A 60,948-nucleotide genomic window follows, 5' to 3' on the forward strand; every position below is an offset into this window, starting at 1 on the left:
GCTTGCTCAGAAGAGTTGCCCAGTTTAAGGTGAAGCACTACGAAGTAATGCAAAATCATGTGTTTTGGTTTGAAATTTGGTCGCTTATTTTTTTTCTTGCATAAATCAAAACGGGCAGCTGGTGTTATTGTTAGTGGCCCAATTCCGAATGTTACACAACACAGTGTATCGCCTTAATGAATCTAGTTATTATTACCTCTTCTGTAAGGAATCCCCCTGTCTGTGTACCAAGTGGTATTGCTGATGAACTCCTTACAGTCAGCCACTATCCTCTCGGCGACCCCGTCGTCCAGCACCACGCTGTTGATGGGACGGCGTTTGCGGGGGTGGCCCAGCGGTCTCCACTCGCTGCCCATGGCCGTGTACATGATGGTCATGCCCTCATGCTGCTTCAGGGCTAGCTGCCTGGCTGGAAGAAATAGGACATAAGTTACAATGTCAAGAGTGTAAGCTATATCACTTGATGCAAATGAAAAAAAAAGTTAAAATTTTGTTTTCTGTTTGGACGGATTTAACTCCATTTGGATTGTATTTTGTATGTGAATGTATTGGTAAAAAACATTCCCTCGGTAATAATCCTGTTCTAAAATAATGGCATATTTCAAAACATGAATTTAACATTTTGCAGAAAGAGTCCACCAGGTAGTTGGACTTGATTCCATTTAAAAAAAATTGTATACAAGATCCAATCGTATTTGGATCCTTTTTGGAAACTTGTATATAAGTTCCAATTGTATTTGGATCCCTGTTGGAAACTTGAATATAAGATTCAATCGTATTTGGATCCTTCTTGGAAACAAATCATTGCTATGACCATGTTTTTCTATAGAATTCATGAACCTAAAAACCTTGACAGAGCATTAGTGCGATTTTGTGTGAATGACGTTGAAGCCAAGCTAGGGCGAGGGGAAATTGTCTGGCAGCCATCTAGTATGACAAACTTTTGAAATAATTTTGTAAGTGGTATGAAATTAGCTGTTTTTTTTTTTAATATTGTTAATGCAATAATTGTAACGGCTTTTGAATTTTTTTTGGACCTTTGATGAGAGAGGGAATGGAACATTGTTATTAAAAAATGTACATGGGTTTTGGCATTTTTCATACAACTTCGGCCTTAATGCCCCGCAGTAAGCGTTCCAAGATGGTTTGAAAGGGAGCTATGAAAATACGAATGTTAGAGGGAGCGCGCTAATATAAAAAATTATATATAATTATAAAAAATATAATTAGGCAAAAATGGTGAAAATATTTAATAAAACACGACTCGTTTGAAATAGAGCAAAAACCTCTCTACAAATGCTTTAGTTGCATTTAAAGAAATACTGTGTATTTTTTCATGCCTATAACTTATTAAATAACAAACAAAACGTTAGAAGTTAGAAACGTTAGAATTGGATGACCTCGAGCTCCAACTAACTATGGATGTTTTTTAATTTTAGTTTGACTTTTACCCGCAATTACTTTGTCAGATTGTCCCACAAATGGATGATCCAATAATCCACCACCGGATTATCTGATTGTTGTCTTGTTCTTCTTAAAGAATAAAAATTCTTCCTTTTTTTCACAGTCAATCCTCTCCATCCAATGTCAATCCACAGTCAGCAGCCACGGAAACGAATAGCTCCGAGGATTCTCCTTAATCCTGAGTGTTTAAATTTGCCAAAACTGCAAGTTACTCCAGGGACTTTCGATTTCCGTGTCCAGCACAAATTATTGCAGACACACGTAAACTTTCCTTTCACACGAATTCAAGTAAAAAGAAGGCTGCGCCAATTGTTATATCTCTGCCTTTACTTGCAGATTTAGTGTGTTGGGAACTCTTGATTAAGTAAAAGGTTCTTTACTATAATTGCGTGTATTTACGTTACAATAAATATAAGTCTGGATTTAGCTACACTGTTCATTACCCGAGGGTTGGTAATTCTCTGTTTCTAGAAGCTTGAAGTCTGACAAGGATACCCCACAGGCAATTGCTACACTCTAGAGACATCTGACGGACACTGGAGTAAGCTTTCTGACTAGTGCCATCTTTCGCTTGAATACCCAACTAATTACCATACATCACACTAACATTAATAGAGATGACGGGTCCAAGCTTACTATGTAGTCGAAAACCATATTTATTTTGACTAATTATACTGAAATACCTCTCCCAAGGTTGGAGTGCGCAACAAGGTTCACCCCAATCTGCACACCTTCTACACTATAATGCTGTCCAAAACGATGGCTAAAAAAGCAGGAAGCGCAACATGGCATGATACCCCAAAAATAATGGATAATACTTTTGGCCGTGAAAATCTGGAATCATATAATGTATTTTGATACTTTGCCGTATTGCTCCCCTGGACTAGGAGATCCTCTCTGGTGTGACTTCTTGTAATATATTTATGATCAATTTTTTCCATATATTCTAGGTTTTTGCGTATGTGAATAATAAAAATGTGTTCCAACAATAAGGAAGTTGAGTGAAAAATATTTTGACTTATAAAAAATATGTTCATGTAGATAAAAAAATATCGATTCTAAAAATATAAATATATTTCTATATTATTATTCTTAGAATTAGTTAAACGTTCTTGAAAAAGCATTCAATAGCAATAGACTGTATACGCTCCACGATTGGTCGAAAGAATTCTGACGTCACATGTGTCGTGACTTGTACGTTCAACGGATCACCTATGGTGCATCTCTTTCTATTACATGAGAGATGGTCGGTTTAGATGAGAGAGGTGTATAGGCCAAAGGTTTATTTGGGTTTGTCAAATATATGTACGTATTTGTTGTTATTATTATATGAAATGGATTTCTAAAGATACATATTCGTATAGTGCTTTATAATAATATGTTGTTTATTGCATAACTTAGAAGTTTTTATTATTATACATGTCACATAGCATGTGATACAATTCAGGCCGCCGGCCGCCCAGAAAGGTCTCACAGTGAACTGGGCTGTAAACCGTTATTTTACTTTTGGTCTTTACTTTTCTGCGCGGTGGTCCTGAATTAGCGCGTGGAACGTCAACAAGTAGCGACGGCAATACCGTACAAGTACCGTACCGGGCGGGAAAAGCAAATATTCTAACTTAAAATATTAATTTAACTATGAAATCTTAATCAATTTTCATTTTTTTTTAATAACATCAATTCTAATAGACGGTTAACATTGGTAAAAAAATTACTGGAATTCCTTGTTGAAGAATTAAAATTTTTTCCATACAAAATGCTTGAGCGTCGTGGTTTTCACAGTTCTAATGACGTCACACCACACCCCGCCTCTTACCGCTCGGATTCCGCTCGTTTTGGCGGGCTTAATAAAATTTAAACTTTGAGAATTAATTTAATTATGAAAACAAACTTTAAAAAAAAAAAAAATACCAGTATTTAAGTTTGAATGCGAACATTGATAAAAAAAAAAAAAAAAAATGGACTCAACTTCCTTATTGGAGACAGACAAATAATTATATTGGACCGGTGTGGATTTGTGTACAAAAACAACCAAGTAAAGTTTGTTGAAGTGATAATTTACAAATATGGTGGTGGAAGCTAGTAAACATTTGTGAACCCACCTTCCTCCAGAATGTTGAAGTAGACTCTCTTATCTCTTCCGAAAGCAGTCATGGTGACTGACTCCCATGGTATACCCATGTGCAGATCTAGTGTGTGCTGCTCCCTGGTGCGTTCCATTTTGATCCATGTACTTCGATACCTTTAAAATAGTTTAAAAAATATACATTTAACGTCTTGCTCGCCAGCATATCCTTAGCCAGTGGACTACCGATGGGTCTCCAGAGAACATGCAAGAATTCTAATATTATCCTTGCTATAATATTTGCGATGCGATTTTGACCTTAATTCTTTGAAAAATGTATGAAAAAATTGGCACAGATTATGGAAATTACACTTCATTTCAACATAATTACCACAAAAAACAACGATTTACGTCAGGATAGATGGTAAAGATGCATTATAATTCTATTTTTGATAAACTTGTTGAATTCCGCTGCACGCTTAATACGCAAAAAATATATAAATAGCAGTTGGTTTCAACTTAATTACTACAAGAAATAACTATTTACGTGGTGGGAGATGGTAAAAGATGCATTAAAGTCCCACTTTTCTCAATCAAAGTTATGTTTTCAGGTTAGGAAATATGTAAGAATTATTAAAATAACCCAAACTACACCCTGAAAACCTATTAAGTGCGACTTAAATAGTTGTCTCTTGTCTTAGATGGAGAAGTTAAAATCAAGTGTTGTTTTCTCAAAGAACCTTTGCATGCAGCGGAATTCGACAAGTTTACAACATTTTTATTCAAAGTTAAAAATTTACCTTATAAAACGATCGCATTGCTGCTGTTTTGGACCCTTTTTTGTATAGAGTGACACTTGCGAAGGTTCCGTTTCAATCTAAATACGCGAAAATGACTTAATTCACACAAACTATACCTAATAACTTATTTTGGGTATATGAATTGTTGCATCTTGTAGTAATTGTTGAAGCAAAGTGTAATTTCCATAATCTATGCCTAAAAGTGCGGCGGTTAGGGAAATAACTACAAAAAATAGTAAATAGTGAACTTGCACAGGTGTTAATATATTTACCTGAAGTAATGCGTACCAATGCTTGGAATGAATTCATATTTTGTGCTAACATGTCCAGTCGGCTTCAAGGTAAACGAAGTTTCAACGCTTAGATGCTGCGTGGATTTAGCTCCCTTGACCGTCATCCAATGTAACAGCCATTGATAGGATTTATCCCTACAAGGAACTTCTAATGTTATCATTAGTTTTCTTCGCATGACTACCAGCGCACCTTGAAGGCCCGTTCTCATAATCGCGGCACTCGCTCCGAGCGCAAATAAACCTGAACCGGCGCCGAAATACGGGTTGTCACCCAGCATAGTCATATATTCACTGATCCCCATGGTTATTTAGTTACTTTACACCACTTTTAAGTAACGATTTTTATGTTTTTGTTCGCTATTACATCACTGTCAGTCACTATTTCAAATGAAAACATTATTTGAGGTTAGCTCGTTAGCTGTCAGATTTAGAGATGGTCGATATTCCTGACCCGGTTACTTGGAACCGGCTCCTTTGCTGTCACTCGAGCCGTCGATATTATTTCTCCGAGGAACCGGTTATCAAAGAAAGACTGTGTAATTTTTTTGCAATGCAAATTATTTTTGTTTAAGAGATTGCAATGATGTTAAATATTGGTTTCCATTACAATTTCGCCATGAATATTAGCCGGTATCGCGAGATCAGAATGATGGATAATATATTTAAAACAAGATTTTTGTTATAGGCATAAGAAGCTTAAATTTTTTATGAAGCTTACAAGGAAGGAACAAGGAAGTAGTCAGAATAAACTAGAAATATGTTTAAACAAGCTGACGTGTATCCGGCCTTGCATGGGATTATAAACAGGACCGTCTTAAGGCCCCGTAGTAAGCGTTCAAAGATGATTTGAAGGAGAAATATGTTAATACAAATGTAGAGAGTGTGCTAATATTAAGCAAATATGGCAAAAATATCTCGACAAATGCTTTATTTGCTTTTAAAGATACACTGTTATTTTTTCATGTCTATAACAAATTATTATTATGAGCATTTGAAAGTTTAAAATAATAGAAAAAAAATCTAAGTACCGCTATCGTCAATTTGAGTTTTTTTGCTTTTGAATTTGGAGATATCATATAAAAATTAAATGTATATATTTTTTAAATTTGTGGATTTCCAAGAAAGATATAAAAAAAATCCAATACTGCACAGAAGTCCCAATTCCTCAATAACCTCGGAGCCCGTGGAACTATAGCATCCCAAACGGGAGTAAAAGACGAGATCGAAGGGAATGGAAAATTAGTTTTAACTCTCACGAAGAGGAGGAAAAGCGCAGCAGACGAAATTATTCCTCAATGAGTATAATTTTGGCATCTAGCCGGGCCCCCGACGTTGGGGTCCTGTGGAAAATTTCCTATGTCCTAAATGTGTACCATTTTCACAGCATCCTCAAAGATGATATGTTATGCCAAAGAACTTATTTCGTATCGGGCCTCTTGTGCTGTGTTCCTGGCCGTTCCCCACCCCAAGGGTTGTGGCCTAAGACCGGGGACTCCCGCGGAAGTCAAGGCTCACCAAGACGAAGATTTACTTGTCATATCTATTATAAAAAATAACAGATTTGTAGATTTGGCGCCAGTTATAAACGTATTATTTTCCTTTAATTTTTTTTGTTCAAACTATTCTGCCCCACCCAGCCCCCCTGCTAACGCCCATTACTATGGGTATAAGTCAATGACGTTCTAATATATACAGGGTGTATCGGCACGTACCCGACAAACTTTAACCAGCTATTCCTCAGCACATTTGGAGTAAAAAATGTTATGGGCGCTTTGCTGTCCGGTAACATTTTTGTTCCATTAAAAACAAAAAATAAATAAAAAATCCACACTCCGTCACTGTCATTTGAATTGTTTCTCGTGTTCAACAGCTGTTATTAGCAAGTGTGTCAATAAGTGTCCCCGCTCTTTCGTACACACTAAATAATAATAGTTAAAAATGAGACGAATGGTGCCGTGCCATTTCGTTGTGATTGTAAAAGCGCGCCAACGTAGGTACGTACGTACATTATTCAACGAAACTCGAACAAAATATTGCCAGACGGGTTTTCAAACTTTGACAAAGGATAAAACATTGGTGACATGTGGTGAAAATATGAATAGTAAATTTTTTATTAAAAAAAATGTTACCGGACAGCAACGTGCCCATAACATTTTTTACTCCAAATGTGCTAAGGAATAGCTGGTTAAAGTTTGTCGGGTACGTGCCGATACACCCTGTATAGACGTGTTGTAGAACTCTCGAAGTGGCAAGCAAAAGAAACGCTAATTGTCGTGCTTTTGATTTCGTGGTTTTATTACTAAACTAGCTGATGTGTACTCGGCGTTGCTCAGAGCCGTTTATTATTAGCCGTTTTTCGCGAATTTTCGACGTGTTTTGTTTTTTTTTACGATGTGTTTTAGTGGCACTCGGTAATTAAAAATATTTTTTTAATATTTTTATTAATTCATTATTAATTTATTTCACGTAACTTTTTAAATTCTATTTCTTCAATTGAAGATTCAAAATTGTGATCTATTATTGATAATTCAACGAATTTGCAACCATTTGGCCGTTTTGTTTGTTTTTTCGACATTTAAGGTTATTTGATGTTTTTCACATGTTTTGACGTAATTTGGCCGTGTTTTTGAAAACTCCCAAATAACGTAAAAAGAACTGAAAAAACGTTAAATAACGTCAAAAATAAAACAGTGTTTAACAACGTGGGGAATATCGCTCATCAGTGGTCTATTTAAGTTGCTTTCGGGGTGATCAAGAGTTAAATGCTTTGGGGGAGATTTGATGTGATTTTGGGAGATAGGCATAGGTGGGTACGTTGTGAAACTTGCGTTTACTTTATTCCAAACACTGTAGATAATTAGGAACGTTTTGATGCAATTTAAAGATTTCCGTTTAATTGAAATTCGTAAGTTTTCTTGCCAAATTTTATGGCCCCGTAGTAAGCGTTCAAAGAAGGTTTGAAAGGGAGATATGTAAATATGAATGTTAGAGGGAGCGCGCTAGTATTAAAAAACGATAATAACTAAGAGAAAATGGTGAAAATATTAAAAAAAAACACGACTCATAGATAGAGAAAAATCTCTCGACAAATAATTTAGTTACATTTAAAGATACACTGTTAATTTTTCATGCCTATAACATATTAAATAACATTACATAACGTGTTTTTAATAATTTTCGGAGTTTAGGAGGGAATTTCATATAATTAACGTTTATTTAATTAACGGTATAACAAATGTACAAATACTATCTCAAAAAAAAACATATATTTTTTTGGAACTTAAAAAATTAAAAAGTTAACGAGAAACTTGTTATAAATCGGCAGAAAATAGTTATGCGGGGGCATGACTTTCCGATTAACAAGAATGAGCAGCATTTATTGATTTGCCCTTGGGCCTAGTTCAAATTTCGCCTGTACTCGCTATGATTGATATTTAGAATTCTGTTTTACAGGGGTACCCACGCTATGAAATATTATTAATATGTTGTAGGTACAATTTGGGGGCGGGAATGGGAATCGCCTCCCTGGGAACCATTTATTGGAATACCAACAACACTTCAGCTATAGGTCACTCCAAGTGGTTCGCTACGTTTGGTGACTTGGCAGGGGTTCACGGTTTCATGAGGTGAGGAGGATAGATTATAAAATGGATAAATTGAATTGCAAATCCCATTCATGCAGCTGGGAATTTTCAAAAAATATTTCTCACATTGTTATTATGTTAATTTGAATGCAGTATGTAATGTAATTATTTCTAATCTTGTTATTATGTTAATTTGAATGCAGTATGTAATGTAATTATTTCTAATCTTGTTATTATGTTAATTTGAATGCAGTATGTAATGTAATTATTTCTCATCTTGTAATTATGTTAATTTGAATGCAGTATGTAATGTAATTATTTATCATCTTGTTATTATGTTGGTTTGAATGCAGTATGTAATGTAATTATTTCTCATCTTGTTATTATGTTAATTTGAATGCAGTATGTAATGTAATTATTTCTCATCTTGTTATTATGTTAGTTTGAATGCAGTATGTAATGTAATTATTTCTCATCTTGTAATTATGTTAACTTGAATGCAGTATGTAATGTAATTATTTCTCATCTTGTTATTATGTTAGTTTGAATGCAGTATGTAATGTAATTATTTCTCATCTTGTAATTATGTTAATTTGAATGCAGTATGTAATGTAATTATTTCTCATCTTGTTATTATGTTTGTTTGAATGCAGTATGTAACGTAATTATTTCTCATCTTGTAATTATGTTAACTTGAATGCAGTATGTAATGTAATTATTTCTCATCTTGTTATTATGTTAGTTTGAATGTAACGTAATTGATATGAATGTGGTTTGTAACGTAGTTAATTTGAATGCAGTATGTAATGTAATTAATTCATACTTGTTTTATATGAAAGTCCGACGGGCGTATCAAGTCCTCAATCGTCTGGACCCAGTAATACTATGGCATCTCCGATTTGGGTATGTTGTGAGCAGAGATGTGCAAAATGGGTACCCAAAACCATTTGAAATGCAAAATGGAAATGGGTCAAAACTTTTCCATTTGAAAATGCAAAATGCAAAATACCTATTTTCAAAATGCATTGAAAATGCAAAATGGTTTCTCAGGTCAAACAATTAAAATAATTATAGAATTTTTAAACAATTTTGTCATTTAATAATGGACATCAATGTAGAACAAACATATTACATGATGGTAAATCCAAAAACACCACGACAGATTATGAAACCACAAAAAATTTGCGCGGGACTAATGTTGCCAACGTAAAAACATAGAAACTGCTATCTAACATTTAATATTACAGCGTCATGGACCCATGTTCAGTACTTGAATCAGTATTTTTTGTAATAGTATCACTCAATTGCCAGGGCTCCTACCAGGGAGCAACTTGACAAATGGAAATTATCTCTCATAGCGAGGTTGAGGACCGACTGATATTTGGGGCTTATGAATATAAGATGAGTGGAGATAGTAGGAAGAATGTTGCAAAAAAGCATTTAAAATGGAAAATGCATTGAGAAAAGCATTTAAAATGCAAAATGCAAAATGGTTTTTAGAAAAGCATTTAAAATGCAAAATGGAAAATACCCATTTTGCATTTTGCAATTCCATTTGAAATGGATTTATTTGAAATAAAACACATCTCTGGTTGTGAGGGTAAGGAGATGGGGAAGAGAAAGGTTGGGGAGTACCTAATTATTCAGATCTGGCCACCAAACACGGCTAAATCCATTTCAAGCAACGTTTCAATTCTGAATCGTAGTCTTACACCATGGGCAATATTGAGAGTATATTCCACTCTGGAACGTGCCACAAGTATACTATACATTATTTTAAATGAATAAATTGTGAAATAACACAAATTAGTTAAATACAAATTGAATTTGAACTGACGACCTTCGGATTGCTAGTCGAGAGCCTTACCCCTTACCACGGAGGCCTTCAAAGCCGTATACCTATATCGTAATATTATGAACTAATTTTGTAAATTTTAATGTCCTAAAACGGGAATTTTCTAATTGCACAGCCAAAGTTTACATTGCGCCAAGGAAGGAATCGAACCCGCACGATCCCGACTAATAAGCAAACATATACCTAGACCACTGCACCACGAAGTTACAGAGATCGTCAATTATTTTGACTTCCCACAAACGTCAATATATTTTTTTAAATCACTAAATCGGGAATTAAACATAAAGATTCTCACGAGATAACAAAGCCATACTATACGATACGTACCATTTACAGTATTTGTACTCTTATGGACATTTGATTGATGTGACTAGGAGTGGATAGGAGTGGTACCTACCAGTCCTGGGAATCCCGCATACGAAGCTTATTCCAGGGCTCACTCCCTAAATAATAACGAAGCTGTGCAGTTTCTAGTCTACTAGGGACGCCAGGATATTATATCGTTATATTTTGGGGAGAACTATGCGGGCTTCGAACTTACCATCAGATTTGTAATAATTTTAATATATTTTTTTACTAATATAAGTTCACTTTCCCAAACTGATCTTAAAATCATTATTTTTTATCGATTTGCGGATATGTGTGGATATGTTTGTGGATATTTACGAATATTTATGGATATTCATGAATATTTATGGATATTCATGAATATTTATGGATATTCATGAATATTTTTGATTCGTTTATAAATGGATAAAATAAAATAATTTCCCTCAGGGCCTATGTAATCTTTTGGGATGCTGTGTGGAGTATCTCTAGTAGATCTCTTTTAAGACCCCGCATATCCAATTTCTTCCGATTTATAACAAGTTTCTCATTAACTCTTTTTTTTTTATTAAAGTTTTTAATTTCCAAAAATATTTCCGAAAATTTCCGAAACGTTAAGTAAGTATATGAAATTTCCTCGATAGAAAAAAACCGCAAAGCACCCTCCGAAAATTATTAAAAACACGTTTTGTTTTTCTTTATGTTATTGAAATGAAAAAAATTCACAGTGTATCTTTAAATGCAACTAAATTATTTTTCGATAGATTTTTGTTCTATTTCAAACGAGTCCTATTTAATTAAATTTATTCACCATTTTCACTTAATTATTATCGTTTTTTAATATTAGCGCGCTCCCTCTAACATTCGTATTTACATATCTCTCTTTCGAACTATCTATAAATGCTTACTACGGGAAGGAGAGGGTGTTCTGGAAACGTAAAAGGTATCAGGGTTGGGTAAGAATCTAGGGATGTGTCCAAGAGTGACAGACATATGCATATATCTATCCCAAGGGTGGAAAGACCAGTTGGAGAGGTCAAAGGGTCTCCCTAAACAAGCCTCTCCCGATCTGGCACGCCACGCAGCTGGTGGGTAGGCGCATCCTGAACCCGGGGCGGCGGTACCCAAACCCGCCTACCAAATTGAAGACTGATTTCAGGATATATCTGGAGATTTTATGGATATTTCTGGATATTTATTGTAGATATTTCGGGATATTCCTGGATATGTATGTACAGGGTTTTCCAATAAGAGGTGTTATTTTGATATTCAATCGTAAAAGATCAATGGTTTCGTTGCTTGTGTGGCACGTAGCGCCGTCTTGTTGAAAGTAAACGTTGTCCAGATCAATACCATCCAATTCCGTCCATAAAAAATCATTAATCATCTCTCGATAGCGCAATCCATTCACCGTAACTGTTGCTCCAGTCATTTTCGAAAAAGTATGGTCCAATGACTCAGCTGGACCATAAACCGCACCAAAGAGTCACAAGTTGAGGATAGAGAGGCTTTTCAACAGTAACTCTTGGGTTTTCCGAGCCCCAGATGCGACAATTTTGCTTGTTGACGAAGCCACCGAGGTGGAAATGGGTCTCATCACTCAAGATGATTTGCATTTGATTCACTCAAGTGAATTTTAATAATTTCAATGCGTTGTTGAAGCATGTATCGTTACATTTTTATTAACGGTGTAGTTTCTACTTGTCAAATGTCAAAAAATGACAGCTTCAAAAGTAACATCTACCGAAATAGCGGGCTATTCAAAATAACACCTCTTATTGGGAAAAACTGTATTATGTGGATGTTTATGTAGATTATTGATATTTATGGATACCGTAGTGCCAAATAAGATTTTGATAACGAAGACAGTGCTTATGTAGGTAGGTATATCGGTATGGCAGCGAATGTCGATGCGAGCTAACTCACACAGAAGCATTGCTTGCATACAGCATGTTTTAAACTTTGACTTATTCGACTAATTTCGACTTCAGAAAAAAAATTCAAGAGAAAATAAAAAAAATCCATTTTGTTATGAAAAGAGCAGACTAAAACTTTTCCAGGTAGGTACCTATGTAAAAAAATTTCGTATAGGTAAATAAAAATTTGATCAAGGTTCTACACAGGTTCGAATCAAGTATCTGTTTTACACTTGCTGTCCATTTTTCGTCAAAAACAATAAAATGCTTTTTCAAAAATGCACAATATGATTGAACATATTTTTCGGGTCAGCTCTAATAACTATTGTGCGACCTGTAATAAGTTTACGGAAATTTTAAATTTGGAACGAAGGGTTTCTGAAAAATAGTGTGCACTAGATATATCTACCTACGTAGGAAAGTTCCAATAAGTACTTTGGCAAAAAAAATAATACTTATGAGGAAACATAATATTTGATCGAGGCAGTCTAAACAGAAGAGTTTTACGAGCAAGACATAAAATAAATATATTGTTCGCAGTGGCGGCTTTTATGATTACTGGTGTCAGAGATCGCGATGTGGGCTGTCGGAAGCTGGGACACTGCGCCGATTTCAAATTAAAACCCTGAAGAAAAATTAGGTATTTTAAATGAGTTATTTAAAATAAATATTAATCCGAAAGTTCCTGTAAGAACTAGCACTGACGAAATCTTCACCAATCTTAACATCATGTCAATTAAACAACTATATTCTAAAACTATACTCATTTACATTCATAAGTACAAAACCCAAGAAATAACAACAAACACGTACAATAGAAACACTAGATCTCATGGTCTAAAACTTACCCAACAAATAACTACTAATACAACTTTTGGGCAAAAAAGCTTCTTATATCATAGTATTAAACTCTACAATAAAATACCACTCTCACTCAAAAACCTCAACATTATAACATTTAAATCTCAAATAAAAAGCTGGATACTTAATATAGGGAGATCTGAAATAGAAAATATACTGATATCAAAGACAGACTAAAACCAAATCTACTAAACTGAACTATACAAAAAACACTATCTTACTTATTTTAAAATTATTTAAAAAAAAAAATTATACTACATGATATATGTTTATAATTAATTTCATATGTTACTTTGTTGTAATATTAATTTCTTATAATTAAATTATAATATGTAAATGACATCCTCAGCACGGGAGATCAAAGTGAGGATATCATTATGTCTATATGTTACTAAGAAAAGAAGACAATAAATCATTATTATTATTTTATTTTTTTATGGTGCAAAATATTGACTCTGAATACTCTGAAATTTTAAATTGTTGTTTAGGATAGTGCCACCTAGCTCTCAAGTGCATAATAATAATTAAACTATTATACAAGCGATTTTTAATGTGAAATTTACAGGTAGGCAGACCGTGGGTTGGATTTTTTTTTAATTATTGAAGACAATATTAAACCGAAAATTTGATACAGAAAAATTATAAAAAGATAACGTAATTTTTTCTGTTTTTTTCTAAATAAAATTTTCGTTAAAGAATCGCCAATATTGTCTTCAATAATCAAATATTACAATTTTAAGTTTCATTCACAGTTATTAATTTTTTGATTTTTAATTGATCCTTTAATTTTAGTAATTTGTTGCACTAACGCACGTTTGTATCGACACAAGGAAAGAGTTCAAAAAAATTTCCTTCCAAAGAGTTCAACCAAGTAGATAAGTATAGAATTTATTTGTACAATTCTCTTGACTACCGTACTAGGCTCATACTCGTATCATGGTAGTCGTATATTGGTTATTGGTTTTTTAAAACATGTGACGAAATATTATGTGAAGTGTAATTTTTGTAATTTGTATCTTAAATACTATACGAAATAGAGTGGAATAAACTAAAATAAAATGAAAAATACCTACTTATTATGTATACACGTGTATTATCATCTTATTACACTGAGTAAAATGAGTGTTTAATATTGAAACAGTTTTGGATAATACCTACCATTTTTGCCATCATATACTATCATACCTACTATCCATTTCCTTCCTTAAAAACAACCTTACCGACATTGGAAAGAAGATGATTTGTTGCATTGTAAATTTTCGCAAGTACAACATTCGAATTCGTGTCGTGTAGCAAGCATGTGTAATCGTCGTGTTCTCGTGAATTGGAGTCGTATATTCACATGCTTTGTGCTCTGTTTGCAAATATCAAAATCATATCAAATATTATCTCGTTTTGGAGGAAATTTCACCCTGTGAACAGTGCAAGTTCGTCGAGAGCCCTACTGCTGGGATTCATGGGAATTCAAGGTAGGCTGTTTCCATCATTCCACATTTCCCGTGATTTTCAAACCCAATTGAATGTGCTTTATACTTTCGTTTCCTTGTTGATTTAATTTACAGTCCATTTCCGTGTAATAGAACACGGTACAATGAGTATTGCTGATTTATTAAAATCCTGTTAAAAAGGGATATCATTCCGTTTCGAAATAATTAAAAATATATCGGAATACGTGTTCATGCACATGCGTTGGTCCTGATAGTACACCGTGGCGAAATGCAAAAATATAAGAATTTTTATGACCACGTGTTTTGACATCGTGGCACATTCGTGACTGATATTTTATTAGGAAACGTGTCCATTCATTCGTTAAAGGCCCGCAGTCCCGTTTTTAACCGGAAAACGAATAATTTAAAGAGATTTTTAATAAATTATTAATATTTAATATCAGTAAGTTTTCTCCGTGTACCATATTTGTAATTTTTATGGGCAATAATAATATCAATAACCATAACCATAAGCAGTAAGTGGTTGTTTAAAGACCCGGGAAAACAATCTATTCTTGTCGAACAATATGGTCTTATTATTTGCATATATTTGCGTAAAATCAATTATGGTGGGACTTTCGCTTTAAAAGTCACTGTTGGGTGCAGTAAATTAAAATATTATTTTTACACATCTCCACATCGGCGCAGCGTTCTTTCAATTGATCCATTTAACTCCAATTGCCGACCAGCACTATTTTCCTGGAGGGGTTCTGTCGTCAATTGGCTTCAATTGGTCATAATATCCATACACAGGACTACAGGACCTAATGACGCATTCCTCAGCTGTACCGTTATACCTACACTATACAGTATGTTCTATTATACACAAATTGTAAACAAGTGCCCTTGGGACAACAAGGTACTATCTAACATTTTAGCCAAAATTGATTTTTTGAATCAAGTTTCTTAATTTTTTATTCTCTTTTAACCCTGTAATGTTAGGAGTATAACGCCAATTGCCCGCCGTAATAGCTCACACTATTTTCTTAATAACTTACTTAATTGTTATCAGATATATATTATGTATCCGTTAAACTTTACAAAAAAATCCAGAATTAAATTATTGAGATTAAAAATATGATTAATTTTAAAAAGATATGGAGAAAGTAGGTCCACCTCAAAAAATGAAAAAAATTAAAGTTATATTACGTTTTCCATATATTGTTATTTTCTATATAAATATGTTTCTAAAATTATTAGCATACACAACAATGTGAGCTAACTTAAGATTAATAAATAAAATATCAATTCTATATTGTTTCTCCAGGATAATTACGTATATTCATAGAAATACTTTTTTTCACTCTAATGTTATAAAAAACATAGTAAATGATGAAGATATACGAAAATATTCCTGAGTTTTATTATATTTTCCAGCTAAGTAAGCGTTCTTCACAATAAAAACAAGTTATACGAAGATTTTATTTATTTTACGCCTATTAAGGCTTTTACATACATATATAACCATATTTAAGAAATTATACTCGTAAATAGTGCAGGAAATGACTGTTTAAAACACATATATTAAAAAATATATTATTGAATTTGATCCACACAGTATGTAGGTACAAAATATAAATATAAAATATGCAAAATAATTTTTTTCTTTCAGCCGACAAAATACTGTAATACTGCCAATTTAAATAGCTTTATCAAAATATTCCCCTACTTGATGAAAAAAACTTCAATAAAGTATGCTTATATAAATAAATTGATGTGCTAAATATATCAACAACATCGGAGTATTTGTTTCCTAGCTGTTGAATCCGTCGCATAGGAGTGTGATATTGGGAAGTTGATATAGAATTGTTACAATAATATGGTAGGTACTGTCTTGTAACCGACCTGCTTGGAGTATGAAAAGAGATTACATATAATAAATCAGGGGTATCAAACATTGAATTAATGATTTTATACAAACAGGTTAAATCGGAAATGATTCTACGATCAGATAATTTTATTAAATTTAATGAACAAAGTATGTTATCGTAATTTAGGTTTTCTCTAGGAATGCCCATTTTAAAATTTACATATCTTAAAAATTTATTTTGGATTCTTTCAATCGCATGTGAATGAACTTCATAATTTGGGGACCAAACCGTAAATAAATACAGTATTATGTCTTTTGAAAATCGGAATTATGAAATTTTATGCAAGTAACGAAACGCCAAGCTAGAACAATATTGAGATACATTAATTCATTGCCAAGCGAATAAAATATATTTTATTGTGCTATGAGCATTTTATAAGGTTCAAAGTACCATAAACTCGAGGCTAGTGCGGTGAGCTACTTGCAAATCCACGGTGGATTTCTTGGCACACTAGGTGTTAAGACCCTAAATTCTAAGTCCGAAAATATGTCCAACTCATAGACATATGAATAATGTCTGTGGTCCAACTTCAATGTAAGTTCACAGATAAATAGGCAAAAAAGTTCTATTTAAAACACATTTTTAATTTTTAGAACAACAAGATTCTATTTGATATTTAAGAGTAACTTAGTTCTATTTACAAATATATATTTTTATTTTTGGAACAATAAGGTTTTTAATTTGTAATTTTTACGGGCAACTTAGTTCTATTTGCCATAGATAAAATATTTTTGGAGCAACATGACTCCATTTACATATTGTTCCAGCATATTCGCTTGGGACAACAAAGTAACATCTACCAATTTCGTGAAACTAAAAAATGAATTAATAATTACATTTATGAACAAGTGAGTATGCAGAACGTATTGTGGGTAATTGTATTATCTTTTGGTTTTAAGAAAATTCTAGGTAAAAAACATGGCATTTAGTAAAAAAACTAATTAAAGCAATCCAGTTGCTCTGAGTTCAGCTGATTTTCAAAGCAACAAGATCTGTTTTTTCTATTTACTTCTGATTTTTACTTAGTTATTTATGTTTCAAATATAAAAATAATTCGTTTACAATGTGTTCTGCATATTCAGATTGTCATAAATTTCAAATTTTAGTATTTAATTCAGGATTCAAACTTTGAACCTCAATATCCCAGTTTCTTGGCAATGGCAGATAGAACCTTGTTGTTCCAAGGAAACTAACAACTCCCTGTACTCTGTGTTGTATAATAAATAATATATATGTACGTAGCTACTTTGCTAAGAGCTGTTGTGATGGACGATTGGGCATTTACAAATATATACAGAGTCGAAACGTTGCTTGAAATGACTTTAGATGTGTTTGGTGATCAGATATGAATGGCCAGGAGCTTCTCCCACAAGGAGAAAAATGAATATTGCTAATTCATTAAGAATCTCTTTCATTAAAAACGGGATTACAGGCCGTGTCCTGATAAACGTTTAGTAATTTCGTAATAATATCGGAACACGTGTTAATGCACCTGCTTTTGTCTTATTTTTGTCTTCTAGTATATAATGACGAAATGCGAAAATGTTAGGATTTTTATGAACACGTTTTCCGACATCGTGATAATACTTTTCAATTTATTCATTAAGGGCCTGCAATCCCGTTTTTAACCGGATTACGAATAATATTAAGAGATTCTTTATAAATTATCAATACTCATTTTTATCTGTACCTCATACCCCCATTTTGGAATGCCATAGTCACACTGGCTCCAGGCGGCTGGGAACATTTGGGATTGTTATGCGGTATTCACAATAAAAAAATTCAACACAATAATAATATATTAGTTTATTTTTACCGGAATTTGGAGGGGTAGTAAAGTATACAGGATGTCCCGTAAGCTATGGATCAAGAGGGTGATAGGGGAGATTATTTGCAATCAAAATGACCAAATTCGACATCTAAAAAGTACCTACAGAAATATGAACAAAACATTTTTTTGAATAATGCTTTAAATAGGAACACGGTGATGAGTTTGCAAGCAAAAAAATCGATTACAACTGTAATAGTGTAGTTGACAAAGAACAACACAAACCTAGGATTGTGTACATAATACGTATGTAGTAATAATAATAATAATAATTGGATGACTTGTATAGCGCCGTTTTTGTGCAAAATCACCTCAAGGGCGCTGTACAAATTTATAATACATTTCTACAGTGATCTATGTTATTACTAACTATTTATGGAGATAATACAATACTTACAATAGTCACTTGAGATTAACACTTAATTAAAATTATCTAAATGTTTATTAGCGAAATTTAGATACAGGATTTAGGACATAATTAGAAAATTGGATATGACTGGGCTTTCTCTCAGGAATGGTATATTTAATTTAAGGGTATGACAGCTTAAAAAGGTAAGTTTTTAGTTTAGACCTGAATTCTATTGGACTTGTTATGGATCTTAGTTCCGGAGGGAGTTTATTCCAAACCTTCGGCCCAGATACTCCGAAAGCGCGATCACCAAACTTAGTATTTGGTTTGCGCTTAGGTTCCATCAGTCTGCCTACAGCTGATGATGTTTCTGATCTAAAACGGCCGCTACACTACTCGCTTCGACGAAGTCCTCGACGAAGTTAGCCGAAGTTCGAAGTGCGTGCCCACACACTCGTGCAACTTCGCGAGTAACTCAGTCCAACCAGTCAGTGATTGGTTTATTTATGCCGTGACGCTTCGAGTCCTTTGACTCGGGTGCATTTACCGACAACAATCGGAAGTCGGGCGAAGCGAAGCGAAGTTCGTGCCCACACTATCGTATTCGGTCAACTTCGATCAACTTCGCGAGTAGTGTAGCTGGGCTATAAGAGTTGATTGCCTCAGACCAGTGTGGGACGCATAGTTCAGACATGTAGGGTGGGGCCATTTCATTGATGGATTTAAACACCATCCAGCACAACTTGTACTGGATTCTTTCAGGGCACTTGAGCCAGTGAAGGTTACGAAGGTGTTCTGAAATGTGAGAATATTTTGAAACCCCGGTTATGAGCCGTGCTGCTGCATTAAACACTGATTGAAGTTTGTCAATTTGATATTTTGGAAGGCTGGCATAAATGCCGTTGCAGTAATCGAGACGTGAGACTACGTAAGAGTTGATAAGTAGTTTTGTTGCTTCTGTAGGAAGATTTCTTTGGACAGACTTGAGTTGTCTAAGGTGAAAAAAACCGGTGCTTACAGTCCTATTTATTTGACTTTTAAACGAAAAGTCTGAATCTAAATTGACACCAAGAAGTTTGACTGTTGTTTTTAGTAGCTATATAATTGCAACAGCGACATCTTTGCAAAACGTAACTGAGAAAAAACATTTAATTTTGTTTACACCTGCTTATTGCTTTCAGCGGGAAAGGGACTACAGGCGGTTGAATTTGAATATTCGAAAGTTTGAACATTTATTTCATTGGAATTTTCTATTCTGAAGTCGAATAAAAAGATTGATACATTCTGTATGCAAGCAATGCATCTGTGTGCGAGCTGTGTTCGTGTAAACTCTGACTAGAATATCTATACTTATTTACCGAAGTAGAATCATGAATGGACATGATGAATCGTTTAAAATAAAATTCTCTATTTTACACCTACTGTGCGTCAGCAATAATTAAAACAATGCACGTGTTACACTATCCCGTCTACCCAACAAAGCGGCAGCGTTATTTATAGAACACTATATCGAAACGAATTACATACATATTTCATTTCCCGGCCCTGTCACGTCTGCAAAATTTTTGTTGGTATGATTTTATCTTCTATCGCGACTCTGCAGTAGGTAGGTACGCGCTGTTTTTCAATTAAAACTTAAATTGTACGTAATTTTACCTCATCCGTGCATTTCACTGAGATGACTTATTACAGCCTTTCCACAAAACAGTCATCGCTGAAATTTTCAACCGATTTCAAACAACTACCTAACCTCAATGTTTTTTTTCTTCCCATTTTCCCTCCATAACTCGTCAAAATTCAACTCTTTGATTTCGCTAAGTAGGTACAATTTGAAAACAGAACACGTTTATACGAAAGAAAATATAAGAGGCCATATTGTAAAGAAAAGTAGTCAGGTAAGTACCTAAACTACCTAAATAACGTGAATTTTTAATTCTTTCTACGGAATAATGTCAGTTATTCATAACGGCATGCTCATAAATAAACCACTGAAACTGTAAGCTCTTTTTCATTCGTCAGAGAGAGAAAGAGAGAGAGGGAGAGAGAGAGAGGGGCGATCTGGATATGTCAGCGGTATTCCAATAAAATATTAAAAAATACCTATATTGATAAGATCGAAATATCGTTTCTCTTATTGGTATTTTTTCTCATTATTTATGTTGTTTTTCTATTATTAGCCCAGGGGGCTTTATCGCAGATAGTACTAAATTAACACAAGAAAGAAATAATAACAAAAAGTGTGTAAAAAATATATAAAATATAATACTTTTTAATGACGTTGTTGGGTGGAAAAATAACTTATCCTAACCTAACAAGAATTAATCTTTACGGACGGACAAAACTGATATAAAATATTGCTAAGTTATTAAGAATCTCTTCAAATTATTTGTATAAACGGGATTGCAGGCCTTTAACAAATGAATTGATAGGTTTCCTAATAAACTGTTAGTAAAACACGAATATGTTAACACAAGTACCTACATAAAAATTAGAATATTTTCGCATTTCGTCACTGCGCACTATCAGGACAAATGCAGGTGCATGAAAACGTGTTCCGATTTATTAGGAATGTACTAAAAGTTTAACATGAAAAAGCCCTCAATCTAAATGCAATTTTAATAATATTAGCAATGCCCATTTTTCTCCGTGCGTCTTTATATAGGTACTATGCTCAAATGATAAAACCTACATGCATAAATTATAAAATTTGCAAGAATATCTTAATAAAATTCTCGACTGGTGAGCTCTGGCGTAGTGAAATATTTACAGATTTTTCAGTACGTCTGTATCCTCCATTAACAACTGTATGTACATACGTAAGTTCTTAAATATGCATTAACTTGAAAAAAAAAACCATCTGGCTATACCTAAACACTATTTATTTTTTTCCGTCTATTGTTTGTTCCATAATTTGCAATAATTCATTAAGAACAAAATTTTCAGAACATTTTTTAAGAACACGCTTTTCAGTGTTAGGTTAGGTTACGATTTCACTATAGACATCGATTAGCAAGCCTATAGCACTGACAAAATCTTCAACACACTTAACATCATGTCACTTAAACAACTCTATTCTAAAACAATACTACTTTACATTCATAAATGCAAAACACAAGAAATATCAACTAACACGTAGGTATATTAGAAAAACCAGATCTAAGGATCAAAAACATATCCAACAAGCAACTACAAATACAGGGTGCGCCAAAGAAACTTACTTATTTGAAAGTTTAATAAAAACAAAAGCACTGTAGTTATTGTTGTAATTCTTTTTTTATTTGAAAATGCAATGTACCAAGTTTTTTTTCATACTGTTTTAAAGATTACATCTTTTAAATGGCGACCCTCATCGCGCATACACCGGTTAAGTCGTTTTTTGAAGTTTTCGTCCACTCTTCTGAGCATATCAATCGGAATATTGGCAATAGCATCAGGAATGTTGTTCTTCAGGTGATCTATGGTCCGTGGTCGATCGACATAAACAAGGGATTTCAAATAACCCCATAAAAAAATCACATGGAGTCAAATCCGGAGAGCGCGCCGGCCATGGGAGATCGTCTCGGAGAGAGATGAGGCGGTTGGGGAAATGTTGTCGCAGCAAATTCATGCCCGCTGCTCTCTAGACCACAGCATAATGGCAACTGACGAGAATGGGAAACAAACTTGGGGACGTCCTCCTCTAGATACGCCCCCTCTTGCCCCTCTACTTGCCCAACTCAACGGTCGGGATTTTTTTCAAATAAGTAAGTTTCTCTGGCGCACCCTGTACAACATTTGGGCAAAAAAAACTTCTCACACTATGGTACTAAACTCTACAACAAAATCCCTCATCTTCTCATTCAAAACTGAAAACAGTATTTGAACATTTAAATCTCTAATAAAAAGCTGGATACAAAACATAGGGAGACCAGACATAGATAATATATTGACACCAAATACAGACTGAAACCGACACCACTCAACTGTACAATTAATTATTTCAGAAAAAACGCTATTCAATATATTTATAATTACTTTATATTACCCATACTACTAAATACTAATATGGAAAAATGAAACTGAAATGAGGATATCATTATATCTATTTATTACAAAAAAGATAATGAAACACTTATTATTATTATTTAATTTAGCTAATTTTCAAACCAAACAACATCAATGAATATGTGGTGGGCATTGATGATTCGACATTTGTCGGTGGTGGTGACTGATTCAAAATACTAGTAGTATTATTTATGTACTTAAAAAAAAATATTTAGAGTTGGAGCGTCTGAAAACATTTTTGTTCTTTTCAGATGACGCGACCAATGGAGCCGACTGAAACGTGCACTACAAAATTTCCATACGAAAATACACAATGGCCGACTTCCTCATTAAGTTCAATTAAATAAGTGGGGTTATTATTTCATCGACGGTATTTCCACTTTCGTGTTGTCTGAAAAACAGTTCATAACAAATGTATTCTTGTTTCAAACATAGCAACACTGAGGACTGACGAATGACAATAGAATTTAGAAAAATTTTATGGTTTGTATTTTCCCGCTAAACCTAAAGTAGGTAGGTACTGGTTATCAAAATAATGTAGCATAGTAGTTCTGTGAACAGTAGTAGACCTCGCATCTCAAATATTCGTTTCTAAATTACTCTCATTTAACAAATGACATCAAAAATTTCCTCTGTTATGACTGTAATCATAATTATTTGTAACAAGGTACTTGAATATATAATTTTTCCAATTTCATATAAGAAATTATACAATTTATCCAAAGAAACTGTCATTTCAATGACCTTTCTTTTTTCAAATTTTCTTCAGGCAGGTAATACAGCGTGGTATAACTCCGATCAAAAATTTGAACCGAAATATTGTGACATCATATAATTGCCTAACTATAACCACCAATCAAAACTCTGAAAGTCTATGGAATAAATCATTGGTGTATAGTATAATAAGAAGGCTCCGAATGAGAATTTTACTGTCTATGTATTGGCATATCTATGGTTTTTTAGGACCAATTTGTTTCATACAACAAGCCCGAAGTTATGAATCTAGTGAGTGGATTATTTATGGTTATAATGTAGACTAATATAATTCCACATGTAGGGTAAACCACCCAATTATTGGCACTTTAAGCAGCTACTTCACAAAACCGGTAAAATTTGCATGTAAAAATATAAAACAAAGTTCGCTTTGTTATACAAAATATATAACAAAGCGAAAAGCATTATAAGCACAGTGAAGTATTAAACAGTTATGACAATATCCTGGACCTCGTCCTAAGTAACTTGTCCCTGTGTGAAGTGACTAGAAGCGAAGAGCCGCTAGTCAAGGAAGACCATCATCATCCAACACTGGCCGTCGCGGCGCGTCTATCGCGAGCCGCACCATCACATAGCAACGGCCACAAACATCACCGCGCCCGCGCCCGCCCCGCCTCGTCTACACACAATATCAACTGCTACTCGCAATATAACTTTAAACGTGCTAATATAGAACTGTGTCAAAACATTCTGTCACATTTTGACTGGAAATTTCTTAAAAGTATACATTCTGTTGATGTTGCGGTAGAGTATTTTTATAATGTTTTAACAAGTGTTTTTGATTTATGTGTTCCAATTAAGAAGTCAATAAATGTGAGTGCAACCTACCCGGTATGGTTCACAAAATCAATTATTGACAAAATAAAAATCAAGGAAGCGCATCGCAGAAAATATAGAGTACACAAAAAGCAATCAGACTACTTATTGTTTTCTGCGATGCGATCCGAGCTCAAAAAAGATATTGTCATAACTAAACGACAATATTTAAACAGAATTCAGGACGGGATTAAAGACAATGTCAAATGCTTCTGGGATTTTATAAAATCACAGAAAGCTAACTCCAGGTCACATAACGGCCTGAATAGTGGAGACAAATTTATAACGGACTCAGAATCTATCTGTCAGAAATTTGCAGACTACTTTCAATCTGTGTATGATAGTGAAACCCCTAATCTTAGTACAGATTTTACGCGAACAGAGGTCCCATGGAACGTAGGTAACATTTCCCTAAGATTAACGAACCCGACAGAGGTAGAAGCTTATATCCGTAAACTGAAGACTGACAAGGCTACAGGGCCGGATGGAATCCCTTCCAGTACTATCATTAGCATAGCGCCAACGATAAGTGAAGCTCTTTGTCATATATTTGATACCAGTATTTTGACTTCTACTTTCCCCCAGATATGGAAACTGACCCGAGTCAGTCCCATTTTCAAGGCTGGTGACAAGACAGACGTCAAAAACTACAGACCGGTAGCCGTATTATCAGTGCTACCAAAACTATTTGAAAAAATGATTTGTGACAAATTAAGTCTCCAGATTACGCCATTCATTGGAGAAAATCAACACGGTTTCCTTCCAAAGAAATCAACAGTCACAAATCTGCTTACTTTCTCGAGATTGGTAGCCACCGGTTTAGACTCAAGGCACCAAACAGATGTAGTTTACACCGACTTTGCCAAAGTATTTGACCGTGTTAACCATGATATCTTACTGAGGAAAATGTTTAAACTAGGCTTCGACCTACCAACACTAAACTTTTTCTCATCATATTTAAAATCCAGAAAACAATTTGTTTCGGTAAATGGACATAATTCAAAAAAATTCTCAGCGAAATCTGGAATTCCTCAAGGGTCTAACCTCGGACCGCTGTTGTTTCTAATACTAATAAATGACATCCAAAACTATGTTAAGAATAGTAAATGTCTACTGTTTGCAGATGACCTTAAAATTCTAATGGAAATAAGCTCCCAACAAGACTGTCTTAAAATGCAAGCTGATCTGGATGCACTATCTGAATGGTCGTTGATAAACAAATTAGATTTCAATACAAAAAATGTGTCACTATGTCTTACACTCGCTCTTTAAACACTATACTTTACAATTATAAGATAAAGGGCGAAACACTATCACGTGTAAATTCCGTAAAGGATCTCGGTGTCGTCTTTGATCCCGAACTGAAATTCTCTGGCCATATATCGCAGCTCACTCAGTCTTGCTACAAACTTCTTGGGTTCGTCATTAGGACATGCAAGCAGTTCAATAACCAAGATGCTATGTTAGCATTGATCGATGGCATACTGAGAAGCAAGCTGGAGTATGCGAGCGATGTTTGGGCACCGTACCACCAGAAGTACATTGAAATGATAGAGTAAATCCAGAAGAAATTCCTCAGGTATGTCTATATGCGGACGCATGGAACCTATCCCAGGTTCATGCACCATATCGACTTACTTGAGGAAACCAATTCTGCGAGTCTGGAAACTAGGCGGAAAGCAAGCCTAGCCACTATATCTTTCAAAATTTGGAACAATTTTATTGATAGCCCATTCCTCTTGGGATGCTATGATTTATATGTACCAGACCACTACAGCCGAAGTCGATACCATGACTTATTTAGAGTACCAAAAGGCAAAACCGACGTCCTGGCAAAGCATAGCATGACGAGGAGAGTGGTGCTGTTGAACGAACTAGCAAAGAATTTGGATGTAAATGACTGTTCTTTAAACGACCTAAAACAATTATTGAAGAGTCACTTACCCAAATGCTGATATGATATAAAATTATACTGTTTGTAAAATTGTACTGTAACTGGAACAAATGTTCTGTTGTACAATAAAAAAAAATAAAAAATAAAATAAAATAAATTATATTGGTCTTCTAATCTCTGCAGAATATTATATCGTTTTCTTCAATATAGTGACCTTTTAAAAAAATACCTCAAATACCAGTTGCTGGCATAGCCAAACCTTTCATTGGCAGTGATTATTACCTATTATTGTCACTGTTCTCCCGAGACTGAAAAATAGCTGCTAGGTCTTATGTAGGGGTTTTAAAATGTATTATACATCGTCTATGTTGGTACCTATTTTAAGATAATTCATGATAGAAATAAACAAAATAAAATCCTTTGTTAAGAAAAGTAACATTTATTTGTATGGGAACATACCATATCAGTTGAAACGCTTATAGTTAAATAAACTTTCCATAAAGTATTAAAACAAAACCAAAAAAGCCTTTTACCTAGGCTTGAACAAAAAATAGAACAATTTTAGCTTAAGACTATTTAACTTCCTTAATTATATTTAATTAAATCACAATCTAATTGATTAAGATCATAAGTAATTCTCAAGTCACGTTAGTCATCTGAATCCTCAGTCAACATTTTTTCTATCTCAGCAGCACTGTAATTTTTGCTATTACTTGCTTTTTGGTTTTCTTTGTTATTATTTTTAAGTACAGCTTCCAATTTGCCATTGTCAAGTTTATAGAAATCTTCCGAAAACAAAATTTTAGACACGTTGTCTTTGGCTTTAGTTTGTTTTTTTGTTTTTCTTTACCATTTGTTTCTCTTTTTCCAATTTCTTTTGTTCTCTTTCTTCTTTTCTCTTTTTAACACCTTCTGCTATATCTTCTTAAATTTTATTTTTTTCATTTTCCTGAGCTTTCCATTTGGCAGATGTTAGTACAAAAGGCGTCTTCTTGGTATTTTTTATCCCTTTTCTTTGTGGCGTTTTAGGAAGTACCAAAATATCTTGTAATTTTAATATATTATCTTCCTTAACCAGTGGTACTTTCAGTTGCATAAAATTATTTTGATCTGCACCTATTTTGACATCTCCAGTTACTCTGATAGACGGTTTTTGGGGAGTTGAATATATTGATGATTGCTGCTGACTGCTAACGAACGCCTCGTAGATAGATGTTTGTTGAACAAATGTTTGTTGTGTGGATGGTAGTTTGTTGCTTGGTACGTAAGTGAATAATGGCTGTAAGATCGAAGCATGCTGTAAGGAAGTAGAGGCTTTTTGGGAGGATACTTGCTCTATGGATTCTGGCTGATTGAATGCTTGTTGAGTGGGTGAAAGATGATTGTGTGGTTGCTGGCTAACTGTTTCTGGAATAGGTTCTTGTAGGGTTGATGTATCTTCTATAAAATAATTTAATTCAGAGCATTGGACTATTTCCTCAACATCTTGTGAAACAAAATCGAAACTTTGCTCAGCAACATTTTTGTTTGGAGAGTTATTGATAATTATCTCCATATTTTCAATATCAAAATTCCCTATATTGTCATTCTGACGCTCTGTGTCTAATCTTGAGCTATTCTGCAAATCATTTTGAGACGTGGTAAAGAAATTCCAGATTTTCAATAAACACTCACTTGACTCCTCTGGCCTCAATTCTCTTTTATCAATTTTATGTATTGCACTTTCTCCCAACAACTTCATAAAGTAATCTTTGGTGAGCACCCGATTGTCTGTTACATGCTTGAGTTGAGCTATGGTAATGTTATTTTTATTTGAAGTTCCTAGTCCACTGCATCTTCATCAAAAGGAAAAAGTCCAGTTGGAATAGTCCACTGCATCTTCATTAAAAGGAAAAAGTCCAGTTGCTCTAAAACCATTTATAATTGTTGACGGGTTAAGACTTTTTACTATAGTATCTTTAAGTAATGGCACAAATTGAGTTTTCGTTAACGCTTGAGATGGATTATTTCTTCGCCATTCTAGGACAGTTTTCTGCCATTGTGTTTTGAATAGTTTAAATGCGGTGACGTCTGCAGGTTGAAGGAGCCTAGTGCAGTTAGGGTATAACGCTATGAGAATTATACCTAAATTAGTACATAATTCACTGGTAGCATACGTCAAGTGCGATTTGTGGCCATCTACAAAAAGAACTACAGGGAATTGTGTGCCAGTTTTTACGAGGTGAGGATGTAAAACGTTTTTGATATACTCAAAAAATACATCAGAATTCATCCATCCGTTGTCACTTAAGCCCACGCCCCAATCTTCAGGAATCTTAGAAGTTATCTCTCCAGGTAATCTTTTATATGGAAAAATTACCATTGGCGGAGTAACTTGACCATCTGCACCAAAAGTAAACATGACGGTTAGTGAAGTTTTGGCTTGGGCGTGGTCAATTTCGTAAACGTTTTTTTCTCCCTTAGAGCTTAAAACAATACCTGTTTTTGGACATAGAACAAAATTCGTTTCATCGCCATTGAATACTCTTGATGGGTCTGCTAAGATGTTATAGTAGCTATTTTCAGTCATGTAAATCCTTATTTGTTCAAACCAGCCTCTTACATCAGATGCAGAGACTGTGGAGCTGGCAGCTGTTACGGCTTCTGGTGTTCGAAATGTAACTGTTGGATGTCTAGCTAAAAACAATTTAAACCACTTCTCACCATTCTTAAAACTGCTGCCTCTCCCCGATTTATTGATAAAGTCTGAAACACTCTTTATCAAATCTTCTTTCCTCTTTGGAAACCCTTTTTTGCTACTGATTTTTATCCAGTCAACAAAAAGCTGTTTTTCTTCGTCAATTAAAATTGTGGACGGACCGGGCTTAGAGCGATGATCAGGATGTTTCAATCTGAATTGTATAGTAGACCGTGGTACGCTGAAGGTTTTTGCAGCAAGTTTTTTGCTCATGCCTTTTGATATTTCGTGGAGAGCTTTTTGTAGGTTCTCTTCTGTATAAATTTTCCGTTTAAAACATTTTTTACTATTTTTTTCTCTAGACTTCTTCTGACTAGGCTTCATTTTGAAAGTGGCTGAAAAGACAATATTTTTATTGGCACGTTTTTACCCAATGTTTGACACCCGTGCCAATAAATGGATTTTATATAATTGGCAGTGGGCCAACTTTTGGATTGGTGTGTCCAAAACGTTAGAAAATATTTTCAATGCAATTTAAACTCAATTTTGAGACAAACAAGGTATAATTTTTAATAAACTAAAATTATTTTAAATGCCCTTTTATTGGCATGTGTGCCAATAAAATGGATAAACCGATTTTACGCATACCAAATGTTGGCACCCCACAAATAACTAAAAGTTGGCGGTTAAATTATAAAATAATGTTTTAAAAAGGGAGTTAATATATTCAATAATAAAACAAAATGATTAGGTATAAGAAAAACAAAATAGATTTGCAATTTTTAAAAGATTATGATAGCTCTTACCTTAGTAAAAAACGAATATTTTGATTGTTTTTGTCGCACAGCTCCCGGCTTGTAAAACAGATGGTAAATGCGCCGCCATGTTTGAAAAAAATTAAAACGTGTGTTGCCAGTTGAGTAATAAATGATACTACTGTTTAATTTCTACTAAAAAATATAAGATCTGGCTACAAAAAATCTTAATTTTCTTAAAAAACTAGAGCATGCCAATAAATTGGTGGAGTGCCAATGATTGGGTGGTTTACCCTATTATCGAATATTATTGAAAAAATGCAGATAATAAAATACAAATAAACACGAAGATTTGCATTTGAAAAAATCAAAACGGCCACCACCTTCAAACGGAAACGGAACGTACCTACGTCCTACACACAAATTTTACATTTGCGACAGTTTAATTAAATGATTTTAAATGACAGCACCAAGATGATAACTAGTTGAAAGGTAATATATATATCTAATCCGGTTGAAGTGAATATTTTCCACTCTAATATCAAACGGTGTTCAGAAATAATTGGTAATTCTCAAAAGGAAATTATTCCTCATCACATTCTAAGGAACTTTAATAGCTATAGGTATAAATTTTTTGTCATTTTTTAACGTTGATTTGGCGATAGCATTGCATTTTTTTGGTTTTTATGTGAAACAGTATAAGTCCCAACTGCTCCTAACCGTCTGGAGCCAGTGAGACTACGGCATCCCCAATCAAGGTATTTTGCCAGGCGGAGGGTAGTGAGGAAAGGAGGGAGATTAAAAAGGTGGGGAAGTACTTGGCGGAAAGATATTTTTGGATTTTTGAAATATCAATATCAATATTACAATATTATATGACTTATAATACAGGATTTTCCAATAAGAGGTGTTATTTTGAATAGCCCGCTATTTCGGTAGATGTTACTTTTGAAGCTGTCATTTTTGACATTTTACAAGTAGAAACTACGCCATTAATAAAAATGGAATGATACACGCTTCAACAACGCATTAAAATTATTAAAATTCACTTGAGTAAATCAAATGCAAATCATCTTGAGTGATGAGGCCCATTTCCACCTCGGTGGCTTCGTCAACAAGCAAAATTGTCGCATCTGGGGCTCGGAAAACCCAAGAGTTATTGTTGAAAAGCCTCTCTATCCTCAAATTGTGACTGTTTGGTGCGGTTTATGGTCCGGCGGAGTCATTACACCTTACTTTTTCTAAAATGAGGCTGGAGCAACAGTTACGGTGAATGGATTGCGCTATCGAGAGATGATTAATGATTTTTTATGGCCGGAATTGGATGGTATTGATCTGGACAACGTTGACTTTCAACGAGACGGCGCTACGTGCCACAGAAGCAACGAAACCATTGATCTTTTACGATTGAATATCAAAATAACACCTCTTATTGGAAAACCCTGTACTTCGAAAAACTAGATCTGTCCATTGAGGTAAGTGTATTATGTGTATCTTTGAACAGATTATTTCTCGAATATTTTCGTCCCATTATTTGATCATTACAGTTTAATATCGGTATTAGTTATTTTAGTTAGTCGGAGGTTGGAGGTCATCGACATAGTTGTACTAAGCAGTTGCTTCCCGCCGCCCACCCCAATTGATTCTTTAAAAATAATGTATGAATACTTACGGCACGTTCCGCAGAGTGGAAGATACTCTCAGTATCGCTCTGGTGTAAGACCACCATTCAGAATTGAAACATTGCTTGAAATGGCTTTAGCCGTGTTTCGTGATCAGATCTAAATAGCAAGGCACTCCCCCACTTTCCTCTACTCCATCTCTTTCCTCTCCCCGCTACCTTCAGCCTCGCAACATACCCCAATTGGGGATGCCATAGTTTCACTGGCTCTAGACGGTTAGAAGCAGTTGGGTCTCTTGTGCCACATTCCCATTAAAAAAAAACATTAAACAGTGGCGTGCCGTCATGCTTACCCAAAGATATTAGAAATATCTTTGTGCTTACCCTAAGAAAAACGGACGGTAAAAAGAATTGCATGATAATAGAAGGGTGAGACATTTCTGATAAAAACATTTTTTTTACGAGTTTGGTATACGGAAAACTTAGTGATATGAAATAATGTTAATTTATTAGAAATCTAGTTAAATTATTCGTTTTCCTGGTAAAGCGAACTATAAAGAATGATTTGTCAATTTCATAACAAACTATCGGTAAAGAACAAATATATTATGAGGTAGTCGGAACACCTGTTCTTCAAAATAATATTATTTTCGCATCTCATCCATTATTCGGACTAGGCCACCTGCGTTGAACACGTGTTCAGATATATTCATGGTCATTTAGTCACATTGTAACAGTATCTTGATAAAAAAAAGCCGTACTCATTTAGCAATCAGCGAAAGACGTCAATAAATTTACAAATATTCAATCCACAATAAATTCATATCTGAACTTTAAAAACTACACCTTTGGTCATAGATCAACGTACGCCACTGCAAAAAATGCTTTCTTTAGTTTTTTTGTTATTTCAATTGGAGAGTATGTAACAACCTAACTAGTGATTATTATTTATTAAAATCCCAGCCCTGAAAATCGATTGATATTTTATGCGATTGTCAAACGTTATTAAAATGACATCGAAGAAGGTTATTGAGCTTTCAAGATGGAGGCGTTTATCAACTTCATTAAAATAATAATAATAATTAAATTGCAGGTGCTTGCGTAAACCCAAATAAAGGTATCTTCGATTGGAAGTGAGTGAAACTCTGGATTCATAATGATTGTGATACTTAAGTATGTTGTGAGGTTGAAGGTAGTGGGTGGGATGGGAAAGAGATGGGGCGATGAAGGTTGGGGAGTAGGTACTTGTCTACTGATATCTGGTCACTCAATACGGCAAAGTTTCCTTGGGAACTTTTGCATTTTTTTAGTACACACTACTTGCCTCATTCAGATTCATACATACTCTTCTATTATTCTGACTTTTGACATGGGCTGACTCAAGTATCTGATTCATTTGATCGTGCCATGTCTTCCTCGGGCGTTACCGACTTCTGCTACCATTCGCGTTTTCGTAATACTCGTATATTCTCTTCACATCTTTAAAAAGTTATATAAAGTCGTGGAAAGTGATGACAAAAACTTTATTAACTGGGTTAAGTAGGTTAGGTTAGGTTAGGATAGGTTTTTTTTTCATCGTTTCTAAAGACTTTATATCACTTTTTAAAGGTGTGTTGAACTGCCGATGTGTTGATTTATCATGGAACCATTTTCCAATTAAATATTCAACAGTTCAAAAACGCGATTTTTACTTAACAAAATAAAATAAAATGTATATTTATTATTGGTTATGTATAACTGTAAATTTGCATTTAAAATAAAATAAAAAATAAGAAAAAACATATTTTGCTATGTTTTATGATTTAAATTATACCATTTATGTAAATTATGAGTACTCGTAAAATTGGGCCTTATACCGACCCTTGCGGAACACCTTGATTGTTATATTTTCTTTTGTGGCTTACATTTGAATACCTCTTTTGGTGTGTTTATCACCTGTTTAATTGTGAAAAATAAAGCTGCCAAAAATAATGTTACCTAAATAATAAAAAAACATAGATTTAGGCATCCTAATACAATGTAACCATTTCCCATTAGTGATATATTTAAATGTGCAGCCGCTCCGCCAACAACAAAACGAAATTCCTTATAAATGTGCAATATTGTATATTTTTTATTTATTTTATTATGTGCATCTATATAAAAAGGTTTACATATTTTTTTTTGGCTTTGCCTGTCTCACTAGGAAATCCTGTGCCGAGACAGACTAGTTTAGATACTAATATTTTATAATATTAAAATAAAGTATATTTTTCAATAAAGCAAAAATATTTGACAAAAATTTTCAGGTTGATAGGTAGTGGTAACAATAATGAGATAGAGGATTATATTTGGGTGAGGTCACTAATTATTGCACGACCTTTTTCGATGATCCATTGTTTGATCAGGATTTTGTATTTGTTAATATTATTCGATTTTCTTGTTTTTTCAAGTAGGTTATTGTATATTTTAGACACAATGTATTTGAAATTTCTTTGATCAAATGTTGTGTTTATTTTAGGTTTTTGTATGAGTTCTTTGGTTTTGTGCCTCGTGTTTACAATATTTTGGGTATTTTCCTAAAATGGATGTGTTTTATTTTTAAACATATGAGTTAAGATAGTTTTTGTGTAAATTTGTCGAATATCTAATAAACGTATAGAGCGAATAAAGTTTATTCCTGATATAGTCGATAGTATATTATTAAACTGGTGAATCCGTATCACATAGAGTACCTTAATAAACCCTTGTTTCGATCTGTGCATTTCGTTATTGTATTTGTTTTTTTTTTTAAACTTTTGAAGCAGGGTACACGCTTCGGCAAGGAGAAAAAATGAGTATGTATTACTGATTTATTAAATCCGTTTTCAATTAAAATTTGAGTACATTCATTTGTCCTGATAATATAAAATGACGACGCGAAAATACGTGTTTCGACATCGCGATAACACATTCGCTTTTACTAAAAGTTTATTAGGAAACCTGTCAATACATTCGTTAAAGGCCTGCAATCCCGTTTTGAACCGGATTAAGAATAATTTGAAGAGATTCTTAATTAATTACCAATGTTTTATATCATATTTTTTTACATGGGCGCAATTTAAAAGACAAAACAGCTGATATTAACCTCAAAAATTGATGTTGATTCACCAGATTCCCGCTTGTTCTACGAGTATCCGGACAAAATCTATACCATAAATTTAGTTTAAATTGTAGTATGAAAACGCCCGTCATTTGATGAAACCGGTCCAGTCGTTAATAAAAAATGAAAAAAAGGTTTTTATCCGTCCATAAAAAAGGAATTTTGATAATAATAACCAAAAAATATGAATTGTCACCACCGATGTTTACTGCTGTCATAAGCAAAAAGGTTGCGGGTAAATTTCAAAAGTCACATTCTGATGTACGAGACCTTTCACCTATTACAATAAAACGTATCAGAATGTGACTGGGCTTATGATGCAGTATAAGACTTCTTCGTCTCGTTTGTCTCCAGAGTCCGGAGTCAGGAGTCTGAGTGAGTTTAGTGAAGCCGCGCATCCCCTGTTATACCAAGACCTAATGAAGTAATGAACGGGCTGATTGTCTCTTGTTTAGCTTCATTAGCCGTATTAAGGACGTGCTTAAATTGGACTGTACGGGACAGGGACTACTTGTGATGTGCTGTGTCGAAAATTTTATAGACTAAAACATTATGAATTTTTTTATTTCATTCGTCTAAAATTAATTCTGCAGATTAGGCATGTCGTACACGGAGAAAACTTACTGTTATGAAATATTGTTAATTTAGTAAATCTGGTTAGATTAATCATTTCCTGTTAAAAACGGGACCGGAGGCCTATAATGATTTGAAAAAAATGACAAAAAACTACCCGTAAAGCACGAATATGTTATGAGGAAATCCAAACACGTGTTCTTATAAATGACATGGCCAACTACGTGAACTCGTGTTAAGATATATTCTGAATCATAGCGTGTTGCTTTTAGGTCTAACAATAAGGTTTAAAAAAAAAATGTTTTTAACCTGTCACAGGTGACATCTTTATAATATAGGTGTATTTCCTGATAAACTTTTTGTAAATTACGAATATATTTCGCATTTCTCCATGACATATCTCCTTCATATTTCTCGAGTAAAAATTTTATCTCTAAATTAACTTTCAACAAAAACCTTATATTACGCTGATGCGATTATTCTTATTTTTATTTCTTGTGTCCCTAACATTATCTATTAATTTTAGTTGTTATCCTAATTTATTTTTATTTTTACAAGATTCACCTACTTCAACTCCTTTCCTGTATGTGATCATGTACCAAATATTATATATTCAGAATTGGTTATTTATGAAGGGAAGGAACTATTGTAAAGAATGCCTGACATCACAAAATTAAGTTCATTTGCTTTATTATTCTTTTTTTAAAATTTAAATTCTGTTTAAAATTTCTTTTTAAAGTAATTAATTAATTTATCTTTATTTTCATTATATCAACAAGTAAAGTCATTTGTTCATTTGCCCATTTAACAATTTGCAATACGGTTTGTTTATTCTTGTGAAATCTACTTAACTAGAAAACCAGTTAAAGTATTACCTATTTGTATACATTGCATTTAACAAAATAATATATTAACAAATAAACATGTTTTACATTTATTTAATTATATACAAATTTCGACTACCATAATACGGACATGTATCTAGTGGGTAGTCGAAAAACATGTAAAAAACTGTATACAAATATATTTTACGAATAAAGGAAAGAAAAAATATATAGGTATATATCAGAGTGGAACATATTATCTTCTCTCAGTATCACATTGGTGTAAGACCACCATTCAGAATTGAAACGTTGCTTGAAATGGCTTTGCCCATGTTTGGTGACCAGATCTGAATAGCCAGGTGTTCCCCACCTTCCTCTTCTCCATCTCCTTTTCCTTCCCATAACCTTTAGCCTCACAACATAACTCTATTAGGGATGCAATAGTCTCACTCACAATCGTATATAATAATATAAAAAGTTCTCATCTTTTTTTTCTAAAAAAAGTTTTCTATATCCTATCTAAATCATCTCCGTGGGAAGTGTTTGTTCGAAGAACCTCATTTCTCCACCGATACATGCCGTTTGATGTCAATCAATCTAGGGCATTAACAATTTGTACAATTATTACTAATTATTAGTATTAAAATGGCATATTATGGTCCCAAAGTAACAATGTAGCCCCTCGGGAGCGGTACTCTAGCTGTAAGCAGTAGTACCTACTTCCAAGTGCTACCCATTGCCCACACCGACATCCATCCCATCCAACAGTGCCACCAATCTATCCCATTTGTCCAATCTACTCCGTTATTCGACCACTTAAGCCATTATTGGTAAATCGAAACTCCTTTTTTATTATTAATAATAATTCCCACTGTTTACAGTTGATGATTTCTAATTAAGGTTCGCGGCGGCCGGCTTCTGGCCGTGTTTATTGTCCTGCATTCGTACGTCAAGCTCTGACAGATGTGCGCGCGGGAAAATCGCAGGAAAACCGACGCCATTTTTAAAGCGTTTGAAAATTGGAAAACTGCGCGCGGCTGCGTTCAAACTTACTGCGTTTATTTCGTGAAATTATTTTTCCACAAAACTTAATCCAAAGTACCTACGTGGGCACCTAACAAAAATATTTTTTTATCCAGTTTCGTTATTTAATGTTTTTTGCAAATTGGCGGGAAGTGCGTGCCAACTGACATTATTTTTTGTGAAGTGTTTTTAGTGACACGTGTGAATATGATAGAAGATTATAAAAATAAAGTGTTTGTGGAAGTTGTTTTTGAAAATGTTTTATGGATGGAGTGTGAAAATGGATAACACAAATAAAAATATAGGATTGAATTACCTTTAAAATATAAGGTGAGTAAGTTTTCATTTAATATTGCTACTTGACATTTGGATAAAGTGATGTTTTTTATCAACGTTTAGGACGTACCTATCTACCTATCTGGAATAATGAATTGCTGCAGGGATGATGAAGTTTATCTTCTCAGTGTGAGGTAAAATTACATCTAAAGAAATACACATGTAACCTTCGTGTCTTCTTTATAAGTATAAAAATATTTAGCTTTCCGAATCATCCGTTTCAAGTTGATTTACGAATGAATGCGGCTTTTTTTATCAAGATACATCATATCATTTCCCAATTAAATATTAGTAATTCAGAATATATCTAACAACATGTTTACGCAGGTGCCCTTGTTCGAATAAAAATAATAAATGAGAAAATGTTATTATTCTGAAGAACACGTGTTCCGACTTCCTCATAACATATTCGTGCCGTATCTACTGATGGTTGGTTATGAAATTTTTCAAATCATTTATCCAATTTTTAACAAGAAAACGAGTAATTTGACCTGATTTTTAATAAATAAACAATATTTCATATTATTAGGTTTTCTCCGTGTAGGTAGGTAGGTACCTACGTAACTTATAAATATTTTTTTCTTTTTAGTTTCTGAGCCGTTCATAGTGTATCTACCTATACCTACCATTTAAAAATCAATGTGCTTATTTAAAAAAAACATTTTGAAATAATAAAAAAATTAAAAGCTTTGATTAATTATTTACACCCTTTTACAGAGGTGTAGGTTTTTAAAGGTTTAAATACCTATTGAATATGGAAAAAAAATCGTGCGGCCAATAGATACCAATAGATAACATGCCCACTAGCTAAAGTCCCATCGTTTTATTCAAACACGAAGTCAATGTCCATTGGTACGCTGTGGGTAATTTATGTAAAATCCACCAGATTAAAAAATATACCAAAGTTTGATGGGAAGGCACCAAATTAATTATTTTTGAGAGATAATTCGAAAGAGTGTTGTTTTGTGTTTATTTATAACAATATCTTCAAAGGATGAAACCAAAAACACGCCAACTTGGATACAACAATGGTAGGAACATACTCAGAAATCGTTGATGTCAGTAAAATGATCTACGTTCTTGGGAGAATGGGTAGGTACTGGTAAGGTACCTATCTACCTAATATCAAAAACTACCCTACACTTAAAAGTGGTAGATTGATTGACTCTCAGCGATACGAATCTAATGCGGGATGGAAGCATTATATTTGCCTACCCACATGCTCCCACAGCGCCACGCGACCGCCCTCATCTCCCCATCATCCCAGATTTTTAAGGGAAAGGGTCCACTCAAAGGTACATTATAGTGCACCTGAAACACCGCGTTCATGAAAGGCTGTGCGAGCAACGCCCTCGCCTCTCATTGGCCGCCTGCTTTCTGGAACATAAAACGCCGTAAGCGGAAACTACATTGATTTCAAAAAGCACCCGAGCAAAAGGGTCGGTCATAGAGGCAGCAAAGCGTTTCCCTCGCTCAACGCGCAGCTCATATGTCGCTCTAGAACGAGACAAACGCAACTAAACCGATCTCATTGGCTGCCCCAACACGCGACAAACTTCCTCGCTACAAATATAAATTGGCTAACTAAAGAATGATTTTGGTTAGTTGAGTTGATTAAAGTCATTTAACGCGGACCGTCCTGGACGCAGTGTGGTGTGAGTGCCCGTGAAGTCGCCCTGAACTAAATGAAGCCAAATTGTTTTATATTGATGTTAATAAATTGGGTTGAAGTTGGTTTAGCTCGCGCCGCCCTGATAGGGTGTTATAGCAATTTTACTCAATCAGGCACAAATTTAATCAACGGCAGTTAACTTATTTGCACTAATCAACGGGGACTTTTTATTATTTCAATCGCGGGGTTGTTCATCTATTCGTGTGACGTCGCGTCCAATTACCGATGATTAGGTCACATTGATCTGTTTCAATTATCGAATCAACTGATCTACGATTAATTTGAGGACAATCAACAGTGAACATGAACTAACCAGTGAACTAATCTAAACAAGCAATTAAAACACGAATTTGATTCGGTATAATCAAATTGTGCTGAACAACGTTCGATATTCGAACAATCTTAAATGAATGAGATTACCTGATCAAAGGATAATATTTTGAATTTGAATTACGAACAGATTTTGTGGATTCTGGACAATCAGAATCAGCTGAACAAAGTTTGATTTTCCAACAATATTGAATGAACTAGATTAAGTAGGTACCTGAACAAGCAATCAAAATACAATTTTGAATTTGAATTACGAACAGATTTTGTGGATTCGGAAAAATCATCAAGAAGTCATCTTGTTAAGCGACGCATTGGCGAACTAAATATAAGCAAGATTCTGCGTGTTTTCAAGATGGAATCAAATGGATTCGACGATCAAATATTCCAAGATTTTCCTGGACAGAGTTTGGCGGCTCTTCAAACTGCCAATGGTGGAGCAATGCTTGGAGGAAAGAACCATCATTCTGACAGGAACCCTGGAAGTATGCACTCCATCCAGGTCATGTTGGGGATGCAGCAACATCATCAAGACATGATGCTTGGAGTTTCCCCGATGAGTGGAAGTCCGCCCCATGGGAAGATGTCTGATTCCCAGTGTCACGGGTCTCTTCAAAACTCGATGCACGGACACGATCTGAACGTCATCTTCCATAACCCTAACCTGGATAGTCCAAATGGAAATGGCTCCGTGAAGAGAAAGGCTGATGAAGGCATTATGCTGCAGCCTGTGGTAGTCAGCAGCGGGGACGGCATCCCAATGACAACTTCCAAGAAGTCGGAATCCAAGAAGAAAGGGGACAATAACGGAGTCAAAAAGAAGAAGACAAGGTACCTATTTACTATAAATAATTTAAATTACAATTTCAATTTCGGGTTAAAGAAAAATTTCAGATTGTTAGAAAATCTGACTTTTGGATTGACAATAAATAAGATAAAATAGGTACCTATTTATTTGAAGTTCACTTTCTATGATATTCCCTACCTTTCTAGGTAGGTAGTTACTTTACTTTGTTTTATTTCTGTTAACTAATCAAGTTATTTTTTATGAAGTTTTGTATTTTAGAACTTAGTGATTTATGTATTAATACTAGGTACCTATAATATGTACACATTTACCTAACCTAACCACGACAGAAGTATGATAGATGTATGTGTTTCTAAAACAAATAACTTCTGTCAAATAAACGTCACGCACTGACAGTTATTGAAAAATTACTTTAAAAACTTATACTAAAACGAATATCTACTTTCTTATAAGTCTGTAGGTACCTACAAATAAATCATTTTGTAGAGATTCTTGCTTGTGTAGTGGTGTACTGTATCTACTGCGGGGTAAGAGAGGACTTCGGCTAGTTCGAGAGCACGAACCAGTTTGAAACACCGTCGGTGTGCAAAAATACATTTACACGTTCGCTCTTCAAAGAGCGTTAATTACCTATCAATCATCCTTACTGCAAAATATAACAGATTTATTTATTAAATTTTCCTCAGGTTTATGAATTATTTATTGACTTTAAAAAAGATGTTCCTCTTGTACCTACCTAGAAGCGAGTTTATTAATATTATTTACATCAATTGTTACAACCTATTTGAAAATTTATTATTTTCATAGTCAAAATCTAAGTAGGTACCTAAGTATTTCTACATTGAATAATTTTGTAAGACTTAAGAAAAGTCTCAACTGCGCTCAACCGTCTGAAGCAGTGAGACTATTGCATCTCAAATTGGGATATGTTGTGAGGCTCAAGGTAGTGGGGAAGGGAAGGAGATGGGGAAGAGGAAGGTGGGGAAGTACCTGGCTAGTACTCCAAACATGGCCAAAGCAACGTTTCAATTCTGAATGGTGGTTAAACCAGGGCGATACTGATAGTATCTTCCAGTCTGGAACGTGCCGCAAATATACTAGGTATATAATATTTTTTTATTAATTATGCAATTAACTAACATTTAGGTACATGAGCACGCCGGGATTTGAACCCGTGACCTCTAGCTTGGTAGTCGAGAGCTTTACCCCTCGATAACGGATGCCGTCAAATGTTGGGAATGTTGTGCGTATAGAATTTATTTCACGACAGAAGCATGTCAAATCGTAACGTATTTTGTTGTCAGCGGGTTTTGGAAATCATTAATCTATCGATGATAACAAGACAAAAAACCAACTGTTTTTTTTTCATATTTTAAATGCAAAATAAAACCCATGGTTATAATTTTTATGTATTATTTTTTCGCCCCTGAGAAGAATTACTAATACTGATAGATACTACAGGGTTTTCCAATAAGAGGTGTTATTTTGATATTCAATCGTAAAAGATCAATGGTTTCGTTGCTTGTGTGGCACTTAGCGCCGTCCTGTTGAAAGTAAACGTTGTCCAAATTAATACCATCCAATTTCGGCCATAAAAAAATCATCAATCGTCTCTCGATAGCGCAATCCATTCACCGTAACTGTTGCTCCAGTCTCATTTTCGAAAAAGTAAGGTCCAATGACTCCGCCGGACCATAAACCGCACCAAACAGTCACACGTTGAGAATAAAGAGGCTTTTCAACAATAACTCTTGGGTTTTCCGAGCCCCAGATGCGACAATTTTGCTTGTTGACGAAGCCACCGAGGTGGAAATGGGCCTCATCACTCAAAATGATTTGCATTTGATTTACTCAAGTGAATTTTAATAATTTCAATGCGTTGTTGAAGCGTGTATCGTTCCATTTTTATTAATGGCGTAGTTTCTACTTGTCAAATGTCAAAAATGACAACTTCAAAAGTAACATCTACCGAAATAGCGTGCTATTCAAAATAACACCTCTTATTGGAAAACCCTGTACTAGGCAAAGTTATCAACAAATGGTATTTGTTTGTTAGTTTCTGCGCCATAGTTTGTACGTGTACGAAGAATACTTAGGTACTGATATAAAATATTGACAATTTATTAGAAATCTGGTCAAATTACTCGTATTCCTATTAAAAACGGGACTGCCTTTAACGATTGAATTGACAGATTTCTTAACAAAGTATCAGTAAAACGCGAATATGTTAGGAGGGAGGCGGAACACGTGTTCATAAAAATACTGATATTGTCGCATTTCGTCATTATATTTATCAGGAGAAGTACACCTGAGCAGCGATATGTTTTGAATGGACTAATATTTTATCAAGAAATGGAATGGATTTCAATAAATCAGCCATACTCACTTTTCTCCGTGTGATGTACCAAAGTATAAAGGGTAATATAATAATATTGTCACAGTTCTTCACAGTCTTCCTTACTGGGGTTTCCTGTCTTGATGCGTCTTGTACTTAAAAAAAATTGTATTTAGTCTAATTAGATATTGTATTTAGTTAATTTAGCATATATAAAGAAAACATCAATGAAATAAATTATACTAACAAGTCTTTATAGGGAGAAAAATGAGTATTGCTATTGATTTATTAAAATCCGGTTACAAATGGGATTGCAGGTCGTTTCCTTACAAGCTTATAGTAAATTCGTAATATGTCAGAACACGTGTTCATTCACCTGCATTTGTGTTGATAATAAAGAATGACAAAATGCGAAAATATTAGAATTGTTATGATCACGTGTTCCGAAATCAATGTATTCGTTAAGGACCTGCAATCCCGTTTTTAACCGGATTACAAGTAATTTGAAGAGATTCTAAATTAAAAACATTTTATATCTGTACCTAAGTTTTCTCCGTGTAAAACAGACAAAGTGAAAATTTGGACGATAAGAAAAAATGAGTACTATTTTGAAATCTAGATAAATACTATTATGAGGTCCGAAATTGTTTGAAATTTCTTAGATAAGTAAAGAAGTTAATATAATTTATCGATTACCTACCTACTATTCCATGGGCATCAAAACCCCAGTAGACGAATCAAAAATCTATAGCGAGATATTGCGATAAGTACCTATTCCTCGGGCGTCCCCGACTACTACTACCATTCAAACCATTATAAATACTCCTGGCACTAATAAGAACAAACTTTAAAGTTTGCAGTGAAAACGGTCCAATAGTTTAGGAATCTATAGTCTGTAGGTAAACAAAGAAACAATCATTTTTACACATGTATATAAAATGTGAAAGCCTAAAAATGTGACCTCATGTAGGTATATTTAACTATAATCCTACCTAATTGATTGTAACGAATAACAACTTGGCTAAAGCACGACAACTGAATTCCTTGGCAACCATTGCTGGTCAGATAGGCAATAAATTCATAACCCTCATCGTTCCATATCGGCGCAAATGTCGCCACATGTAAAAAAAAGTTTGATTCATCGTCGGCAGCTAGGTACCTAACTAAATACCCACCAATTTATTTTTTAAGTGTCCACCCGCTAATAGAGGGCGGGTAGGTACCTACCCCAACTCCCGACAAAGGGGAGCATATGTCGACACGCGCCCCCCCATACCCTCATAATTTTATTTTATTTGTGTTATTCATTGATAAAGTGCGGCGAAAAAAATTAATTCACCAAGCTTTATAATAGATAATAGTAGGTAGGTACCATAGAATGTGAAACATCATCTTGTTTTTGTTCAATGGAGGTAGGTTTGTTAAAATATGTTTATTTAAGAAGAGACCAATAACCTAAAATAAAGAAAGAATCATGAAGCAGCCGTGCAAAAAGACATGCGACCGTGCCAGAGATGGTGGCCGTGTTCGATACTACTTTTTTATCCCGCCAGAGTTCGCATGAGCGTGGGTTCTACTACGAGCTGTCAAATCAGAATAAGTAATCAATATTATCGTACCTACCTGCCCAAAGAAAGTTACTTAAAAAAATAATAATGATTTAAATTGTGACGTTTCCTTGGACAAATTCATAAAAAAGTAGGTAGGTATTTAAGTAGGTAGATACCTACTTAAAATTTTATACATTAAAACTTAAATATTTAAAAAGAGAAAATTAGAAACATCGGTCTAAACTCTGCTCATAACTAACTACTAGTTAATCACCAAATAACATTACAAAAGCTGGGGTTGCCATATCGTCACAAAAATTACCCGTATGCCTCATTAGCCCCATATCGTCTGATTTAGATAACATCGAGATGGGACGATAGCAACACTGATCTTTATTAGACCATATTCCCACCCATAAGGGTACTTACTTTCATCAACAGAGGGGAACAAAACTACTTATGTTTATTGTTGTTGGTAGTTATTATTATTATTGTATTTTTACGAGGGCAACCCCCGCTGTGAGGTGAGAGAATTTCAACAAAAGCCGTCTATTGCGTTAACTTTGAACCTGTGTTTTACGATAGTGCCTACAAAGTTTTGGATTTTAAAAATCTTTTCAATGTGGATTACACGTTATTTTGTGCAAAGTTTGGGGAAAGATTGGTGTTTTAAGATAAAATTGGTTTTGTTGTAATGTTTAAGTTTTTGTTGACGATTGTTATCAGCCTGAGAAAGTAGATTAATACGTATACAAAATACTAGAATTTTAAGAGCAAATTCTTATAATTTAAGTCAAAATAGATTTATACACCGTTTTTTTTTGGTAATTAGAAATGATAAAAAATACGTGGTTGTAGGTGTATTCCTTTGGAATATTTATTTTCAATTGAAATTAGAATTTTATTCTTTGCAATTAAAAAATATTTCAAACATTGATTCTCGGTGCGTTTCAGCTTTTGAACAATGACAAGCATAACAACATGATCCCTTTGCTTGAGAGCTGATCGCATTTCAATCAATCATCAAATTTGATGAGATTTTGAAATTACGTAGTACAGGAAACCATATAATTCCAAAATTAGAAAAATATATCGCATGTCATCAAGAACTTATATTTTTATTTAGAAAACGTCAAATACACGGAACAAAATGAGTATTGCTGATTTATTGAAATCAGGTTAAAAACGGGATTGTTAAACTTTTAATACATACCAATATACACGGTGTCCGGAAACTCGTAGTACAAGCGGGAAACTGGAGAATCTACACCACATGGGGAACCCAAAAAAACATAAAGTTTTTTGATTTGAGCATTTTCAAAAAAAAAAAAAAAAAAACCAAAAAAAAATATTTTTTGGCTATTTTAGGGTTAAAGTTTTTTCTGGTGTTTAGGGTTGAATAACAGATGTTTTAACCCTGCAGAGCAGAAATATTTTATGATTACACCGGGTTAAATGAAGGGTGATTTCAAAATAATGCTTCAAATCCGAGTTTCTTCATTTGTTTTACTTTCAAATAGTTTTAATTAGTTGGGTACTTTGATCTTCAGTAATAATTTATAAGAATTTGATTAAAAAAAAAAAAAAAAAAAAAAAAAAAAATCAACTTCAAACTCGATTTACTCGATAACGAAAGCTCAAATAAAAAAAAAATGTACTACAAAATCGACTCCAAATGTGATGTAGATTCACCAGTTTCCCGCTTGTACTACGAGTTTCCGGACACCCTGTATAAATATATCGGAACACGTGTTCATGAACCTAAATTTGTCCTGATAATATACATCGACGAAATGCGAAAATATTAGAATTTTTATGAACACGTGTTCTGACATCGGGATAACACATTCGTGTTTTACTGAAAGTTTATTAGGATAATCCGTATTTCGGATAATTTGAAGAAATTCTTAATATATTTGCAATATAATATGTGAATAAGTTTTCTCCGGGTAGGTTTTTACATACCCCGCCAAAAGTATGAGTTTGGTAAAACCTACCTTATACTGTTTACAAAAGCAGTGATGACTAATAAAACGATATCAACTTAATATTATGCAAAAACTGAATGAAACAATTCAGTGACGGATAGGGGTAGGGTGGGTGCCCCGGTGTGCAACATGTGCTGGAATGTGTCGGGGTAGATCGAGCGTGAAATTAGATGCAAGCTACCCCTTATTAGGACTGCCACCCTTCGCGCGTGCCGTGAACAACTCCTCAATTTTTGATAATATTTTTATTTAATTTTTTTAGTTAAATAAAATTTGTCTCTTTATGTTGTAACTCTGCGTGAAACCTGGTTCGATTAACTGAAATTTTGCTTTGAATTTATGTGTCATTTTCATGATTGGAACTGATTGTGTGAACGATAAACCAAGAACCTACCTGTTGGATATATAATATTTTTAACAGAACTTTATTAATGTCATATTTATAATTTAAAAAATTGAAACTGATTTACCAAGTAATCAGACTGTCAGATTTCCACGTGTCGTGCGTTAGTACAATAATAATTACTGTAGGTACATAGGCAGGTACTCCGAAATTTATGAATAAAAAAATATTCGTATCATTTTGAAATGACTCCTGCTATCCTCATGAATGTATGAAAGGAGTTGGGCAAGTAAACTTTATTAATTAAAATTGGTTTATTTCACACTTAATTTAAATAAATAAATAAGTATATTTGAGGTACGTTTCAGAGTATTGCCCAATTCCTCAGTAATGCCAAACCGAAATATTGCTTGAAAAGATCTTAGCCATGTTTGGTGACCGCCCTTTAAACCATTCAGATTTGAAACTGTGCTTGAAATTACTCAAACATGTTTGGTGACTAGGTATTTTAGGTAAGGTTAGGTTAGAACATGGGAAAAGGTATTAGAATTAAATCACAAACCAGTCTATACAAACCTAGCGTAGCCCACAAACTACTTAAAAACTGGGATGTAACTCTAAAGGGGACGCGAGCAGGCATTATTAAAGGGGCAATTTTTTGTAACAGGAAATAATATGGAAAATAGGTATTAGAATTAAATCACAAACCAGTCTATACAAACCTAGCGTAGCCCACAAACTACTTGAAAACTGGGATATAACTCTAAAGGGGACGCGAGCAGGCGTTATTTAAGGGGCAATTTTTTGTTACGGAAAATAGGTATTAGAATTAAATCACAAACCAGTCTATACAAACCTAGCGTAGCCCACAAACTACTTGAAAACTGGGATGTAACTCTAAAGGGGACGCGAGCAGGCGTTATTAAAGGGGCAATTTTTTGTTACAGAAAATAACATGGAAAATAGGTATTAGAATTAAATCACAAACCAGTCTATACAAACCTAGCGTAGCCCACAAACTACTTGAAAACTGGGATATAACTCTAAAGGGGACGCGAGCAGGCGTTATTAAAGGGGCAATTTTTTGTTACAGAAAATAGGTATTAGAATTAAATCACAAACCAGTCTATACAAACCTAGCGTAGCCCACAAACTACTTGAAAACTGGGATATAACTCTACATTTGAATAGTAATGTACTACCCCATCTTCCTCTTCCACATTTAGTTCCCCTCCCTGGACCCTTCAGTCGCACAACGTACCTCTATTGGGGGTGTCATAGTCTCACTGGCTCTAGACGGTTGGGACTCCTTTTTAATAACAAAATTATTGTTGAAGCATGCTACGTATACGGTATTAACCGTTTGGGTGCCAATCGTCGATTTCCGTCGATTGCGTCAGTCGTGTTCTGATTTGCGCGTACGTCTGTACGTAAAATTCTCATTTTTTCGAAACGCCTGGACTTCGGGATCCTCCTCCGCGTGATTCTAAACCAATATTCTTTAATAAAACACCGAAAAAATCATCGAAATCCTTGAAAATTCAAAGAATTTATGGGGTTTTACAAAAATATATAGTTTTATAAAAAAAATGTTTTTTTGGTGGCATTTTACAAGCAACTGTATGAATTTTTTTGGCACTCAAACGGTTAAAAGTAGGTTTTGTGTAAATTATGTATATGACGCATTCTTTTGGGGTGATTTGTCACAAAAAACTGCGCTGTACTAATTACTAAATTATTATTGTATATTACTCATCACTGCTAAAGCACCCCGTAAGGTCCACACCATAAAGTAAAGTTTTAAATCAAATTATGTTATCATGTTTAAAATTAATAAATGTTTAATATAATGCATTGTTTACGCCTAAGGATGACTTGTTTCACAGAATTTGAATAATTCATCAAATTTCAACGTTCATTTCCGGGTTCTGTGAAAGTCCTACTCAAGTTCAGTTGTTATATCATTATAGGCTAGTTGCTTTTCAGAGCTGAAATAATAATAAAACTTGAAAAAAATCTTACACAGAACTTGTAAATTAACTTTGAAATTAGAAAAATTGTTCAAATTCTCTGAAACAACCCGTCCTTTTTTGTGTGCTACCAACTTATATTTCACGAGAATATTGAGAAGCGCTGTTTATTTGCAACATATGACATTCTGGGGAACCCCCAAAACACGCTTTAATAAACCATTTCAACACTATCATCTCATGCAATCGCCACGCTTTAGATACGCATCATAATATTAATATCTTCGTGATAGCCACTATAGATCAGATAATATGTTAAAACACTGGTTAAGTTTCAAATGCAGTTGGTGTTTGTTATATCTGCCTCTACTATGCAGACTTCTGTGTTGGGAACTCTTTGAAATTAGTAAAAGGTTCTTATTATAATTGTGTTTATTTACCTTACAATAATTGGTTTGGATTAAACTACACTGTTCATTACCCGAGGGTAGGTAATTCTCTGGCTCCCGAGGAGCTTGCTCTCTGACAATATAATCTCACAAGTACCTGTTACACTGTAGCGACATCTGGCGGAGTCTTGCGTAAGCTTTATGACTAGCGCCATCTATCGATTAAATACTCAACCTTATTACCATACATCACAGTGTTATTACAATAAACTCACAAATATCTGAAAACTGATGTAAACACGGTTTTGTTTTCTGAAATCATTAGTGTAAAATGATTTTTTTTTTAAATCCACACAGCATTAAATATTAAAACATGCAAAATGACCTACATCGGTCCAATCTCTAATTTATAAATAGCATAAAAACGTCGTTATCCGCGTTTGTCTGTTGTGTGCTTAGTTCTTCTAAGAGATGCAACGAGTTTTGGTAAAGTTTTATCTACTCCACTATCATTTAGAAAATTTCTTCCGGAAGGTTTATATATAGGTACATTGAGGGTTTTCCAATAAGAGGTGTTATTTTGAATAGCCCGCTATTTCGGTAGATGTTACTTTTGACATTTGACAAGTATTACGCCATTAATAAAAATGGATACACGCTTCAACAACGCATTGAAATTATTAAAATTCACTTGAGTGAATCAAATGCAAATCATCTTGAGTGATGAGGCCCATTTCCACCTCAGTGGCTTCGTCAACAAGCAAAATTGTCGCATCTGGGGCTCAGAAAACCCAAGAGTTACTATTAGACTGTTTGGTGCGGTTTATGGTCCGGCGGAGTCATTGGACCTTACTTTTTAGAAAATGAGGCTGGAGCAACAGTTACGGTGAATGGATTGCGCTATCGAGAGACGATTAATGATTTTTTATGGCCGGAATTGGATGATATTGATCTGGACAACGTTTACTTTCAACAAGACGGCGCTACATGCCACAAAAGCAACGAAACCATTGATCTTTTCCGATTGAATATCAAAATAACACCTCTTATTGGAAAACCCTGTATATAAAACATGCATGTTATATTTATAGAATATTTATCATAGAATTCACAACCTCTAAACTTTACTCCAAATCATTAACAACGCTGGGCACACGTCAGCTAGTAAAAACTAAATTGATTTGCTTGAGTAGAGGAGAGTCTGAAAAACTGTTGAAAATTGTCGCCAAAAATTATACACATTTACCAACTGACACACTCAGTAAAACCTTAGTAAATAGTTCAATAGTTTTAATAAAAAAACATGTTTTTATTTATTTTTATAGAATAGTTCATTAGCATTTTCACGAGCATTTGGTTCCTTAGAACAGGAAATTTATATGGCCAGGAACAAATATCGACCTCACAAGACATAATAACACTTGTACACACATAACCTTCAAATCAAGAGGAAGGTCCCCGTAGTGAGATTTAGAAAAACTATTTCCATCTTCCTTTTCCCACCCCTTAAAGTAAAATAAGGTCCGGACAACGCCGGGAACGCCAGCTAGTAAATAATAGTGGAAGGAGCAATCTTGCCATTGAACAGCATAAATTCGGATATATATATATCTTATATTAATATAATTAAAACTAAATATATGATATTTTCAATGAACTCAAGGGGCCAACCGGTAACTGAACCAAAATCACACGAATGCCATAGAAATAATGTTCTATGTCAATACCCAATTATAGAAAAATCACAAAGCATAAAATATCACAGGGTAGTAATTGATGAAAATCTTAAATGGGACCTACATATCAAAGGTATCAAAAACTTATATGTTTCTTTAAAAATCTAAGAAATGTGATAAATAAAAAGGACATAAAAAAAATCTATTACGCTTTATGTCATTCTCGTATTGAATATGGAATTATAGGATGGGGATCTGCTGTATCTAAGTATATGCACAACCTGAACACAATTCAAAAAGGAATCATGAAGACCATACTTATAGTACCCATAAGAACGCCTTCCATTGAAATGTTCAATTGTTTTGATGACATAAAATATATTCCAGGTCATAAAACCACATTCGGACAAAAAAAAAATTGTTTATTTTGCAACAAAAATCCACAACATCCTTCCCCTAGAAATAAAGCGAATAATTTTTTTTAATGATGACAAATGAAGAATGAAAATCTGGCTGAAAGGGATTTATGAAAAAACTCTGAAAAAACATTAAAACCGACATAAAAAACAAATAAAACATAAATGAATAACTTTAGTCCGCCTCAGCACAGGTCATCCTTGTGAGGAGGACTAATATATACAATTTACTATTCATATATTGACTGTCATATTTTGTATCTACAATGTTTAAATAATCGCTAGGTATAATAAAAATGATGTATTAATTCTTCTTTACAAATGAAAGTATTTTAATGTTTTCAAAATAATTTTTGTATTGTTTTCAAAATAATAAATTGAATTGAATAAAAGGCAGAAATTGAATGTGATTTTTGTGTTGTTTCAGGACTACCTTCACGGCCTACCAATTGGAAGAGTTGGAGCGAGCCTTCGAGAGGGCGCCCTACCCGGATGTCTTCGCACGGGAGGAGTTAGCCCTTAAGCTGAACCTCAGCGAATCTAGAGTTCAGGTTGGTGACAATACTAACACTGCTCATTCAGCAGATATTCACAAGCATTTTAACCACCCTCCCACAGACACTAGAAACAAGGGAGATGGACCATGAACCGACACTGCTGCAAATCTTAGAGCTTGTCAAACGTATGTGTTTGACCGTTCATGTACTGAGCAGGTTATTTGGAATGCGTGCATTTTCCGATTGACCCTGCCTATACCAAAATGCGTTTCTGCGCATCAACCATCAGGCGCATAACCTTGTTTGACAGACCATATCTATGCACAACAGTCCCCCTCTTTTAGGTAGACACACCAAACGCATAACTTTCATCGAGTCCATATAGAACATAAGAAATTTCTCGTGTTTCTTGATACAAAAGTCTGTATTTCATCATCAATTCAAATGGGCTGGCGATATACTATGTCAGACAAGTGTGTGAGAGAGAGTGCGTAAGAAAAGGGGTAAAACTAAAATGTACTAAGTCAATGGCGGCATTAGTTTCCATTCACATATTTATGGAAGGCATTTCCAATGTTCTCCCCTAAAGGGATGGTTAGATCCAACAGAGGCGACTTTTGATCATCGTTATAATTCCTTTTAAATTTATAGTATATTGATGCTCTTGTTTACATTTCCAAATACTGATCTAGAGTAGTTTTTAAATAAATGTAGCTGTCTTTAATTAAAAAAAACTGGTTTCTCTGATTCAATCGAAGGTCTTATTTACACGTTTCTATCATTTCCCGTATTTTTATCTCCCAATTTCAGTTTTCTAATAATCTTCTTAACTTTTCAGGTGTGGTTCCAAAACCGGCGAGCCAAGTGGCGCAAGCGCGAACCACCGCGCAAGACCGGTTACATCGGCTCCAACTCTCCCAGCTCCACCACCCTCTCCAACAGCTTCACCAACCTCAACTCCAACCTTGGAGGCTTCCCTCAGAACCCCGTGATGAACACCACCGCCCCCATTGACAGCTGGTCCTACCAGTCCCCCTACGAGATCTCCTCCCACGTCAATCTCATGTCTCCAAGTGGAAGCCCTTACCCAGGCTTCAACACTTCGTCTTCTGGACCGTATTCTTCGTACACCACAATGCTTAACAGCCACGAGTCTCAGATGTTTGCGGCTCCCATGCGTGGACACAACTTTTCAGAATACATCGTTAATAACAGCCCTCCTCCACTAGGCGTTCGTGATTACCCTGTGATGGTTTCTCATTCGCCTACCCACCTCGGCAGCAGCAATGTCAACTCTTTATCAAGTGACGAGGCAGGAAAAATTGATCCATACTCACATTTAGATGACAAATACGTTGAACAAATGGGTGGAGATAAATACGTTTCCTGTGGACTAGGAGAAGATAAATACGTGTCAAATCTTTCACCAGTTGGAAAATATCAGTCCCATATGAGTCCAGATAAGTATGAGAGCGACACGTCTATGATGAACGGAGATTGTACAGGTTCTCCTGTCAGGCATCACGGGAACGTTATCCAGATTTCCAACAAGGACGGGACGATTAAAATGGAGTCCAACCAAAACCAAACATATGTGACGCTTCCCCCTTTTTTGAATTGAAAAACTCTTTTCTGAAATATTCGTAAGGCGCGGGCGCGTTCGAAATTTTCAGAAAAGAGTTCTATATTAAAATAGTTTAAAACGTGTTGTAAATTTTGAAAACTTGCCCAAATATTATTGCCTTTGTAGAGACGTTTGTTAAAATGTAATATATTGTGTTTCATTATTTTATCATCACATACATACTTAATATTGTGTTAGTTATTATCAATAATCAATAATTTACTGGACTTGATGCAAAATATTTAAGGCTAAGCTTAATGCTAAATCACTATTTTGATTAATCTTTATAACGAATTGGTGTGCATTATGAATACCAAAAAATATGATTTAGATAAATTGAAGGTTTTTCTATCGTTTCGCTTGAGTTGAATACAAATAAAAAAATAAATTACTCGATAAAAAATATAAATTTAAACTACTAAAAAAATTATTTTTTCAATAGAAATATGTGAACCCGTAAAAAACAACTTTAAAAAATACAGTATTATAGCTAAGATTATCTGTGACCGTTTCACTTGATTAACTTTTTTGCTTTCTTATAAAATTATTTACAAAATAAATAAAAACCAGTTTTGTGCTTGACAACGCACGTTTCTAGACTCCGTTTGGCAAGCGATTTTAATGCCTATCACCTACAATATAAGGTATACCAAGAATATACACATTTTTGGCTTGTAGCTTCCTCTTAAGAATGTAATTGAGGATTATGTGCAAAACAGCTCGCGTAAATACTATTCAAGACCCAGCTAATTGAGAGTGACATTATTGTTCACGTACCTAAGCTATTCCCCAGGCAGTTTGTAGCCATTTTTAGATAAGTCACAACAAAAAACATCTCGTCATATGTTTTTTTAAATCATCTTTTTATTGTTGAATTTGTGAATTTAAATTTAAGTATATTATGTTGGTATGATTTTTTTATTGTACACTAGCTGAATTACACGGCTTTATTCTGCTTCAAGGGGTGGGAATGGAGGTTGGGGATAGTCTTTCGATTTCTCACATAAACAGTGATCTTCCCCTATTTTTGAAAATCAAGTCTGCAAAATTTCATACATCTCAAAAAAAAATGTAGATTTGTATAAAAAACAAACCCCACTCAGAGACTTCTACGCTGTAGATAGATTATCACTGCGATTCTAAGTCAAGAATTAATTATCAGATAATACTATTTCATCATATAGCACTTCAATTAAGAGACTGTTCTAATTTTTGCCATATTGACAGACCTCCACTATATAAATAATATTTATTCCTAAATATAAGTACAACAAAGAAAAATGTTTAAATTTTACCATGTTTAATAATTTATATTGCTCGCATTCCTATGTGCCTTATGTTCGTTGTATTTTTTGTGCCTACTCTGTAAATATATTTTTTATTAAAAAAACTCATTTATTTTTCGTAAAATGTTATTAAAATAGAATTTTTTAGATATATGACATAGATGTGTAATTTATTTTTATTTTTTTGTGATTTTTATACTGCTAAGAATATCTTACATATTATTATAAAAATAAAATAAGCTGATATATAATTTTACTGTGACAATAATGTTCGTTACCAACTAATTAAAATTCTTTCAAATATGCAAATTGCAGTGTTCCTGGCGAGTAAGGTAAATCTTACCTTACTTCTAAGTATTCACTCGAGTGCTCGTGTCAATAACTAATAACGTTAGGAATATGAGTTGAGTGATTAGCGTTCGATTTGTAAAATTCTCTCCCTTATTCAAAAAAGAATTATACAACTCTATTTTAAAACAGAGACATATAAACTGATTATAGTGCTACATGGCCAATGAATTCAACTATATTTTTAGGATAAAAAAATATTAAAAATCGTAAATGCGCGAATTCTGCAAGAGACTGCAAATCACTCAAGACGTTTTGCAAACTTGGCATAGTATGCCGCAAATCACTCAAGTGGATATCGAAATTTCAACTTAGAGATAAATGATTTCATTGACGTGTACCTACTAAGAGTTGGAAGGTTTTATGAAAACTGACATCAGTTTCGACAGAGATCACACTTCTAGAAATTTTTGTTCTGTGGTATTGGTCACTTTTTATAATTTTATTAGAATGCATAGTATTTACTTAAGTTTGGTCAGTTGTACATAATTTAAAATACACATATTGTATTAAGTAAGTCTTGTTATATTATTTTTCCAACATCTTCTGACTTTTATGCAACCCTGAACATTAGGGGTGCCAATATTATTTTTTAATCATATTGTACATAACTTTTGAAGTCCAATTTGTTATATTAAAATTACCATTAGTATTAAAAAATATATCATTTTTTATATTAGGTACTTGCTTGCAATCCTCATAATAAAAATTTAGACGAAAGTATAGACTCGAGCGATTTTGGCATATTATGCCAAGTTTGTAAAATCGTTTGACCGATCGCTCGCCATAATGTGCCAAATTTATAGAACCTAAAAATATGAAATAAACCGTGAAATCTAGGTGGCTTCATTGGCTTTCAACTGCAGTCAGCAGTTTCATATGTTTCTATATTAATATTTTGAGGAATGGTATTAATTAAATAATATGGTAAATGTATAGATGAAAAAATATTTGTGTTGTTTTAAAAATTTCGAACGGAACAGCGGTGCAAATAAACTAATTTTCTCTTTTTTCACAAAATTACAATTTACACTATTTTCAATATTTTTAAGGATTTAAATTGTAAATATATTGTAATTAAATAATAGTGAGTATTTCACCATCTTCTCGATAACTATTCATTTTAATAAATAAATACTCAAAATAGGTAGAAAACTCCGCTAAATTATCCGATATATAAAAATTATTCACAAGTTCGAGTACGGAATGGTAAACTCGGACTTTATAAATAAATAAGAAATCTTAAGGCGATGCACTACGTCGTGTAATATTTTGAATTGAGCCCCTATCAATAACAACCCTTACATAGATGGCGATAAGGTTTAAATTCCCGCTTAACACCATCCTCCTGTTTTGATTTATGCAAGAAAAAACATGGCCAAAAGTGCCTTTTATTTTATTTTGTGGATGTTCAGGCATAAATATTTAATTTTGTTCCGATCATTTTATAAATAACTTAATTTGCCACGTTATACAATAAAATTATAACCGAAAATGGGTTCGTAAGTAGGAGATTTTGAACTTTAAAGCAGTTTTCATAGGCCTTTACATTATTTTTTTCTGGGCTTATAAAAATACTTATTTAAAAAATACTCGATTATTTCAAAGGCCAAGATGTATTTTACTCGCAGTATTTAATTAAAGCATCTGAAACATTTCTAGGCGACCAAATTTTCAAACCAAAAACACATGATTTTGAATGACTACTTATAGCATCGCCTTAATAAATAAATACTCAAAAAGGTAGAAAACTCAGCAAAATTATCCGATATATAGAAATTATTTATAAGTTCGAGTACGGAATAGTAAACTCGGACTTTATAAATAAATAAGAAATCTTAAATCGAAAATTTACGTTATCCTATGGATAGTGATTGTGACAGCTTGTCGAGAGGATAGATAAATACTCCCATAGAATGTTAGCCTATATTTTTTAGTTTCTTGTAATCTCAACAAAATCCCAAGTGAACTTCCAATGTAAATAAGAATTTTTAGTTTTTAATTAGCAGATGTAATTTTTAAAATGTTATTTACGGAAAATTAAATACTCCTTTTTACATTCGCCTTACTTTTTAATTTAAAATAACATAAAAATTCTGGAACTTTTTATAAAATGTCGCCATGTTATATTATATAAAAGCATTAAAAAAATGTTATTTACGGAAAATTAAATACTCATTTTTTACATTCGTCTTACTTTTTAATTTAAAATAACATAAAAATTCTGGAAATTTTTATAAAATGTCACCGTGTTATTCTAATGGTTAATACTTACAAGTTACCTACTATTAAATATTTTTAATAAATAAATAATATTACTTAAAAATTATATTGTAAGAAAAATAAATTAAGACAATTTATTATTCTTAGTACCTACCCAGTATAAAATAACTGAATTTGAAGTGCCAAAATATTATCTGCCTATTTTTTTTAAATAAATAAATTAGTAATTGTGTTTTAAAAATGAAACGTGTAAATAATATAATGTACACCACGTGATGATGATCCACTGAATTCAGAAGATGGTACTAAACTAAAGTTACTTACGGTTTAAATTTTAAATAAATAACTAATGAATAGTTTGTAATGCGTGTGTAGCGTGACCATGTTTTTGTAAATATTTTTGGTAAATAAAAAATTATATACTTTTTGAGAAACGTTTTATTTTGACATATCGGTTGTTGGTGCATGGGTAAGATGGTAAGTAATGTGAAATATTACTGCGTAATGCTTAAGGCAATGCACCACGTCGTGTAACATTTGGAATCAGGCCACTAACAATAATAATCCTTATGCAGATGGCGATAAGGTTTAAGACCCCGCATACCCTATTTCTACCGATTTTTTCTATTTATTATTTATTTTGAAAAGATACATTACATTATATGGAAGGAAGCTTTAGACTGTACAACTAAGGTTTCCCGTTTTAGGATATTTATAAAAAGTTTCTCGTTAACTCTTTAAGTTTCAAAAAATAAATTAATTACATGAAATTCCCTCGATAGGAAACATTTCACAAAGTAAGCTCCGAAAATTATTAAAAACAAGTTTTGTTCCGTTATTTGATATGTTATAGGCATTAAAAAATTCTCAGTGTATCTTTAAAATAAAGCATTTGTCGAGAATTTTTTGCTTTATTTTAAAGTACAAATGTCTGAATTTCAATTTTGTTTTATTGATTGAATCAATGAATCAATGAAGTGGAATCATGGAAGTGGGAATCAATTTGAAACTTTGCAGCAAAGACGAGCAGTAGCTGACTCAATATTTATACACAGAATTTAAAGCAATAACATCCACTGTACCGAACTTCTGCCCCTTATTAATTTTAACGTACCTTTAAAGCTGGCTCTACAATCGCGCGCGAAGTCGCGCCGTGAATTCACGCCGTGAATATACGCCGCGATCCGCGCGTGAATTGTGTCCATCCACACTCGCAAAGCTCCAGTCTTGTTCGCGACTTTAAACCGCAAACCCTTTGTCGCGGGCCAAAAATCCGACAAAAATCGGGGAATGGCGCGAAGCGCGAATGCGAAGATTGCGAAGGCGTGAACAAGATCCACACTCGCGTTTCGCGGCATTCGCGGCCGTTCGCGCCGCGAGTGTAGAGCGCGCTTGAGACGTACACGACATACAGTGCTATTCCACACGCTTAATTATAAAACAAATGTACCATCTAATTCGCCAATTAGCCGAGCATTGTATAGCACAACTCCATCATTGACATTTTTTCGGAGTCACTGCCCAAATTCAAACGTTGCATCATGTCAATAATTTAAACTGTTCAATGCGCATTTATACACACACACACATTACATACACGCACCTATATAATACACACGTCACCTAGTAATTAACGTGTTTTATGAAATATTTTCACCATTTTCACTTAATAATTATCGTTTTTTTTTAATATATTGGCGCGCTCCCTGTAACATTCGTACCAACTTTGAACGCTTATTAAGGTGCCTTAAATTACCGCTTAACACCAGCCGCCTGTTTTGTCGTGTGTCAGGCACAAATATTTAAAAATTTTATTATAATTTTCCTAATTTGCCAAATCATATAATAAAACCTTAACCAAAAATAGGTTCGTAAGTAGGGGATTTTATCAAAACCTCCTAGATCACAAGGCCGAGACACTGAATAAAACCAGCCTTCTAACTTCTATAGGAATCTCCAAAATATGTATTTTTATTTATATTTTTAAATTAACTAAAAAAATAAGACGTTTTAGTAAATATGAATAAATTGAAATAAAAAACAATAAAACATTTTTATTTGCATAATCCCGTAAAAGTTAGGAGGCTGCGTTGAATGAGTGTCCCGGCCTTGTGATCTACACTAGGAGGTTTTGATTTTATGGCCTGATACTTTATTTTTTTCTGAAATTATAAAAAAACACTAAAAAATTTTAAAGGCCAAGATGTGTTCTACTCGAAGTATTTAATTAAAGCATCTTAAACATTTCTAAGATATTAAAATTTCAAACTAAAACACACATGATTTTGCATTACTTCGTAGTAAATAAATCAGATGATAATAATATTTCTGTGGTAAGGCTATAATTAGGCTGGAACGACATCTACGTGTTTTATTAGTAACTATTGTAAATAATGTTAGTGATAACTTTGAAATTATTTGAACTGAAACTTTGGATAAATATGGTTGAAATGTCGTTCATTTTAAAAAGTTTGATGGATAATTTCAAAGGTATCGCTAGCAAAGTGGTTGAGATGAATTTTATCAAACAATGTTGTTCATAAAAACATATCATTCTATTAGAACCCCGCACAAAAGCTAAATTAAGGCGATGCCATACGTAGTAATGCAAAATCATGTGTTTTTGGTTTGAAAATTTGGTCGCCTAGAAATGTTTCAGATGCTTTAATTAAATACTGCGAGTAGAATACATCTTGGCCTTTGAAATAATCGAGTATTTCTTAGATAAGACTTTTTATAAGCCCAGAAAAAAATAACGTATAAGGCCTATGAAAACTGCTTTAAAGTTCAAAATCTCCTACTTACGAACCCATTTTCGGTTATGAATTTATTTTATAATGTGGCAAATAAAGTTATTTATAAAATGATCAAAAAAAAATTAAATATTTATGCCTGAACGTCCACAAAATAAAATAAAAGGCACTTTTTGGCCATGTTTTTGTCTTGCATAAATCAAAACAGGCGGATGGTGTTAAGCGGGAATTTAAACATTATCGCTATCTACGTAAGGGTTGTTATTGATAGCGGCTCAATTTAAAATATTACACGACGTAGTGCATCGCTTTAATGTTTTTTATTACGCAATAATGTGTCGATATAATATACTAGTACCTACATACGGATAATTTATCTGTGTTTTCAAGTAGTCACATACGATTGTTTATGTAAGAATTTATGCACATCTAATTGTAAAAATACAAGTTCTAGTTCCTCGAAGCGAAACAACCGGTCGACATTGGGTCGACACAACCTGCTCAACTCGTACAAAAATGTAGGTTTATTGAAGAAAACAAATTATGTACTTACTTACGATGTGTTTAATAATAATAAAAATAGAAATTGGGAACGCTGTGCCTTAAGCATATTGAAAGAAAAATTATGTAAGTATGTAATAAATATTCTAAAAAGGCTAAAAGCACGTTTACATAAAAATCATGGCAGATGACGCACAAGGCATCAACACGGAATAATAGCCCAAAACCTAATAACGATTATTAAATTGCACTTATGAGGAAGCTACAAGCCAAAAATGTGTAAATTCTTGGTATACCTTATATTGTAGGTAATAGGCATTCAAATCGCTTGACAAACGGAGTCTAGAAACGTTCGATTTCAAGCACAAAACTGGTTTTTATTTATTTTGTAAATAATTTTATAAGAAAGCAAAAAAGTTAATCAAGTGAAACTGTCACAGATAATCTTCGCTATAATACTATATTTTTAAAAATTGTTTCCTTAACGCGTTCACACATTTCTTTTGAAAAAATGTTTTTTTTAGTAGTTTACATTTATATTTTTTATTGAGTAATTCATTTGTTTGTTTGTATTTTACTCAAGCTAAACGATAGTAAAACCTTCAATTTATCTAAAGCATATTTTTTGGTATTCATGATGTACACCAATTCGTTATAAAGATTAATCAAAATAGTGATTTAGCATTAAGCTTCGCCTTATCGCGTAACAATTATGTCTGGAAATGAAAGTATTGTTTTTATAAGTCATTTTGTCACACTCTGTACGCTAGGTACGTGTATAAGGAAAAAATGTAGTGTTTCCGTGTTTGTAGGAATGTAGCTTTAATATAGAGAATAACGTATGTTATTTAGTCATTGGGAAGCAGTGTCGTGACATGACATTGTGTGCATCTCACCCACCTTGTATCGAACTTCTATTTGCTGCCGATAGAGCCAGTGACAACCTGACCAGATCAGAACATGTCGCCTCTACCTACCTAGTTCTAAGTTCCAGACAAATGTGTAGCAATCATGTCGCATTATACTCACGTCAACCTGCTCAAAATATCGCTTTTCAAGTGTTGTTTTTGTTTGTTTTTCGTGA

The 60,948-nt window shown here is 33.8% G+C and overlaps 3 protein-coding genes across 3 annotated transcripts in view; 1 reads left to right on the top strand and 2 right to left on the bottom strand.

Moving 5' to 3' along the window:
• Bcs1 (mitochondrial chaperone BCS1) overlaps positions 1–5,027 on the bottom strand; it is a 16,326-nt gene extending 11,299 nt beyond the window's left edge. The window contains exons 1-3 of the mRNA XM_089647206.1: positions 4,602–5,027; positions 3,567–3,706; positions 197–409 (exon numbers count right to left, since the gene is read on the bottom strand). Coding sequence (XP_089503332.1) covers positions 197–409; positions 3,567–3,706; positions 4,602–4,924 — 676 coding nt within the window. The 5' untranslated portion in view covers positions 4,925–5,027. The remainder of the gene's footprint in view (positions 1–196; positions 410–3,566; positions 3,707–4,601) is intronic.
• Positions 5,028–24,085: 19,058 nt separating this feature from the next.
• On the bottom strand, positions 24,086–29,828 carry LOC149411159 (uncharacterized). The gene is made up of 2 exons (XM_089647646.1): positions 28,220–29,828; positions 24,086–24,137 (listed from the first exon to the last, which is right to left on the bottom strand). The coding sequence occupies exons 1-2, from the start codon at positions 29,287–29,289 to the stop codon at positions 24,086–24,088; spliced, it is 1,122 nt and encodes a 373-aa protein (XP_089503772.1). The 5' UTR covers positions 29,290–29,828.
• Positions 29,829–39,258: 9,430 nt separating this feature from the next.
• On the top strand, positions 39,259–56,989 carry repo (homeobox domain-containing protein reversed polarity). Its single transcript, XM_089647125.1, has 3 exons — positions 39,259–39,988; positions 51,060–51,183; positions 51,968–56,989. The coding sequence occupies exons 1-3, from the start codon at positions 39,513–39,515 to the stop codon at positions 52,748–52,750; spliced, it is 1,383 nt and encodes a 460-aa protein (XP_089503251.1). The 5' UTR covers positions 39,259–39,512; the 3' UTR covers positions 52,751–56,989.
• Positions 56,990–60,948: the final 3,959 nt, after the last annotated feature.

The sequence above is a fragment of the Hesperophylax consimilis genome, chromosome 26 (assembly GCF_061612785.1).
Source record: "Hesperophylax consimilis isolate HC1 chromosome 26, BYU_Hcon_1.0, whole genome shotgun sequence".
Taxonomy (NCBI): domain Eukaryota; kingdom Metazoa; phylum Arthropoda; class Insecta; order Trichoptera; family Limnephilidae; genus Hesperophylax; species Hesperophylax consimilis.

What these genes read in the sequence shown, in the direction of transcription:
- repo (XM_089647125.1), top strand. Translation starts at nt 39,513, where the DNA reads ATGGAATCAAATGGATTCGACGATCAAATATTCCAAGATTTTCCTGGA. An exon ending in GTCAAAAAGAAGAAGACAAG is followed by an intron (nt 39,989 to 51,059) that starts GTACCTATTTAC and finishes GTGTTGTTTCAG; the next exon opens with GACTACCTTCACGGCCTACC. An exon ending in TCAGCGAATCTAGAGTTCAG is followed by an intron (nt 51,184 to 51,967) that starts GTTGGTGACAAT and finishes TTAACTTTTCAG; the next exon opens with GTGTGGTTCCAAAACCGGCG.
- LOC149411159 (XM_089647646.1), bottom strand. Translation starts at nt 29,289, where the DNA reads ATGAAGCCTAGTCAGAAGAAGTCTAGAGAAAAAAATAGTAAAAAATGT. An exon ending in AGAAATAATCCATCTCAAGC is followed by an intron (nt 24,138 to 28,219) that starts GTTAACGAAAAC and finishes TATTGTGTGTAG; the next exon opens with ACGAGGCGGGGCGGGCGCGG.